This window comes from Amphiura filiformis, chromosome 18 (assembly GCF_039555335.1).
Source record: "Amphiura filiformis chromosome 18, Afil_fr2py, whole genome shotgun sequence".
Classification (NCBI taxonomy): domain Eukaryota; kingdom Metazoa; phylum Echinodermata; class Ophiuroidea; order Amphilepidida; family Amphiuridae; genus Amphiura; species Amphiura filiformis.
Window position 1 is genome coordinate 45,131,126 of NC_092645.1, and position 72,089 is coordinate 45,203,214.

General features: G+C 36.8%; 2 protein-coding genes and 1 non-coding gene across 3 annotated transcripts in view; 2 read left to right on the forward strand and 1 right to left on the reverse strand.

Annotated features, from left to right (window-relative positions):
* Positions 1 to 1,653, forward strand: part of LOC140139183 (uncharacterized) — a 15,954-nt gene extending 14,301 nt beyond the window's left edge. The window contains exons 4-5 of the mRNA XM_072160964.1: positions 17 to 334; positions 1,439 to 1,653. Coding sequence (XP_072017065.1) covers positions 17 to 334; positions 1,439 to 1,653 — 533 coding nt within the window. The remainder of the gene's footprint in view (positions 1 to 16; positions 335 to 1,438) is intronic.
* Positions 1,654 to 16,456: 14,803 nt separating this feature from the next.
* LOC140138713 (sialidase-2-like) lies at positions 16,457 to 38,639 on the forward strand. The gene is made up of 10 exons (XM_072160465.1): positions 16,457 to 16,551; positions 20,245 to 20,601; positions 22,534 to 22,573; positions 25,011 to 25,181; positions 27,392 to 27,527; positions 30,215 to 30,308; positions 31,874 to 31,960; positions 33,346 to 33,482; positions 35,629 to 35,859; positions 36,791 to 38,639. Exons 2-10 carry the CDS (start codon positions 20,355 to 20,357, stop codon positions 37,154 to 37,156), a joined length of 1,509 nt encoding a protein of 502 aa, XP_072016566.1. The 5' UTR covers positions 16,457 to 16,551; positions 20,245 to 20,354; the 3' UTR covers positions 37,157 to 38,639.
* Positions 19,347 to 19,426, reverse strand: Trnah-gug (transfer RNA histidin (anticodon GUG)). Its single transcript has one exon. It is a non-coding gene; the product is annotated as a tRNA-His (tRNA).
* Positions 38,640 to 72,089: the final 33,450 nt, after the last annotated feature.

Genomic DNA, 72,089 nt, shown 5'->3' on the forward strand with positions numbered 1-72,089 from the left:
TTTCATTACTTTGCAGCTGTCTCAGAAGCTCCACAAGATGTTACATCAGATACATCAGATATCAGCAAAGTTGCTACGATATCTTCTGAAAGTGGACAAGACGGTAGCGGTACTGGGTCACCTGCCGTAGAATCTACATCCGGCAACGCGCCTTCAACCGGTGTAAGCACGAAGTCAGCAACTACTAGTAGTAAGCCTACTACTGACATGACATCGACAAATCCACCTTCAACTCTAGCAAGTATTACGACTGATGTTACATCGACAATGGCACCTTCAAACCGAAAAACTACCATGTTACAAACAAGTACTGTTGTCAAGACAACGGCAAAAGGTAACTTGTAGGTATTAGTTGTTTTTCTTATGAAATAACAAAACACTCGTGCAGTCATCATAGGACTAAATTTGTAAAAGAACAAATTCTTTAAACATTTTTATAACTGATAAAAATCATAAGCAAAGGATAGAAATTCATTATTCAGCAATTCAATCTTTTGAAATGTACATAAGGTTCATCTCGAGGCACCTTACGACTGCTGTGGTGGTTTCCATGGCATTTAATGAGGGATGATCGGGATCTAATTATGCATGGGTGAATGAATAGCAAATAAACAATAATGAATAAAATATGTCTATAATGGTTTTCAATTTCAAGCGCATCTATTCAAACATCTTGTAATGCACCCTCTGGTATCTTCATGGATTTTTATCTTTTAAATGACATCATCGTTTGTGTCCGTTACGGTTCATTATTCCGAAGGGTAGTTATTCCGAAGGTTAATTACGCTTAAGGCTCGTTTTTTTTGTTGAAGTGCCAATGCTCTGGAGGATCGTTACTATATACTCTGAAGGGTTATTATTGTGTTATTGTGTAGGTCTGCATGGCCGGATTTACCACTGGGCAAGATGGGGCCGGGCACTGGGCCCCAAAATTATCCTGAGCATGTTCCTTTTTAGCCCGTAAAACACCATGTTTTGGGCTAAAATAGGGTAAAACTGCAACAAAAACATTCACGTGCAAATGTCCTAGTCAAATATGTTGTCTCCCTCTAAATTTGTATGCTTCCGCCACCACTATCGATCTTACAGTACAAGTACATAAAAAACTTGGCCACTTGAGGGCACATGCCTTCCTCACGGTGAGTTTGGGGCCTTCACATTTTAGCCTTGGCCATGGCCCCAAAAGTAAATCTAGCCCTGATGGTGTGGACCGTTACTCCGAAATTCGGAGTATAGTAATGAACATTCGGAATAACGAGCCTTCGGGGTAATGCACCTTCGGAATAACGAGTCTTATTTGGTATTCGGAGTAATGACCCTAATAACGACCCTTCTGAAGTACGGTCTTTCGGGACAATGACATCTTCTGTGTCACGGTGGACACATTTGGATTCACATCAAACATTAACTCTATTTTGTTTCTGTCTATAATAAATAGTGTGCAATGAAAAACTTGGAATGCAAGATGGTGACATACCGAATGGTAATATTGGAGCATCAGATCATTACTCTTCTCGGCCACCCTGGGCTGGAAGGTTGAATGGTGCCAGTACATGGGGATCGTCACAGTCCGGACCACAGTATATTCAAGCTGATATAGGCAAGCGTTATCCCTTCATTTGTAACCATATCAATCCGCATTCAGTATTATAGTCTATTGCCCAGCTATTGCTAGCTGATGCGCATAGACGAATCCTATTTCACGCATTCCAACACCTCAATGACAGACATCGACGGGGCCGGTCCATCCCACCTGCAATTTGAAATAATGCAGATTTGGCGGGGATTTTAAACTGCATTTCATCACCAGATGATGACTGAAAGTGTACGACTCAATAGAAAATAAGTACTATTTTTAAGCGGATTTTAGCCCCCAAATTTAAGTATGAATTGAATAGCAAAATTATTGCACATGGGGGATTCCGAGATCGTAATATTTTTCAAAAACAACATTTTGAAAGTATTTGACGACGGAAACGTTCATAATGTAATCACAAAGTTGAACAACATAGACAATTTTGCTGCACAGTAGTCTCATGTTGTTCCCCCTTGCATTCAAATGTAGCACCCGCTATGTAGGTAACTTCAATACTTACTGTCTGCAAGCTGTTATGGCAGCGCGGAGGTGGTCACGTGCGTATTTATTAAAACGTATTTATAATAGTCGAAGGTATAAAAATTATGAGTATTACTTTATTTACTTACAATCTTTAGCTTTCGCCATCTTGGATGATGGCTCTCTCAAAAGTAACTTGGCTATAGGTTAAATACCACTAACTATGTATTACACGGGTTTCAATGGGAAAATGGCTAATTTCGGGTGGAATTTTCTCATATTCAGAACTCTCACAGTTGAATGCCACTAATATCAGGTGAAACTATATGATTTAGATGCCAAACTCAACATAGGTTGACCTGAGACTTTTCTTGTTTTAACGCACTGAACCGTAAACACCTTAAAATGGCAGTGCGCCCTCGAAGCTGAAAGTTACAATATGGTAGGGCGAATATTTACTAAAAACCGAAGCCGTGCGTATGAATTTTGGTAGTATTACAACAAAAATGTCATATAATGAGAGAAAATATACCATTTTGAAGCATCAAACTCTATAAAGTACTTTTTTGGCTATATAACCTGACCAATTTCAGCGATTTTAATGCAGTATTTTCATGCAAACAAAGAGTATTTCCATGATCGCCCAGGCCTATTAGTGGTATGTAACCCGTAGCCTCCTTCCCAGCCTCTATTCTACTTCTTCTCTCGACATTATTATAGGTTACACGACCAATGTATCCGCCGTTATAACGCAAGGCGATGGTGAAGATGATGATTGGGTTACGTCATTCAAGGTGTCAACCTCCTCGAGTACCGACATGAGCAGCCAGGTGTTTGTTATGAATCAAAATGGAACCGTAATAGTGAGTAAACGCAATGAATTTGTCCAAATATGCCGCGGTTTTGCCTCAGAGCTTTGCCTCAGAGTCAAAAAAAGAGTAAAATAGTAAAGCATAACTGGTAATTCCGTGTTTAATGATCTTTTGGATATAGAGGTTATCCACTTCACTCATGTATGACTTCTAACAAAAGGCGCTGGTTCCGGTAGTATTCCTCATTCAAACCAATTCAATGCATGACCTCGGAGTTATCTGCATGACTTTGGCGGGTTAGTTTGAACAGTCATGGTTGCACATGCAGGTACTTCTTTTTGAAAGTCCTAAACAAGCAGTCGTTGATAGGATATGCAGCTTATAGAACACGGATACCCTCTATTTACTTGTCACAAGTAATGTGACAAGTTTGTTTATCGGTTCAATGGACAATATTGGAAGAAAATGTCGTTACGAATCCCGTATACTGACGATCCCTGTATATTTACTATCCCAGGCCCCATGTCACATGGGAATTAACGGAAAATTGCCCCAAATCGGTTATTGCGGCTGGAAATTACGGTACCGTCAATTTCATAAAAGTATGCTAAATTGTAACCGATCACTACGAATCGGTCTAAATTTGGATTAATCACAGTAAATTGCGGTAAATTTTACAAGTCGCCTAAAACCGCCACAAAATCTGCTAAAAGGGTTAAAATCTACAAAATGGTGCTAAATGAGCAGGAATTTTGCTGTGCGATTTACCACGTTTTTTCATGTGACATTGGGCCTTATCCTATGGTCATGTTTATATTATCATGAGTCGAATTGTCGTTTTCTCCGCAGTGCAAAGCCGGACGAATCGGGTCACTTTGCGTGAGGCACTTCACGATAGGGACAGTTTATAGCGAATTGGTATTCGTCTGTGTGCAGAAATGAAACTTGATTTTGAACGAAAACTTATTGTCTTATCTAAAACAAATCGATGTTTTTTCTGTTTTATTTCTATAGATATTTCCAGGCAACGTTGACCCCTACGCCGAGGTGACCGCAACTTTTCCGGTGCCTGTATACGCCCGTGTCGTACGAATTACTTGCTTGACCAAGACGCAGGACAGGTGGCAGATGAGATTCGAAGTATTAGGATGTAAAGTGTAATATTAATGTAAAGACATTAGTTCCAACATAGTTCCTATTATTTCCAACATGCACTATTCCATGGTTCCGCATAATCACGTGTCCATTCAGTGAGTTTTAACGCGACCCGTGAACATGATGAAGTTGAGCCTTGTCCAAGGGCCTCTAAAGCTCTCAAAGTTTCCTCCCTCATAATTAAATGAACACTTGAACCCTATTTTATTGTTAAATATTTTTGCCAAATATTTTGTCAACACTTAAATAACATATGTTCAAATATTTGCAGTAAGTTATCACAAAACGTTATTGAATGTTATAAAAACGTTTTATACCCTTTATATACCCTTTATAAAGGTTGCCTTTTTATGGCAACCTTTGTTAACCTTTTGCGAATGATGTCGAAAATGTTTTGTGTTTGCTGGGTAGTGGCCGTAGTCTGTGCGTGAGTCTATAGTCTGTGGACCCCTGGAATAGTGCATAATGGGATGTAAGGGGTGGTGCAATAATTATGTGTACCCCAGGGGTGAATTCTCAAAATGGTCTGCCAAAAATGCTTGCCCCCCACTTTGGCCATGCCAAAAATCTTTGCCCCCCTTTCGACGTGCCAAAAACCTTTGCCCCCCTTTTGACGTGCCAAAAATCTTTGCCCCCCTTACACATGCAAGATTTTGGGGAACCCGAATTTAAAACCTTAAATTGTCTTATCATATAATGCGAGCGCAGCGAGCAGGAAATTTTGCATATTTGAATGTGTTCCTAACGTTTTCCTATGCCTTTTAGGGCGTAATATAGAAACGGTACCCAAAATATCTGTGCCAAAAATTGCTTGCCCCCCCTTTCGACCTGCCAAAAATCGCTTGACCCCCCTTTCGACCTGCCAAAAATGCTTGCCCCCCCTTTTGGCCTGCCAAAAATCTTTGCCCCCCCCTATAATTCACACCCCGGGGTACACATAATTATTGCACCACCCCTAAGACAAATGCATACATAGCGGGGCTGCAGCACCTGCTGCAGGAGAGCGGACGATATACACAATCCAACGGTCACTTGAAACATGGAACATGACGCTAGATTCTCACAGAAAACAATTATTTTTTAAGTAATGGAATTCAATAATATATTTGAAACAAACATAATATTAATGAACCATTATTCCTTGGACAGTGTCGATTGGACACGGAAAGCGCGAACAGATAATGTTGAATGATTATGTATTTGATAAAAACTTACAATAAACATTCCGCGGTGTTATAGTAAAGTAGTCATGATTTGGTCATAGCGAAATGATCCGAAAGTAAACGAATTTGTCAAGCATTTTAACTCCAGCCATAATTTTAAAGATTAGTAGCCTAGATTCTGAACCTTACAAATCGAGGATAATAAAAACAAAAGTAGTTGAAGTATGAGTCAAAATAAAGCAAAATAAAAGGCTTTTTGTAGATAAAAAAATAGAATTGTATAAATAAAGAGACTTTGGACAGAGCTAGACTAATAAAGCTGAATTAGAAGATATTGAGTTAAACCAATACTGAAACTTAAATTTTTTTTGCAACTTGCTACGTTAATTGCGTCTGAAACCATCAGACTTCATCAGGCAACTGACCCACTGGGCTGGTCATGTGACACTTTGAGACGGCTAGGGATCGTCTTGATGGCCCGGTCCCATGCGTGAGATAAGTTGTGTCTCAGTCCCCCTTTCTTATTAAAGCCATATTATAACATTTGCTGAGGAAGACGCCCTCACTAAATTTTTAAAATTCCTTTTTTACACGATTAAATTGTACTTTATTAAACCAATATACCCTGCAAAAATCAAGACTCTAGGTGCTGTAGTTTTGTCAAAATCCGAGATTTTGAATAAAACGCCGGATCCGGTGCTTTATTATTACGATGGAATTATTAGTCGAACGCATACACGATGTTCATAACACACAGTACGTACACGGCGTGCGGGACGGTGATATACACAACAAAGGGTCGTACCACAACATGACAGAAGGAGTGGTACGTATTGGCGACATGTGCGCTGGTTGTAAATTCCAATTTTCTTTGCTTTGGCGTAGTGTTGTTCGGCTCAAAAATAAAAGGGATATATCTGACAGTAAAAGTTAACATTTTATGGCAAAGAAATGCTAATCTATTTTGTTTGAAAATGATATAATATGGCTTTAAGTGACGTCTGCTCTACTCTCTTGAGATGGCTTCCTGGATGCCTTTCCTATTATATGCCACTGTTCCTCCTTATCGAGAATCGCGGCACAATCCCATATATAGCTGGACTGTCAGAACGTGTAAAGAAACTCCTCAAAGCTTTTGGTATTTCCTCGTCGTTTAAGGGGGTACTACACCCCTTGATAAATGTGTGTATATTTTGCATTTTTCTTAAAAATAATAAAACACTGGTAACAAAGTTATGTATATTATTAGGGCAAGGAATTCAATTACTGCACTGGAATTAAAGTGACACAAGGCAAGCAGTTCGTTATTTATGATACGAAATAAGGTACCGCTAGGATGTAACTCATTTCATATCATATACGGAACCGCTTATCTTGAGTCACTGAAATTTCAGTGTAGTAATTGAATTCCTTACCCAATAATATACATAACTTTTGTTACCAGTGTGTTATTAGTTTTTGAGAAAATGCAAAAATAGTCACAAATTTACCACAGGGGTGTAGTACCCCTTAAGCCAGTGACGGTGACGGTGATTGTTCTACTGCCTATTTTGGCGAAACAAAACAAGCCTTGAAAGCTAGACTCAACCAACATAGTAGGCCCAGCACAAATGAGGCCCAGAACTCCGCCGTGTACCACCACCTTAAAGACACTGGTCATAATATTGACACCGAGGACGCAGTGATTCTTGATAAGGAGGAACAGTGGCATAGGAGAGCACCAAGGAAGCCATCTGGGAGAGAGTACAGCACACAGTGTCATCGACCCTATATCTTCATGGCAGGAATAGCCATGGTAGGTTAAATCCACAGCCACGATTAGCCATTTGGTTCAAACCTTTAAAGCTCTTTAGAACTAATAATTAGTCGAGGGACATAACTAAGGCTACTCACAATACCGGGTAATTGATCTTGGTTGTGCGTGAATAAGCTTGTATACCCCATTGAGGTCAATGGTCATCGACTTTTATACTGCCTACAGTGAGTGCAGCTGTACTACACGGTGTAGTCTATACAGGGTATTACAGGACCAACGCAATATAAAATGGTCAGATTTTGAGTTCAAAGCGCACGGCCAATTTTCAAAGCGCATTCTAGCGACTATCATATCTGTTCAACACGTATTTTCAGGTGTATGAGACCACATCTGGTTTCTTGAGAAAAATTCATTTGCGGGAGATATTCATCAATTTCTAACCCAGTATTCGAAGATTTTCGTCTGATATCAAAATCGTGCATAGCAATTCACGTGTATCGATCCCGTGTATTCATTTTAGTGTCTCTGCTGCACCAAATAATTATTAGCCAGGCGGTGTCGGTGTGCAGCAGTAAGAGTATTTTCTCTTATTCTGCATTATTTTATGGAATTTTGATGATAACATTTTAGAAAAAAGAAAAGAAAGAGTGGCCATCGGGTAAGACTTTAAGAAAAAAATTGACTATCGGGTATATTCGACTCAAAGAAGGGTCTGCATTATTTTATGTAATTTTGATGATAACATTCTAGAAAAAAGAAAAAAAAGAGTAGCCATCGGGTAAGACTTTAAGAAAAAAAGGGACTATCGGGTATATTCGACTCAAAAAAGGGTCTGCATTATTTTATGGAATTTTGATGATAACATTCTAGAAAAAAGAAAAGAAAGAGTGGCCATCGGGTAAGACTTTAAGAAAAAAAGGACTATCGGGTATATTCGACTCAAAAAAGGGTCTAATGACAGGCTCCAGTCATTTTAAAGTTAAGTGTCCTCCCCCGGGCGTCAATGACTGAAAGCATAATGTGTCTATTATTGTACATTGGCAATGTGATGACGTAGGTTGGGTTTATATGCAAAGTAATTACATAATTATCGAAATGGTTTATCAGCAAATGGTGCAGCTTCAGGACTATAAGTTTTTGCACTAATAACATGCGGGCAAATGTAACGCCCTCTAGTCTACGGTTGGTTCAGGTTCAGTTTGCCATAGCCCTCAAAAGAGCTGTAGGTGTTTCACTTGATAGCCATCCTCCTAACGCACACCATGCCGATGATACCGTTTCTTAATTCCTGATGTTGTCAACCCATTCTGACCCCCTCTTTCATTTCCGTCCCTTTATACAGGTCTCTCTGCACGGTCTCTCCGTCAATAGTCCATAGGACTAACATGACTAAGCCGTCACTACTTCATTTCCAATGTCAATTACCACTTGACCAGTTATCTCTTTATAATATCAGGAAATCCTTCCTTCTCGGGCACTCCGATGGTTTCCCTAACCAAATCGCTAATTTTCTTCTCTTCTCCACAGCCACAGTTTAATCACTTTCACATGCTCCAGAACAGAGCCTTTCCATGACAAGGCAAACAAGCACTCTAAACATATAACCATTTTTAACATTGAATGTAAATCAATGTTTATTATATTTTAATTACGTGTACAATACGAAGAAATTGACTAAATTTACCCTTTTTGGAGAAATGGTCCATTAAACTTGACATACAATTTGAAGGAATTCATACTTTCCGAAATGGTCACTTTTTAACGTGGCAACAAGTTAACGAACTGGCAACACAGATCTATGACAATATCACGTCTGGCCAAACGCATTACTGGTCGATCACGATAGGATTTCGGTTCTAAGAACTTAGAAACTTTTCTGATTTAGCGTTTTGATCATGTTTGAGCCCTCTCTAGCTAGCATTTAATTCATCAAGCTACTGGGGGGGTCCAACCTTCATGCAATTATTTTGTGTAAGCTATGATGGTTTCCCTAACCGTAACCCTAATCCTAACCCTAAGCCTATTCATAACCCTAATCCTAAACCTAACTATAACCCTAATCCTAACCCTAACCCCGGGCCCTAATCTAACCCTAACCAATCAATGACATGACAGTGCATATTTCAAGTATAAGCCTGCATTATAGCCCCAGTCCTATTGGGTAGCTGTGTTAACGTGCCTTTTGACTAAAATCATATATCGTTTTCGACAAGCAATGGATTTTTTGCTTTCAATTTCCTGGTAATGGCATTAATGGCAACCAATGTCGGTTGTTTTTTTAAATAGGAAAAATCCATGAAGGGTCGTGTCCATGAGTGGGAGGACGTAGCGCCATCATGCCGACTCTTTTAAAAGAATCAGGGCACGGTGGCGCTAGTGGTACAGGTTCTGACTCATCTGGTCACACAGGATCACAGCGTTGCGGGTTTTTCTCTCCAGGATCCGGTGAAGCACTTGAGGAGTCTATGAGTGGACCTAAAGGTACTGCATTGGACGCTTAATTTAAGTTTCACAAATACTTACTCATTTATTCATAACACTTCCTCTCATAATAGAGCATAATTCAGGTGCTAAACAACAACATGCTGTCGATCTGACTCGGACAAGCAGGCTGTCTCACGTGCCAGAACAACATGACAGCAGTTCACAGGGAACACGAAGTGATGTGCCACCAATGAACAGGCTGTTGATATAGAAAGAAAATAAGAACTATTAGACTATGAGACATGGGCATTTATCTTTCACTTCCGTAGTCCACTCTTGGGCAGAACATAAAAACATAACAAATCAAGAGTAAATATATGTCTGAATTAATATCCAAAAAGTTCCCACGTTTTACTTTACTCATTTAGGAGTTATTTGGGGTTAAAAATGAGTTTTCGTGATTTTTTCCATTTTGCCCAAAATGTCAAATATTAAAATAGCTGTAACTTTAAAAATAAATTGAGTAGAAATTTCATTTCTATTGTAGATGTTACATGTCATATGGATTTCCAACACTGGTGAATAAAAATGTCACAACACAACTCTAAAATATAAAAAAATGGCAAAAACCATATTTTTGTGCTATTTTGGCCATTTTGACCTAAAACTGTAATTTTGCATGGGAAAAAAAAATATATATATTTTCTGGATTTAAAAAATATGTCATTATATCAACCTAGTTATTCTGAACAAAAAAGTTAATGATGGTGAATGTCTGTGACCTATAGTTTTTGATCTATGGCCCTTTCAAATTCACATAATGGACTAAAATAGCATGTTTTTGTCAATTTTTCCAATATTAGGCTTAAAATGGTACTTTTTTGTATTTTTAACAAAATTTTCAGTGTTTGGAAAGTGGGAACTTCACATATATTATGGATATATTATAGTACTTTTTCATTTTAAGCTAGTTGTAGATCCACTGGTAGCTCGGTTTCCATGGCAGAAGCAATTATATCGTCAATTTTACTACTTTCAATGCAGCAAAATCATTTTAGTCATCATTTTACTGCATTGAAAGTAGATAAAATTGCTGCTACCACGGTAGCGGGCATACTAGTGGATCTTGAAATAGCTTAACATTAAAGTACAATTACATGTTCATTATTAAGTGAAGTTCCCACTTTCCAAAAACTAACGAGTTGGTTAAAATGGCCATAAGGACCATTTTGGGGTAATATTGGAAAAATTGAACAAAAACATGCTATTTTAGTCCATATGTGAATTTGAAAGGGCCATAGATCAAAAACTATAGGTCACAGACATTCACCATCATTAACCTTTTTGTTCAGAATAACTAGGTTGACATAATGACATATTTTTGAAATCAATAAAATATATATTTATTTTTTTTCCCATGCAAAAATTACATTTTTAGCTCAAAAATTGCCAAAATAGCACAAAAATATGGATTTTGCCATTTTGTATATTTTAGAGTTGTGCTGTGACATTCTTATTCACCAGTGTTAGACATCCATGTGATATGTAACATCTACAATAGAAATGAAATTTCTACTCAATTTATTTTGAAAGTTACAGCTATTTTAATATTTGACATTTTGGGCAAAATGGAAAAAATCACGAAAACTCATTTTTAACCCCAAATAACTCCTAAATGTGCAAAGTAAAACGTGGGAACTTTTTGGATACTAATTCAGACATATCTTTACTCTTGATTTGTTGTGTTTTCATGTTCTGCCCAAGAGGGGACTACAAAAGTGGAAAACCAAGGGCCGTAGAGATGCATGGCCCATAGTCTATATACTTAAATAATATACTTTTTACAGGTATTACTCGGCTGGACAATCCGTCATGGAACTCAATGCTGTCAGGGCCGCCGCTAGAGGGGGGGGGGGGGAGGGGTGGTACAGGCTGAGTCAAAAAGAGGTAAACTCATGTTTGATGGGCTTTAACTCGGGATATGTAAGGTATCTGCTAAAAATGAAAATACCACTGGAAAGAGCAATTTCTACACGTCCAAATAAAAAAAGAATTGTTGCAATTGCTCACAGCAAACTCAAGTTATACTCATTTGAATACAACCACCCATTTTTGTAGCTGCACACGGTTTCACTTCCCAAGTAGGGGGTCTACCTATTATATTGATTTGTAAGGCGCGATATTCAAATGCTAATCAAGTTCTGTGGCAGTGGTTTCGATCAATAATAATTCCTACATGTTAAAGGGCTCTTTTCAATATCAATTTTACCTCATTGCACTAAACTATAATAAAACGGGCCAAATGACAACATGGCACCACAATTTACCGCACGGGAGTGCACGTTTCTGTCGACGAAGTATCATGAAACTAAGAGTCCCACTGAAGATCAGCGTGTTTTTCGTCTCCAATTTCCTACACTTGGAGCTAACCGGGTTTCATGTAAGGGAGCAGTATATAAGAATGTGAACAAGCTCAATGTGCATGGGACGCTAAGTAACAGACAGCCGGAAGCTTCAGGCAGACCACGAACTGCTAGATCACAAGTGAACATTGCTAGAGTTAGACATGCGTTAAAGCAAGACCAAAGATCAGCTCAATCCTTTACCCAACATTCCCCAATCAAGCTTCTCCCGGATCGTTCGTAAAGACTTGAATTGGTATCCCTACAAACTATAGTACCATCATGGACTTTGTTGAATATTAATTAAAAGCAAATGTGGTCTTTTCAACAATAAATCCTGTTAGCACTTTGCTAATTCGTCGAAATTGAAATGGATGAAAATCAATCAGTCGTATGCAGCTACAAAAATGGGTGGTTGTATTCAAATGAGTATAACTTTAGTTTGCTGTGAGCAATTGCAACAATTATATTTAGACGTGTAGAATTTGCTCGTTCCAGTGGTATTTTTATTTTTAGAAGATTCCTTGCAGATCTCGAGTTACAGCTTCTCAAACATGAGTTTACCTCTTTTTGACTCAGCCTGTATGGGGGTGTGACAGTGACACCACCCCCATCGTCAACTCCGTTGGCAAAATCGATTCCGTCGTCGGCAAATCGCAGAGAAAGGGGGAGAAGGAGGAAAAGGAAAGAAAAAGAAAGAGGGGAGAAGAAAAGAGAAGAGAAGAGAAGAGAAGAGAAGAGAAGAGAAGAGAAGAGAAGAGAGAGAAGAGAAGAGAAGAGAGAGAGAAGAAAGAGAAGAAGAGAAGAGAAGAGAAGAGAAGAGAAGAGAAGAGAAGAGAAGAGAAGAGAAGAGAAGAGAGAGAAGAGAGAAGAGAAGAGACTAGAGAAGAGAAGAGAAGAGAAGAGAAGAGAAGAGAAGAGAAGAGAAGAGAAGAGAAGAGAAGAGAGAGAGAGAGGAGAGGAGAGGAGAGGGAGGAGAGGAGAGGAGAGGAGAGGAGGGAGAGGAGAAAGGGGAAAAGGATAAAAGAGAAATAGATAAGAGAAAAGGAGAAGAGGAGGAGAAAAAAGTTATATTGCACGTATATAGTATATAGGCCTATGCCCACAAAACCACACAGACAGGTCGATCGGAAGTGGGTCTTATAATATATAGGCCTGCAATTATCTTAGGCATTGCTTGTAAATAAATAAAATAAATTTTATAAAGCGCCTTTTTCCAGATCTTAGATGACTCAAAGCGCTGTAATGGTGAATCATCACAATCAGATCGCATCAACTAGGCCAGTTGCTGCCGAACGGCGCACACCTATCCGCATTTAGATTGTAACATCCACCAATTATCTGTGCAGCTCCCCAAACTCCATTGGGTGAAGGAAGTTTTTGATAACCAAACAACTAATGACCGATTTTTGCGATACAGGAGGAAACCGGAGATCCCGGAGAAAACCTGCGATGAGCGAGCATGGAATCGGGATAAACCAAGTGCACATGAGTCCTTGGGCCGCGCCGCTTGAACCCGGGACATCAGTGGCACAGTGTCATCGTCCCGATATCTTCATGGCAGAAATCGCCATGGTAACAACAACAACAAGCTGCAACAGCAGCATCACCCGGAATTTTAGGGTCAAATTCAATATAAAGTTGCACATCATCCGCGTAAAGGTGGTAATTGATGTTATAACGGCGGATGATTGCTCCCATTGGATAAGTGTACATTGTAAAAATTCCCGGGCTGATGCAAGACCCCTGTGGAAGTCCATAAAGCAGAGGAAGGCTTTCAGACATGGCTCCTGACACACAAACTTGGTGATCTCTTTTGGTGAGATAGGAGGCAAGCCATGCCTGCGCTGTTTCAGTAATGCCATAAACGCTGGTTAGTCTGTTGATAAGAGTAGGGTAGTCCACCGTGTCGAAAGCCGCGCTTAGGTCCAGGAGGACCAGGAAGACGGCATGCTTTCTGTCGATGGCATTCAGAATATCGCTCCTTACTCTGAGTAGGGCTGTTTCAGTACTGTGCGATGGTTTATATCCTGACTGAAATGGTTCCTCTAAGTCATTAATAGCAAGATGAGATCTGATCTGAGGAAGAACTACTTTCTCCATGATCTTTGAAAAGACCTTTATATTGCTAACAGGTCTGTAACTTTTGAGTTTTGAGTCCATGCTTGGTTTCTTGATTATAGGTGTCACAATGGCTGATTTTAAGTTCATTGGAAAACTTCCCAGAACAAGGGACCTGTTTATAATGCTCGTAAGTGGGGCGATAAGCGTGTCAGTAACTGATTTTAGCAACCAAGTAGGGAAAACATCCAAAGTGCATTGTTTATTGGGAAAGGGTAGGTTGAATCCACCGCCACTCACGGCCATTTTGTTCCGACCTGTTTAATAGTTTTGAGCTAATGAGACGCATAATGGGCCGAAGGACATCTGACTAAGGCTACTGACAATAGCCCGGTGACTGACCTCGCTGTGAGTGAGCGAGCATGGTACGCCATAGGTCATCGCTTTTAGACTACCTCCACTATTGGCCTATACACTGCGCTATATAGTTCGGCACATATAAAATCAGAATTATTGTCAGTTTTTGAGTTCAAGACGCAAGCTTCTTTCTCAAGACGCAAGCTAACGACTATCATATCTGTTCAACACGTATATTCAAGTGCAAGGAACCACATCTGACTTCTTTAGACGAAATCATTTACGGGAGATATTCATCATTTTCTACCCCGGTATCCAAAGATTTTCGTCTGAATATCAAAATCGTGCATAGCACATTCACGTGTATCGATCCCGGGTATTTATTTTAGTATCTCTGCTGTACCAAGTACTTATTAACCAGGCGATGTTAAAAAATATCACTTATGAGGTATAATTTACCCGATTTTGAATTAGTATTGTTGGCAGTAAGATAAGTCACAGAATTATTGGGAAGGTACCTCACATTAAAATTCCCAGGTTACAGACTCTTTACCCCATACTTGTTGCCCATGCAAAACTGGTCCAGAAAAACCATATGAGAATCTCTCCTTTTCTTAGTGGGGCTTCCCTCATTTTAAACCGGTCTAATGCAACACCATTAACATTTTCAGCGAAGTAGTGCAAGGGCAGCGTGTTCACTTCCCCCGAATGGAGTCTGATTAGGAGCAAATTTTGACGTTTTAACGTCCCCCCCGAATGACCAACAAAAGTGGGGGATGGGGGCCACTGTTTAAATGTACCTCCTTTTGAAGCACAATGACGACCAACACATATATGTAGAGATCGTACCGGGATCTCTCTTCATATTCTGCCAAGAGCAAACTCACTTAGGCCTACAAATGAATGAGAAGGGATTTCCCCAAAGGTTTCATGAAATATCTCTTAAGGCCTAATCTTGTGGTTGTTGATAAGGTCAAACTACTTGGAGTTACCGGTATCATTGATAAGGAGTGACACATTTTAAATTTTTTTTTAATTTTTGATATATAACAGTCCTCGAAGTAAACTTTATAAATCTAAAAGCCGACGATCAATTGAAAATGTTGACCTTTCATATTGAAGATAGGCCCCTATACATTTTTTCTCCAAAAGATCTAATTTATTTTGGTGTTTTAGGGGAAAAATCATATTTTCGATACGAAAGGTCAAAATTTTCAATTGATCGTCTGCTTTTCATCCCAGCTACATACGCTTTAAGTACATATCATTAAATTTATAAAATTTACTTCGGTGACTGTTAGGGGTGGTGCAATAATTATGTGTACCCCCCGGGGGGTGAATTATAGAGGGGGGGGCAAAGATTTTTGGCAGGCCAAAAGGGGGGGCAAGCATTTTTGGCAGGTCGAAAGGGGGGGTCAAGCAATTTTGGCAGGTCGAAAGGGGGGGGCAAGCAATTTTGGCACAGATATTTTGGGCACCGTTTCTATATTACGCCCTAAAAGGCGTAGGAAAACGCTACGAACACGTTCAAATATGCACAATTTCCCTGCTCGCTGTGCTCGCATTATATGTTAAGACAATTTAAGGTTTTAAATTCGGGTTCCCAAAAATCTTGCATGTGTAAGGGGGGGGCAAAGATTTTTTGGCACGTCAAAAGGGGGGGGGCGAAGGGTTTTTGGCACGTCGAAAGGGGGGGGAAAGCCCGGGGAAAGGTTTTTGGCATGGCCAAAGGGGGGGGCAAGCGATTTTGGCAGACCATTTGAGAATTCACCCCGGGGTACACATACACCCCTTTATTTAATCATATCAATTTTTAATCATTTGCCATAGGCCTAAAATGTGTATTTACATGTAGGCATAGATCTCGAATTTCAAAAAATCAAAATTATTTGATATCAGAACAAAATTATTAGATATCAGAAGGCCATTCTTCGTATTCAGAATGCAATTCGATATGTCTGATGTGCTTCTACTTCTACTTCTACTGGATTTCTGGGCAGACCATTTCAGGTATCGCGCCCAGCGGTGCAAACATCACATCTGGTGCAGGACAAACACAATCACTCCGGTCGCTCCTATCAAATACTGACGTGGTGATCAACTAAAAAAAAGAATACTTGAAGACGATGTTTGAAGAACGAAGAACAAATAACTGAGGGTGCTCTCACGTCCCACAAAAAACGCCCCTACTGTCCAAACGCTCATATGAAGTAAAAATGAAGCGCTTACATTACCTCATTAATATTCATAACCTGCTCTACGTGGTGCCGTATAGTGCTACCTATTTCCGTATTTTTTGACACGTCGAAACGGTAGCTGTTTTTGACTTTGTAGGCGCTTTAATTGCGCTTGAAATATTTCTTTGGTAAGTGATGTATAATAAAATGACAATATTTGATATTAAATTTACCTGTATGAGCTTGTATAAGAGTGTTAATTGCCAGTTGGACGGTGAAACATGACTCTCGCAAAATTTCCAAGCAAAAGCAGCTCAGTCAAGCCTGTTGAATTTTGCACCTTTTTTAGTTTCTGTTGTTTTACTTTGACTCTGAAGATAATTATACTTTGCTCACCGATAGTATCTTGAAATAGTCCCGGGAAATAGTATGCACTTACACTTACACTTACACTTAGATTTGATGGGTTAAAATTATAGGTTCAAGCCTTTTAGTTCCCCATATCTAGTCGGGATTTACGGGGATTATGCACTTTCAGTTTCTCACACGTTTGAACGTGAACGGGAATTGGATTGCGTACTTTTTCGGTGTCTAGTGAGCAAATTTCTTCAATATTTTGAGAAAATGATGTCAAATTTTCTATTCTATATTGTTTGGTAATATGTCTTTTGCCATCAATAGTAGGCCTATGTTTAAAGTTGTAATTTTGTGTTTTTGATCGCAAAGTTTGGATATTTTCGTTCCCGATTCGAATTCTGAACCGAGTCTTAAATTAGCAAGCACAATAAGGTTGGTACCACTTTTATATACATTGATACAATTTTTAAGATTTTTTTTCAAGTTTCTAACCGGCGCAAATCGTTAAGTGTGTATTTCCCATTGACATCCCAAATGGCGTAAGCCAGTCCTTAATATACATGGGTACGGCGTATATAGGACTGGCAAGCAAGTCTACCCATATCCATTCTTGTTCCAAAACTTGTCAATTTTGCCCTTAAATTGGTTTGTTGTCTTGACATTCACCACATCTGCAGGAATCTTATTCCATGTGTCAATTTAACTCTCTGGGAGTAAGAAAAACTTCCTCAAGTTTAGGCCTTTGTGCAGCTGCTTCTTGAAGAGTTTGTAGCTGTGTCCCCTGGTGCCTGTATTGTGTGACATGGTGAAGAGCTCCTCTGGTTTGATATCTTCGAGCCCATTCAAGATCTTGAAAACCTCTATCAGGTCGCCTCTTAATCTTCGAACTTCTAGCGGGTAGAAGCCTTTCCTGGTAGGGTTTTTCTCTTAAACTTGGAACATGCGTATACATGAGAATTTGCTCACCGATAGCTTCACATTCTAGGCTAGAGACCATTATTGCATTCAAAATCTAGTCGATTCGCTGATGCATGACTGATGACACCGTGTTAAGCAATGGAAGTTCAGAAGTAAACACAGCCGATCACGACAGGTGATTGCATCAAAAATGTTGCTAAAATTACACTTCAGCAAAATTTTAGACTGTCCAAAATAGGCAAATCTTGCTCAAAAGATAGTTCCAGTAACTGTAACTCGGCATACTCAGGTCCGTAGATGTCATTATGATAAAGACTGAAGTCTTGCTGGCAGGACTAGCTCAAAAGATACAGTTGACTCATCAAAATAACTTTCATCGAAATTTCAACATTAACAGAATAAAAACGTCCGGTGCAAAAAATTGCACTGCTGTCCGACCGGAAAACGATAGCAATGCACTCTAGCATCGAATGCGTACCTATCGTGTGCAAATTCGAAGCTAGAGTTCTCGAGTAATTCATAGGTAGTACCTGCTCAAGAAATTGAGCGGTTTACATCATATACGGTTTGATTTTGGCAGCCATTTGAATATTTCATAGAACGCTGCCATTTAATTTTAACTGTGCACTTTCGAACGTACGTTTCAATGTAAGGCTTCCTGAGAATACGAAAAATGGTGCCACGGTCAAACGAAAAGAAATATAACGCCCAAATTTCTTGAGGATATGCCACATGTGATTACCTTCAAAAAATAAAGAAAATAAAATTTCCTGTGAAAAGAGCGTATTTTGCGTGTTTTATGCCAGGGTCAGAATCTGAGAATCAATTCTCGCAAAGATTCTCGTTTACAAACGGATTTGTGTGAATCAAAGTTGATTTTCGCAAACTTTTGTAGAACATTTAAACTAAAGTTGATTTGCGAGAATCAAATGATTCCCGCAAATTTATTCTGCAAGAATCAAGATTGATTCTTGCACTGTGAAATGAAATTCTGACCCTGTTATAACAGGGTCAGAATATGCAAAGTGCCCGCACATCCTTAATTTTGGATGTAAAACAGCCATTTGAAGAAAAAATTTTATGCAACTTTCAAAAATGGAATTCTAGACATCAATTACATACACATCAATACCAACTTTAACAGGCATGAAATAATGATTGTTAATGAAAATATTGATTTTCAGACCCCCACAGACCCCCGTCCAAAAACTTGTTTTGGCCGGCACCCTCTCCTTTTTTGGCCGATTTGAATGAAATTGGTGTCAAAATGCTCAGTAGATCATACTGCATCAAATAAGTTGGTTCCCTAAGAAATATGAAACATTACCCTTTTTTAAAAGCTGCTTAACCTACCCCTACTACAGAGGATGAAACAGCCGCTAGGTGAAGTGAGGAGAGGTACTTCTTCTTCTTCCTTATAAGTGCCTCCCTCATATGTATGAGTATTATCGCACTGCGTACAGACAAGCTGCACTTATTTTTTACTCTGGAACCTAGAGTAGATGAGTGTATTTTTGAAGTACAGTCAACAGTACCGGGATGATCCCCTGCTCTTTTCGAATAGCCTGTGACGTTCTTTAATGTGCACTGTGCACACTACATTAATGTGAGAAAATATGCATGTACACGGGACCGACAGCTTAAAGTGCCCTCCGAAGCACTAAGCAAGTAGAGTGAAGTGTCTTGCTCAAGGACACAAAGAGCCAGCCGAGCTCAGGCGGACCCGGGATTCGAACCCTTGACCCTTGGATTCACAGTCCAACGCCTTAACCACTAGGCCACGCTCTCCTCCACTTGACCTATTTTTTTTATATCAAAATTAGAATGTTGACACCTCTTTTGTTAAAATACGGTACAAGCATTTTAATATTTTTGACACCCCCGATAAATAAGGCCAAAAATTTGACCTTCATGACCTTTTGGGAAATAACTTAAGAACAGTACATCATGTAGATTGGTGAAACTGCATATGTTCTAAATCCTTATGACTAAAGGATCAATTGGTAATTTGGTACATGTATGGTTTTTAAATTTTAACAGAATTTGAGCAAGTTTGAAATTTGACCCCAGGTGTGTAAATTTCAATGACATTTTCGCATCAATAGCTACTCCGATTCAAATGCTATCATGCATTATTGTATACCCCGTGATCTCTGGTAGCAGTGCAGCTTTGCCAATTCCGAGGTAGTACCAAACAGGATTGTAGCTAGGACATTTTTAGTGCTGGGTGGCATGTGACGAAAATCTTCATTATTTGGCTATTTGTTGTCAAAATTGATGACATTCTTGACTAATTCAACAAAATTGTGCCATTTGAGGGTGTCTTGAGTCTTGAGTGATGAACTCCTGTTAATCTGGGCTTTTTCTAGGAGAGCTGTGCTGTGCGTACATGCCAAATTTGGTGCTCAAAAATATCAAAAAGTGCAAGGAAAAAAGACTACAAGGATTGGTGGACTCCCAAGGTGCTTCGTGCGATAGCTGTGACATTCTGAACATGATCTTTCCAATCCAGTTGGTTGGTGATGGTGACCCCAAGGTATTTATGCTTAGATGATTTCTAAATGCGTAATAATAATGATAATAACATCTGTTTTGTCTTTTTCCAGGTTGCAAACAATGTTGACAATGTAATCATCTGGTCTTCACAAGAAGTAAAAACAACCCACCTCTATAGTAAACAGTACTGTCACCTGAAATCCATACACTCTATATAATAATGCTAGTACTGATACCAATCCTACTAACACTCATGGTACTCGGCGGCGCAATGAATCAGAATCACTTCAGTATGAGAATGCGAATCGTACTCGTGATATTGAGCTGTGCCGTGTTGGCGCTCGTCTGGTTCGCTAGTCAGATGGAGGCGCCGTTGAATCAGTTCTACGATTATGATAAGCCTAATGCGATTGATGGGCGGAGTAGGGAGTTTGTGCCAGCAGCTCCAATTGAAACAGAACCAGAAGGTAGGTGATTGATGATTGGTAATTGGCCGAATAATTTGAAGTGTAATCGGTAATGGCAACACCGCACCTTAGGCCGGGCGTGATTGATGATTGGTTAATTGGCCGAATAATTTGAAGTGTAATCGGTAATGGCAACACCGCACCTTAGGCTGGGCGCACAATTGGGCTACTTAGCGATCATTTACTACTCAAAATCCCATGCCGCTACTTGCTTGTTGGGCGACTTTGAAGTGTGGGGTCCCAGCAGTAATGTGATGTATTTTCCTTTCAATTTAGCCGAATGAGAAAAGTTTTGAATCTCTGAAGCTCCAACTTGTAATAACAATGGGTTTTGTGACCATTTAGTACCGTACCGGAAGTTTTTAGTTAAGTGCTTTTCTGCTCAATTAGGAGATTTATGGTCTAAATTCTGGCAAAAGTGTCCAGATATCCGGTATTGGGCGCTTTTTTTAAATCCTAAAAATTGGACTACTTGTGAGTCATTCACTGCGTCCTAGCAAGCCAATTCGCCACATTATGGCACTGAAATGATTTGGCAACACTAAGTGTAATATGATTTAAAGAGCAGTTCTTCTGGGGTGAACCAAACTTGCCTGGTTATCAAATTAATCTGCTAATTGATGTTTTAATGTTATTGCATCAATTAGCACCTGTCAAATTCAGAGATAACCTTGTCGCTGATTAATTTGATAACCAGGCAGGTTTGGTTCACCTCAGAAGAAATACTCTTGTGGGGCTTCCTCTTTGAGGCGAGTGGAATGACAGGCAGGGATGTAGCTAGGATATTTTTAGTGCCGGGTGGCACTTGATATTTGGCAGTTTGTAGTCAAACTTGACCAAATTCTTGACTAATTCAATAACATTATACAATTTTGGAGTGCTGGGCTCCAGTGCTAAAATTGCAACTGAGTGGTGGGCTCCAAAACTGAGTGGTCTCTGCCGCCCACCATGGCCCACTGCAGCTACAACCCGGATGACACAAGCCATATTTGTCCAGTTTTAGCCATTTAACCCCCTGCGCACTACCTGCCGATCTAACATTGCCTCTTATTGGTCAATTACATGATATCTTCACTTAAATCACCAATCAGAACGGAGCTTTGCAAATAATTCACCCCAATTTTTTATCTGGTGAAATTATTCTAACAATGTTGCTGATTGGTCCTATTGATAATGAAAACTTCTTTTTGACTAATCGGCATGTAGTTCTCATGGGGTTAACTAAAAAACTGCAGTGTATTTTTTGTACCCCTTCCATCTTCTTGTTTGACAGGTTTAATAATCTCCTTTAATTTTTATTTTCACTTTTTTCCTGATCAGTATTTTCTTGCTAATCCTACTTTTCTAATGAAGTAACTTGGTGTCAGTTAACTTTGATATGTTTAAATATTGAAGGTCATTTCAAGGTTTTGTTTCAAGAAAGTTTTGGAACCTTACAGTATGACTTGACAATTAAGGGGTCCTTTGAACCGCTGTATATTTTAGATATTTAGATATTAGATATTTGCTGTAATTTGCATCCTGAAATGCCTGTAAACTAATGTGGTCCTTTTTTATGATTTTATGCATTCCAATTCCTGGGACCGGCTGTTAATAAATTGATTATTTATTCAACACATACTAACTAGTATTCTATATATGACTTTTAAATGCACTTTTTGTTATTGTCTATAGAAATAACCATGTCACATGTGGGAGTGAGTGTTAACAATGGGCTATTGCAGTTAATTCATACAACCCCCTATGGAAGACATGACCTTAATTTTTCACACAGTGAGTGTGAATTTCAACTCAATTTGAAGTCTACACTCCCTGCATGAGAGATTAAAAAGTGATGCCTTCCACAGGGGGTGTATAGATTTCAGCTGGACTAGCTCTTAATTACTTGATTACTGATTTTGAAACTGATTTTTTTTTCCATTTCTATTTCAGTTATATTCTATCAAGGAATGAGTGGTTACAACACTACAAGGTGAGGCATATCAGTGACATGGCGGGCAGGGACTGGCTGCTAGTCCTAATCAAGGTTCACTAGTCCTAAGCTTCGCTATTCCTATGGTTCACAACCTAGATTTTGATGAGAATCACAGAATCGAGTCTCGTAATGATTCTCGCAAGATTTGGTTGCGAGAATCAGCTTATCTCATTGTATCATACAGTAAGTGTAGCGACTATGATGGATTTTGATTCTCGCAAACCAAGGCGAAATAAGGCTCTGGACTTCACTTGTCCGAACACTACTACATGTAGCAAATTTTCGGACTACTGACCCTTAGGACTAGTGAACCTTAAAGAGGACTAGCGAACCTTGGGACTAGCTAGTAAACCTTGAGACAGGTAAACCTTGGGGACTAGCGACCTTTATGACTACATTTGTCCACCTTACAAAAATGTAGGACTAGTGGATGTAGACCAACATGGCCTTGGATGTGGCTTTTGGGGTTCTAAATCAAAGCATGTATTTCAACCCACTTAGTGCTCCTCTCCTAAAAAAACACCCCTGCAAAATGTCTCAAGAGATAACTGTCTAAGCATCTGTACAAGAAATTCTGTCGAATGTCTCAATAAAATGACCATCTGAACATTAGGCCTAAAAAAAAAATTGTTTGATTGGCGTAATCCGGCCGACCCTAAAAATATGCCCGACCCTAAACTTTTTTCTTATTTTTTATGCACAAAAATAGAAAGAAGAAAAAAAAAAAAAAAAAAAAAAAGGAACAAAAAAGTTCTAAGGTCTTTATCAGGCGCAATTTACCGCTTAAAATGTGTGTAAAAAAATTAGAAAAAAAAAACAAATTGCCGACCGACCTACCCTAATTTTTTTTTATGTTACCCCAATCAAACTATTTTTTTTCTAGGCCTTATTTCCAGCTTAGGATAACATGTATGATGAATTGAGACTTTGAGGCACTGTATTTTAATGATTGTATTTATATATAAACTCATACAATGGCAACTCATAAATGACAAGTTTCTTGTCATTAAATTAGCCAACTGCTATTGATTATTTCTGCTATTTTTAGCGGCCAGCTGCAAAAGGACTATTAGACGCTGGAGACGAATATACCTAAAGGTATATTCGTCTCAGTTGCACGCTGTGCCCGTGCAATATTTATTTTTCCATTGTACGGATGCGGAGCTACCATAGCATAGAGTGTTGCTTCTAAAATAAATATGCATTTAGATATCTTTTAATTTATTTTGTTTTCCTAGTGATTTACAAAATTAAAGGAGGATTTCTTGATCCTAACATCCTCTTTTTATGACATTTATCAAAAGATATCCACGAAAAAATCTTATTCCCCAAATTTCAGTTGATTCCGATTTTGCGTTTATAGCGAGTTGTGCATGACTATGTATATTATACTGCTTCATAGGCCACTGTTGTAATTTCGTTCTGGTATACCAGAACGAAATTCAAATTTGACGATATTTTTGCAAAACGAATTAATTTGCAAGAAATTTTTGGTACATTAACATAAATGTAGCCAGAGGTTTCCAGTGGTATAAAAAATCTCATCTTTTTTGGAGAAAAGTGGGGGGATGAGGCTGTGGATCACAAAATGCCCTTTGAAGTGGAAGCAAGGAACTATATATAAAACAAATGTTGAATGTTTTTATTCGTTCAATGGAAAGATTATTTTCATTCGGTGAAATATGAATTGTTCCATTCAACTCGGCAAAGCCGTGTTAAATGGAACAGTCCATATTTCACCTCTTGAAAATATTCTTACCATTGAACTGATAAACATTCAATATTTGTATTATAATGTAAATTCCCATGTAAATAGCTTGTGGAATAATCAAATAAGGACAAATTACTTTGTTCAGATGACTCGAAATTTGTTCAAAATATGAAATGCTGATTATCAATTAGACAATATTTATAGAGAGAAAACTGAATGCTAAAAACTACCAGTATATATATATATATGAGTAATTTGTGGAGAACAGCTGGTACACTTTGGAGTATGGGGAAAATGCACAATTTTTGAAAGCAAAATGTGTGTGCCAGTTTTTGATTGCGCTTTTTCTTCCAAAATGCATGAATTTTCTCCCAAAAAAGTTTGGATTTGCAATATTTAATAATTTCTTTTTTAAATTTTACTTATTTTTTGAGAACTATAATTTCTTGTAATTTTTGGCAACAGCCTATTTTCTATATTTTTTCAACATGGATTGTGTTGCAGATCATTATGGATTCTTTGATATCAGTGAAAACTTCAAGTTTTTGGAAAATGAGTACTTGGAAAAATTAATGGTTATTTTGGGAAAATCTTAAAATTTGCGGTTGGATCTATATTGCGCGATTATACCCAAAATACGCAAATTTTGGTGCTTTTTGCGCATCGCGCATTTTCCCTGTCCTTATGTAATGCAATTAATGAGCTGATATTGTATTGATACAGAATACCAGCCCTTGTCCATCATCAGGACATCTTCTTTGCTTTCGCTGAGGCAAGGAGGGACACATTTGAAGACATTGGCGAGATGGAGATTATAATGAGACGTGGGGTGAGGAGAGACTGGAAAGTCACTTGGGGTTCCATCCAGGTGTTGGCAAGGAAAGCTGGATATAGGTGAGTGAGATGGAGATTATAATGAGATGTGGGGTGAGGAGAGACTGGAAAGTCACTTGGGGTTCCATCCAGGTGCTGGCAAGGAAAGCTGGATATAGGTGAGTGAGATGGAGATTATAATGAGATGTGGGGTGAGGAGAGACTGGAAAGTCACTTGGGGCTCCAACCAGGTACTGGCAAGGAAAGCTGGATATAGGTGAGTGAGATGGAGATTATAATGAGATGTGGGGTGAGGAGAGACTGGAAAGTCACTTGGGGCTCCAACCAGGTACTGGCAAGGAAAGCTGGATATAGGTGAGTGAGATGGAGATTATAATGAGACGTGGGGTGAGGAGAGACTGGAAAGTCACTTGGGGTTCCATCCAGGTACTGGCAAGGAAAGCTGGATATAGGTGAGTGAGATGGAGATTATAATGAGACGTGGGGTGAGGAGAGACTGGAAAGTCACATGGGGTTCCATCCAGGTACTGGCAAGGAAAGCTGGATATAGGTGAGTGAGATGGAGATTATAATGAGACGTGGGGTGAGGAGAGACTGGAAAGTCACTTGGGGTTCCATCCAGGTGTTGGCAAGGAAAGTTGGATATAGGTGAGTAAATAGGCCTTTTTTCTTTGCAACAAATGCAGCTGCAACTGCAAATTGTCCACAGTGGCAAGGATCAGGGCTCGAATTTCAGGGAGGCCACTTCCAAGGCATTCTTCAACACTTGTTGGCCTTGGTGCCCTTCTTTATCTTTGCCCAGTGGCCTTAAAATTGGGTGCCCCCCCAAATAAATAAAATTAGAGCCCTGGCAAGGAGGATAAAGTCACAAACAAAGGTAATTCTCTTTCAGTAGCAATTGGGCTAGACTCTTCTGTGTAATGTTGCTGAGGGTAGACATCAGCTACACTCGGTTTCAGAGAAAAACAGCAGTTTTGATTGATGCGATCATGCGAGCACCCTGTTAATGAGTGACATATGCGGAGCTTTGTGTTCCCTTCAGGAGCGCATCTTTGCGCCGACTGTTTCAATGCATAATTAGCCAATCAGATTATTGTTATTTTGTTGTTATGATTGTCGGACGATTGAATCAGCCAATCAGAGCCCCACTTCTGTGTTTACGCTGTGCAAATGTAAACAACTGCCATTCTTCTCTGCCAGAAACTGTAACCCGGCCACTACACAACAGTTTTGTTTACCTTCCTAGTATAAGCTGCACCCATATGAATCCGCTGTACAATGACACAATACACATAGCTACATCAGGGCTCGAACCAGCAATCATAAGATTATGAGTTATATGCTCTGCTGCTAAACCAGGCATGCTCAGTAGTCCTGCTCTCAAACAATCTGTTCTGATTTTTTGATCTGCGGTTTGCACCTGTACTTGTTTTAACAAGTACAAATTGCAATTTCAATTTCAAAATCAATTTCAATTTCAAAATCAATTTCAATTTCAATTTCAATTTCAATTTCAATTTCAATTTCAATTTCAATTTCAATTTCAATTTCAATTTCAATTCAATTTCAATTTCAAAATCAAATTCAATATCAATTTCAATTTCAATTTCAATTTCAAAATCAAAATCAAATTCAAATTCAATATCAATTTCAATTTCAATTTCAAAATCAATTTCAATTTCAATTTCAATATCAATATCAATATCAATATCAATTTCAATTTCCAATTTCCAATTTCCAATTCCCAATTTTGTACTTGTTTTAACAAGTACAAGTTAAAATTTGTATCAATCTTTATGTGTGACACAATGGGTTGTTCAATCTGTTCTGTTTAGTTACTAGTAGTATTATATTAAGTTTCTTCTTTGTCATTAACCCTTTGAACCCAACGAGCCTCCATAGCGGCTCACGGTAACCTGTACCGTAGTCCCGATGAGCCGCTATAGAGGCTTCTACCATGGTGTGTCAAAAACCCGAAGAGTCGCTAAAGCGGCTCACGTAACATTAATTGCGATATGTTTTGTTTTCATCGGAATCCTTTGGCTATCTGGGAGACCGGGGTTCAGGGGTCGGAGACCTTTTCTTTTGGCGTGACTGGCAAAATGCTGAGGCGATTTTCGAGTGCATTAGGAAGCTCAGGGTTGGATGTACGGGACTATGTGGTAGGCCAGGGTTCAAAGGGTTAAATCAACCCCAATGTGTTTATTTTTTTCTGTACCGCCTAACTCTATTTCCAACTTTCAATTTGTTTTGTGTTTTATTTTTTTCAGAATGATGAACCCAGTTCCCATAGTAGACACTACCATAGACATGATAGCACTAATATTTAATGCTCATCCTTCATGGGTGAGCCAGTGGGATGAAATGGCGGCAGGCAAATTCCAAACTAATCTCATGGTTATCAAGGTGAGTGGTGTAAGTGGCTTAGGCCTAGAAAAAGATTGTTTGATTGGCGTAACCTGCCGACCCTAAAAATGGGCCCAACCCTAGACTTTTTTTCTTATATTTTTGCACACAAAAAAAATAAATAAAAGAAAAAAGAAAATTCCAAGGCCATTATATCAAACGCAATTAACAGCTTAAAACGTGTGCCTAAAAAACTAAAAATAATTTTTAAAAAAACCCAACCGACCTACCCTAATATTTTTTTATGTTACGCCAATCAAACAATTTTTTTAGACCTTATGCTGCAAGGCCCATTCAGTGATTTGCTCATTATCAATATCATCAAATATATCATTGTTCATCAAAATCATCAAAATTCAGTTTTTTGCACCTTTGGTAGTGCCGTAGATGTGCTAACATATAGCCTGCTAGAGGTTAAAACAAAGGCTGTGTATTAAAGACAAAACAGGACATTTACATGAAAATGTAAGTATAGAAATTAGCTACATGTATTTGAATGGGGCTTCATCATCATCATCATCATCAGTCGGCTGCGGAGCAGGCGACTACAAGCTTTCTCCAACTAATGCGATCTTGGGCAAGCGAAACAATTTTGTTTGGCTGCAGCATCCTTCAGTATCTCCCAGGAGGTGCTGGATATACTGTAAGTACAGTGTGCGCGGCCGTCCCGGTTTCCTCTTCCCATGTGGTGGAATATAAAGCGCATATTCTTTCACAGGCTCGCCATCTTCAAGACGCAGTATATGGCCGAGAATGGGGCTTCAAGTTTGTAAATAATGCTGTTTTCCTGTTTTTTTGCCAATTTTTTAAATTTCAAAAACACCAAATGACAATTTTAATGACTTGTACACAATTTTAATTTTTATATACTTTCGCTGGGATCGCTAAATGGGCCTCTAACCCGAATTAGACAGTGCGAGTCCAGAGCCCAATTAATGCAACACACTTAATCTGCCGCTAAATTCTCACGATTCACAATATGATGCACCAGGGGTTGCTCTTGCCACCCATTTTTGATCTCCAGAGTCGGCATCGCCGTTCTATAGCCACCTTTGGATTTGCATGCCAGTGTGATAATAATAATGTTGAAAAACAGCTGCACAAAGAATTCCATGCTATCAATAGAAAATGGATACTGTAAAGCTATATATATATTTAATTTTGCTGGTACTTAATTTCGCTAATTGCCAATGACCACCATTTTTGTGGGTATTTAATTTTTCTAAGCCAGCAATTAATGTTTACAATAATTGTAATTGCAATTAATGTTTACAATTTGTAAAACTGTCAAATTTGTGGGTATTTAATTGAGTGATCTAGTGAAAATTAAATCCCTTGCAAAATTAAGTGGTTTTACAGTATACAATAATTGTAAATTGCTGTTTTAGGTGTGCATTCGAGTGTAACAACACTATATTGGCATTTAATCACACAATGACATTTGTGCTGTATTTGTATTACACAGGCTTTGGATGTTGATTGCACTGCATATTATCTGGCCTTATTTCCCTAGCAACCGCTGAGGTGCATATTGTATTGTGAATCATCATGCGTAATAGTGAATCTTCAGAATTTTTCAGTAAAATCAAACCATATTTGTGTCGTCAAGCTAGCGAATTAAAAATGGTTACCCGTGCAATGCTTGTTGTATAATGCTTTAGCTCTTTCAGTGATCCCAGCAAAAGCATTAAAATGATTAATATTTGTAAGAATGGCTTATGAGTCAATTTGTCATTATTCTTTTATTTGATAAAAAATGGCAATAAGGGAGAAAACAGCAGTTTTGATAATTAGGCCAAAAAATAAAATTTGTTTGCTTGCCCTACACCGAGCGACCCAAAATTGGCCACAATCAAGGGCGGCACTTTTCAACAAAAAAAAGAAAAGTAGATTTGAATTTTAATGTTTTTTTCATTTTACTTTTTCTGTGCGTAAATTTCATTTCAAAGCTAGATTTGGCCAAAAACATTTTGTTAAGAAGAAATAATAATTTCACCACACAAAAAAATTGGGGTGAATTATTTGCAAAGCTCCATTTTGATTGGTGATTGAAGTGAAAATATCATGTAATTGACCAATCAAAGGTAATGTAAGATCGGCAGGTAGTGCTCAGGGGGTTTAAGCTTTAGCTGTGAATTGGAGTGTATAGAGTGTATGCAATAAACCAACCGGAACGGTATAACAATTGAAATGGCAGCCATGCTAGAGGAAAGTTCTAAGATAACTTAAGATGACAGAGGGACAGGTCTCTTGATCGATTCCACAACCATTCATACCTATCACACGTTTTATTGTATTATCATGCGAGTTTTCCTGTAGTACGTACCTTATTGAGGACAGAATTTTATTTAAATGAGGATGACTCTGTTATGAGTGACGTCGTATTGCATACCCTCTATAGGGAAAATATATCTTTTGTTCATTCCTTTCTGTTCGACACAATGGATTTTTCTTGGGCAGAAATTCAGAGAATTCTATAATTATAGTTGACAAGTTGGTACTTTTTCATATAAAGATTAGGCTGGTGCTTATAGCTATAGGTATCTGAGTTTTGTCAATTTTTGCAGTTGACCTCCACATTTTGTTGATTGTATTTTGAGAGTGAACTGTGTTTGATCTCCATAGTCATTGTGTATGAACATTAACATACTTATTTAATAGAATTAATTTTATTTGTCTTTTTTCAGAGTTTTGATCTAGGGGAAACTTGGACAGATCCACAAGAAATGAATAAAGAAACACTAGAGATGATGAAGCCAACAGTTTCTCTGTATGCTCCAGGTGAGTGTTTCTTTTTACTTTCAGATTATTTGTTTGTTTGTGAGCCACAAGAATAGGGACCCATCACCCATATACTAATTTTCCAAGAAATTTGGACCCAAATTTAAGTTTTTACAACTTTTCCCCAAAATTTGGGCAAATTTCAAAAACTTTGGCTACAGTTTTTCAGACAATTTTTCAGAAAAAATGCATATATATATCAAAATTAGCATAGAAAAAGGGGTCATTGATGCACGAAATCAGGAGTTGTGTTCCACAAACAGTAACCTTCATCCCAGCTGGCCAATCCACTGTTTGCATACGAACATGTAACTCTAGCCCTTTATTCCATATGGTAAAGGTTAGGTCGTATGACCAAGATCCTGGTTTTTGCTGCAACATATATAACGGCAGTCTTTTGCATACAAAGTTTCATCCTCATTGCAGCTGATGATGTAACATTCATTTAAAACCATGGGGATAGAATCTGATGCACAAGCCAAAAATGTGGATCTTTGTGAAGTGCAAAATTCAAAGTTTAATACAGAATATACTGACAAAAATACTTTTAACCTCTTGAGTTGAAACACAAATTGAAGTCAATTTTAGAAAAGAATGAAAATAATTAACTCATAATTTGCTCCCCATTTGTCTTCACGCCTGCATTCATTTAATATTTGAAACTTTTGCTTTGGAAAAGTGTGGGAAAACCATCATTACATGGCATCATTCAGCCAGTAACAATTAATGCCATATTTAATTCATTTGAAGGTCAAACCGCATCGTTTTGATTTTAATAATATCATAAATAGTAACATACTTGTTTATTTTGTGATTTTGTGAACATGTTAATGTTATAAAATAATCCTATTCAATTACATGGCCAACCAAATCAAAGGAAAATCCTTGAATTTAGTAAATTTGATATGCGCACTCGCCAAAAATGCAACCGATATGTTTGCAGCACATCCCAGTATGGTTATTTATTGGGGGGTACTCAAATTTAGTTTGCATAGTGCAGTGCCATGATATATCATATGCTGAGAATATGAAAGTGAAAGTGAGTGGACCCATCAATTTACCAATTTTGATATAAAATTGGATCGATTGAGCCCATATTTATTGGTTGAGCTATGAGTTTTAAACTATTGGACTCGACGTACAATATTTTAAAACTTGTAGCTCGACCAATAAATATTGGGCGTAAAGCATCCAATTTTATCATTATTTTGATTTGGATCCAATATTTTCACACACTTGGACTCATCAAAACATAATAATCAAAAAATTTGGACCCATTTGTATACCAAAATTAAAAATTTATGGCCAAATTGTCTTAATTTTGACAACTTCACCTCCCCCCCAAATATTGGCTACAGTGAGGTAAAATTGGGCTATTTTCTGAAAAAATTGAGACAATTTTGAAAAAAGGACCCATCCATATACCAACATTGGCACATAAAAGTGGGTCATTGATATACCAAAAGACCGTTAGATCATTTGTACTTAGTACCCCTGGTAGGTCATTTGTAGTACCCTCTTCCCCTGGTCAAACAAGTGATTGTCTCTTTTTCCATTTCTTCTAGGTCCTGGGCACGGCATTCAAACCAAATCAGGAAGACTTATTGTACCAGGCAACTACTTTGTCAGAACCTACAGCTCAGAACAAAAAGGTAATACCAATTCCTCTAAATCACATGAAGCTAAGATATATGTACATTGTTTGATTGGATGAAGCTAAAGGCTGAGTCCCCTGCAGAAAAATGCTGAAGTTCACTAGAAACCCACAAAGGCAAGAAAGTACCCATTTTTTTTTTTTTAATGGCGAGGCTAGGTGAAAAAGGGCGAGGAAAGACCTCGTCTCGCCATTTCTCGCCAAAAATGTGTATTTTCTCGCCTTTGTGGGTTTCTAGTGACACATTCATTTATACTGGGTACTCTGTATTATCATTATACAACAAACTTTCCATCTCACTTGGGTCTGTCACGTCCTGTCTTGTCCTGTACTGTTCAGTCTGTCCATACCACATTGATTTATTTGGCACAATAATTATATTTGATTCCGATCCTGTCCAAATTATCTTTATGTGATGGAATCATACGCTTCTCTTTTTATTCAGCTTGTCAAAATATGTGATTTATTTTCTTTTCTTTATTATTGTACTTTTGAGTATTATTATCTGATTTAATGATTCCGTTCAATTAAATTTCATTTATTCTTATTTCGGCCACATGATTTCATCATTGTAGTACATATTAATATTGTAGCGTAAGTTAAATTTCCATCTTGTTCAGATTGGGTGCCACAAGCTTCACGCTCTGCGTCTTTGCGGCATCCACATCTCTTCACTTCCCATGTTCTTATATTGTGTTTCTATAAGTAATTATCATTAAGTATTTCTTATCTTGCATTTCTATTTGTATAACTTTTTGTGAATTGAGATGAAAACAAATAGAACTTGAACTTGAAGCAGCATGTGTACGATCGGATACATACAGGTGCATAAATGAAAACACCCAGCAAGAGGGTTTTCTTTAAACATTTTGCTGAAAGGGTATTTTCAGATTTTTGGGACCCTTTTAATTGTGAATTTTCCCTCTGAAGAGGTCTAAAACATTGCCCAAGGGGTATTTTTTTGGAAGACATTTAACAATATGTGTGTTTTGGGAGTTAACGTTTATGTAAGCTAGTTCGCTGAATAAAGTACATGGATAACATGACATGATACTATTATCAAAATTATTTTTCCTCTTTTTGACAACATTCAACTGATTCAATGCTTACATGAACGCATACATTTTCAAGATTTTGTACGCGTTGGACTTTGGACTTCGGATATGAAGGGGTCCACCAAAGGGGGTGAACGCGTAAATATGCGTGATTTGTGCGTTAAAGTAAACCCTGCCCATCAGTTACACCATTGTGTTTCTGCTGGCAAAATACCAGGTGTGACACTACATGATTTCCCCCATGAAGTGGTTAACTATTGCTAGGTGACCACAGCGCTGTACACCAAACAACCCTGATTTACACCAAATGTTCTCATTGCTTTGGCAGAATTTTCCAATGGCACAATAAACCAAGCTAATGTTATATACAGCGATGACCATGGTCGAACATGGAGACCTGGGGGCAGTATAAACTACGGTGAACACCAGGCATCTAGCGATGCTATACATAGTAACGAAGCTACGGTGAGTAGCCCACAAAGGTCAAAAAGCATGGCGGAAATAAATGGGCAATACGGCATGCTCCTTGCCGGGAAATCAACGCCTCTCGCGGGAAATCACAAGAGTGAAAAAAATGCTACAGCAAAAATGACAAGAATATGTTGGAAAAACAGAGAATTTGAGGGAAAAATAAATATTAAATGTTGTTCAGTAATCAGGCATGATAATTTTCCTGCTTCTTTGTGGTCCAAATTTCCGCACTTTCTTTTAATTTCAGCCCATTTGTGGCCTTTTTAGCCTCATTTCACATGCTTTTTCAGGCTTTTTCAAACTTTTCAGGTTTTTTCATTGGATGATCATTCTCATACCTGAGTAAATGAGTTGATAAAATGAGTTAACAAATTTATTAAGTCTTTCAAGTCGCCAAAAAGTGTCAAAAAGTACAAAGAATATGCACCAAATGGCACCATTTACAGCCATATTTTTTCAAAAAGCTTCAGGCACCCCCTGGTGCTGCTTAACAAGGCGTGATGGCTGCAAACGCGGGAAATATGACCTTGCTTGCCAGGAAATAAAAAACATTTTTCAAGCTGTGTCAAAAAGTCCAGTTATAGTTCTGGGCAAGGTTCTTTCACACTGGCAATGGCTGGCCAACATGCTGTTCTTGATAATTGCGTAAAGAGAACCCATTCATACCTTGGTCACATGATGCCACACAGCTTTGTTTAGCGAATGAGATGCCAATACTTCATGACAAGATTCAATCAGCCAATCAGAACCCCACTTCATGTTTATGCAGGACCAGGCTGTACACATTCTTAAATTGGCAAGAAGTGGAATAAAGCTGATAAATATACAATTTTTGTCCATTTTTATACCTATTGTCCATGCACTTTGTTGTGGTATGTGTGATTTCTCTGGGCTATTTACTATTTGCACAAAAGGCATTCAATTCGCTGCGTCTTGGATATGGGTCGCAAGGTAGGTGGTAACAACACAATTGAAGTTAGTGCAACTGAAAACAGGTATAGCAAGGCCAATCTTGAGTTGGCTTCGCCTGGCTCCACTCAGATTAGAGCAGCACAGCCAGAGCATGGTAGTTTGATGACATGTAAAATGTAGTCATTTTTAAGTAAAGGTGACCAATGATGGTGCTAAATCTTGTTTGCATCTTAAAAAGGGTTAGACACTTATTAGAACATCAGAAAAGAGACTAACAAATGGCAAGGAAATGTTCAAAAAACGTTTTATCATGAAGTGTAAGGAATAAGTCATATTACATTGTATTTGGCTAATTTAAATCTAAAATAATGTAAATAAGCCCCCTGAATTTGTACACAAATGTACAGTTTATAGAATAAAAATTACTACAAAAAGGCAGAAAAAGTTGAATAATTTAATAAAGAAGCAAAAATCTTATGTTTAAAATAGCTAAAATATATGTATATTAGTGTGAGATATGTTGGTATTGTTCATGTCTACAATTACACATGTGTTTTTGTTAGAAAAATTTATAAATGTGACCTTTCACATCAAACCATACGTCTTGGGGTAACACATGGAAAATGAGTTTTTCACTATTACATTTTATGTAATGTCTTTGATTTTATGGAAAAAAAAAAAGAAGAAAAAATGAATATCAGATGAAAGGTGGTACCTTTAGCTCGAAAATGATACCAATTTCAATGGGATCGGACATTCGGTTGTTATTAAGTTAATAACCAAAGATCGAACACATTTGTGTCCTATCAATATATACCACGCGTGAGAAAACGGGTCCTAAAGATTAAGTTATGCTTGCAAACATGCATACTTGCATAGTTTGTCATCATTGTTTTACAACTTTAAATTATATTATGGGGAATTTGAAGTGCATTTTCTGATAATATACATGCACTTAAGGTGGTACTACACCCCTTGATAAATTTGTGACTTGCATTTTTCTCAAAAAATAATAACACACTGGTAACAAAAGTTATGTATATTGCACTGGAATTTCAGTGACTCAAGACAAGCAGTACGTTATTTATGATAAGAAAAGAGGTACCGCTAGAATGTACCTCAAATGACCACATCAAACAACCGTGAGAGTGTGGCGGCTCTGCTGGAATGTAGGCAATTTGTGCATTCACATCTAATTTCCACGTAACTTTCTTTTCCCTTACTTTAGATTGTCGAAATTGAAGATGAGCAGTTGTGCCTGAATGCCCGCACTTTACATCCTGACCAGCCACGGGTGCTGTCATTTAGCAGGGACGAAGGGTTAACGTTTGGCACGGGTCAACTAGCTTGGGCACTAGAAGAACCAGGGTATTATCCAGAAGTTAATTACACAATGAATGAGGTGCCAAAGTTACACGAAGATAATTTTACAAAACCAGCAAATGCTGCAGGCTGCCAGGTACGTGAAACAACAATTACTTGAGAAGTTTTGATTTCTTGCGCTTTTGTGCTTTTCAAGTCTTAATTATATACGGTAGAATTCCATCTACAAGCATATGCCTCCAAGACTCGGTCCACAACTAGTATATTTTCGTCATTGTGTCCTAATTACTCGATTATGACACGATTACGATAAATGAATGATGAGAGCGTGCACACGGTCAGCACCTCGTCCTCGTGTCGTAATATATTCTGGATATACACATGCCACAACAATTATGAAGTCCATTAAGTATACGATGACACAATGCGTACACACATGTAATTTTCATCGGCAATTATGACATGATCATGCTAGAAACCGGCCCACTGATGGAAATTTTGACACGACTGCAGTATGCCGACGACATTGTGCAGTACTAATATCATGATACGATTATGACATGATTGTAATCAACGAGAAAAAATACACTTGTGTGAACTGAGTCTGAATGAAGGTTTTTTTGAGGACAGAGACGAAAGGCAGACACCCTCCAGCCTATTATTTGGAGTTTTTAGCAATTACTATGGTATTCAAAAATTACGTACAGGAGAGTGATTTTGATTTCGCGTAAGCATGAAGGCGTAAGAAATTGCCGCCTCTCAACTTTGAAGTTTGTAGTATAATTTTGAGGGCATAAAAGCAGAACTGGTTATGCCCATATAATTGATGTTTTTAGTGATCCTTCTGAGAAATCTAAACTCAGTGTGACTGTGACTCCCAATTGAAATCTACACCCCTGTGTGGGTGATAAAGGTCATGTCTTCCAAACATATAGTACATATCATTTCTGGCACAGCGGCCATTGTGACTCTATCTATGCCCTCGATCTCTTTGGTATTGATGCAATTTTGTGCTGACAGCTATTTTAAACTGTTGCTGATTATATTCTCCTTGTTTTGATTTCCAGGGCAGCATGATAGGTTTTCCAGCGCCACATCATCTATCAGCATCAAAAACGTGGGTGGTGTTTTCCAATCCAGCCTCGCCCAAATTCAGACAAAACATGGCGGTACGAATAAGCCAAGATGGCTGCCGTACATGGAGCAAACCATGGACTATTCACGCAAATGCCAGTGCCTACTCGGATTTAGCGTATTTTGAAACGTGGGACGCCGAAGCGGACGTCCACTCGCCAAACATTGCAATTTTATTTGAAGGCGGAAAGGGAATGGAATTTCCCTATGAGACGATCCGATTTAAAATGTTTAGTTTAGAAAGGATGCTGCAAGGTTTGGGGCTGTCCACAAAATCAAATGTTATACGGAAAGGTTAACGGAAATTTATGTAGTGTGAGTATATATTGTAGTTTGTATACATTTTGTCGTCTGCATCACATACTGTCGTATCTCAAAAGGCTGCCTTGTGTGATTTTTTTTAGTATAATCTGCTAATTGTGATGAGATAAACTGTTTAATTTATATTAAATTTGAGGTATTATCACAATATTACAATCCTGTGTCTATTAATAAAAGACAGAAGCATTCTGAAATATAGAATAACAATATGAAATAAAACTATAATAATAAAAATCACACAAGGCAGCCTTTTGAGGTATGGCAGTATGTGATGCAGCCCACGATTTATCATGTGAATGCAAGAAAGAAAATGAAAAGTTCAGATGTAAAATGCGATATACGCCATTTTCAAACTTTAATAGGCAACCAGCATTTGCCCTATAATAACAGCTTTAAATTGACACTTTAAAAATCCAATGTATACTTTTAAATTATAATCAAAAACAGCACATATTTTCTTATTATGTTCTTCAATTTTGAAGATCTATATTTGCCTATATCTGAAATCGAGAAAATGGATATATCGCTTTCTGCATCTGACCTCTTCAGATGTTTTTAGAATGACTGCCTTCCAAGTATTTATGGTTTAAAAAAGAGTGTATAATAATTTTCAAAATCTTGATGATATCGGTTTTTTGTTTGGATTGATAGGGCAGCCTTAAAGATAGCATGTCTCAAACTGTATGTGTGAGCTTGTAAAATTATGCACATTTTGGTCTCTAAATCTAACCAGGAATTTCTTTATTTTTCTCCTGTTATTTAAAGAAAACAGGGACTCTAAAATTCTCTACAGACAACTCAGTAATCTGACAATTTTTTTGCCAAAAGCTTGCCCAAAAGTAAAAAACAAAAACAATTCAAACCTGCATTTTGCATTAGGGTTTCAACTTTGAGACAAGCTATCTTTAAAGGGGCCTTATAATTACATTAAGTAATAATCAGAATGTAGATTTTGACTTTGTGATTTTAAGAAAATGATGCTGCACTCAGTGATTGTACATGGAACATTAATTTATTATATAATATGAAGCTGTTAGCTAGACCACAAATTTTATATACAAGATTTTCTGACACGGATTGGCGTGTACATTTTGCATTGGCCCGCACTTCTCGTAGTGCAATACGCGGTATGCCTGTGGTCGAGTAGAGACCAAAGCAGGCGTAAGTGATTGAGTCACTCAGTTTGTTGTTATAAACTGCTGGTGATCGTAATGAAAATTATTCCACTAAATGACTGGTTCCCAAATGGCACCAACTTGTTTATTTTGGTACTTTGGCACTCAATATTCATCGAAAATGCTTCATATTATATAATAATAATAATATATTTTGATAGCTTATTTTCATGTGATACAAGAATCTGCCTGAGTCATGAAAATAACTCACCTTCTTATGACTTGGTCGGTATTTCCATGACTCATGCGGTATATATATTCTCATGTCACACTCAAAGCCATCCAATATATACTGCGCCAATAAAGTATCCTTACAGTTGGAAAAATAATCACAATTTCCAAACTGAACAATATTGAGGTAAATTTGTTTTTGTAATAGATGCACTATCTAATTCTACACATTATGACACCACATTGAATCCAATGTGACTTCAAGAAGCAAAGTTACAAGCATTTGATTAGACGAAGGTCCAGTTTTAAAAGTGACAAGCTGGTCTATTCAAAACGCCACAGACTAGACATCTGGTTTGAGAGTGGTGAATGGATAATTTATGCGGTTGGCTTTAATTTAAAACAAAAGGAACAAAAGAAAACTGAAACAAAAGAACTGACAAATAAAATGAAAGTTGTTAAAAGTACAGAGAAGTAAAAACTGAAATAAAAACTGCTTTAAATAACGCTTCATTGAAGAAACTGTGTTGTCTCTTCGTTGGAATCTTTTTGCGCCTTGTATAGGCCAGGTTGTCACTTTTAAAACGGGACCTTCGTCTATTCAATTGCTTGTAACTTTACTTCTTGAGGTCACATTGGATTCAATGTGGTGTCATAATGTGCAGGATTAGGGAGTGCATCTATTAAAAAAACAAATTTACCCCAATATTGTTCAGTTTTGAAATTGTGATTATTTTTCCAAGTGTAAGGATACTTTTATTGGCGCATATAAAATACATGTTGGAAGTAGAGGTTTATCAGTCAGTCAACCAACAGCATTACACTGCTGATGATGGAGAAGGGTTTCTCTGAAATATTTTTCAGATCAAAAGATGAGCGGTGTTGACCAGTTTTGAATACCTCTGGTGCCTACACAAACAATGCACTATATTCATGTAGGTGAACTGTCTTATTTAACCTTACTGTGTATGCTTGTTTCAAAAAAGGTCAAATTCTGAATAACCGAGAAGTACTCTACTTTAGCAGATCATTAAAGGCAGCTATCAAACATACCAAAAGGCAGCCATTCTAGACAGGAAGCTTTGTTGCATTTACACATGTTATTTTTACAGTGCAATAATTGTTCATAATTAAGGAAATAATTTTATAAAATTGTGACGCAATTAAGTGAAATGAGTCTTGTCAACATTGAACCATTCCAGTTGAAAGCCATACATCCCTATGGAAGACATGACCTTAATCTGTCACACAGGGGGTGTAGATTTCAAATGGAGTTGCCCATTCAGGTAACCCCATTTAAAAATCACACTCCCTGTGTCAAAAATTAAGGTAATATATGTACCTTTTTTACGAGGTGTATAGATTTCAACTGATATAGCCCATTTCAGCTTTCCCAATTTTATGACTCAACTTTGGGATTTGGAAAAATTAGATTTTATTGATAACTTAAAAAGAAAATTGTTTTGAACATTTTTTTAATTTGTGCCATTTTATTGACAGACATCTCATTTTACTTGATTGTGCCTATTGTGTTGTGTTGTGTTTGTTTTGTCATTGGTTTCATCAGAGAAGATGTGAGGAAAAGGAGATAGATCAAGCTATCCTCAAACAAAATATGTGTGCAGCCGCTCATTCAAAAGTAATCACCGTTCACGCTATTTATATTTAACAATAAAATACAACAACGGGGTTTGAACCCATGATGGGTGTGATACATAAGTTGCTGCTTACTAGTTTTAGGGAAAGGTCAGTACCTGTATACCATCATACTATGCATACCATGCATGCAGACCCTAACATCCAGTTATATTTCAAATAAAATATGAGCGAAGTTCCATGGCAAATTATAATTTCTGACGTTTGTTGACACTTTCAACCTCTACGATTTATGATACAGACCATTTTCAAGGAATTCTCTATAGAAACATTGGAAATATTTCCAATTCCTGAGTGAAAATTAATCAACCGTGGTCGGCAACACACATCACATCAACATGATCAAAGACTACTTTCAAGTAGATGTGTAACTACTTGAGAATAAAGGACTATGAATAGGTGTGACAGGATTACCTACGGGATTATCTCAAGGATGTAATTCTGTTCTCTCTCCTTTTATTTTCTTACATCTTCTCTGGTTTCATGAATCATCAGCCATTGGGACCATTTAGTTTAGCTTCCAGATTAGCTTTTTAAGATTAAGGTGCGCTTCAGACTCCGTATTGTACGTGCAATATTGTGTGTACAATATTTTTCGTGACGTCAGAATGTATTGCACGTACAATAAAAAGTATGTACCGGGAAAATATATATTTTGCCACATTCATTGGTTGCTTTATTGATTCGGAGTTGCCAAATTTCTAAGAGTGGTAAATTTAGTGCAGTGTTCGTACACGGAATGATGAACATCTTTTTATGTCTTCTTGTATTCAACTGTACTTGAATTATTATATAATCAATGGGCACCTTTAAAGTTAATAATATTAATACTGATATTAATATAAAAAAATATTAAAATTGTAATGATAATATAAATGGCACATTCAGTTCTTATTCATTTATTTATTTATTTATTTATAGATTGATTTATTTAGGCCTATTTGTTTATTTATTTATTTATTTATTTATTGATTGATTGATTGATTACTGATTGATTAATTGATTTAGAGATTCATTTATATTTAGTCATATATTGATTTAGTCAGTTTCTTAAGTATTATTTGTAGGCCTATATATTTATTCTGGTTTTGATTTTATTGATATTGATATTTTTATTATTTTTTTAAATTTTGGCATAGCATTTGTTACATTTAACACGTTGTGTTATGAATTTGCAACACCTTTTTACATGTTGATATCGGTGAGGCATGTTATGATGGTGTATGTTATAGGCCTACCTATGATCATCACAATACATCCATAAACGTGTTAATGCAGTAACCGTAGCTTTATAGAGAACACGGAGCCCCCCCCATTGATCTGAATTTTAGAAAATCCATAGGAAAACTGCCAAAAACGGTTTTCTTTTCTTTTACCTCATTATTTAAAATTACTCGAAAACCCTCCTAGGAGTTGTTACTAATAATTATTTCATAATTTTGGGCAAAGAATAGCCAAATAGTTGACCGAAATCGTATATTTGCACCAATATTTGACTGAAATCGTATATTATTAGCATTACCGTCCCTTCGTGGCTTTATTGCAAGCCAAAGTGCTGCTAAATGTGAAACGAGATTAGTTGAAATATATATTTCAGAGTTGAAAGAGTTTCAATTATACGAACATATTTCTGAAATATGTCTCTCTGATTGGTTGATTGTCAAGAGGATTACGGCATCCTCAAAGCCTCCTGCTGTAATTCTCTATTCGATATCTATTATAGGACCGATCTTTTGAAATCCATACAACCGTGTCAAATGAAATAGTCTCGAATCATAATTTGTGCACGATACAACGTTGATAGGCCTACCGTGACGTCAGATTTCGAATTTTATTGAAAATAGGCATAAATTACATTGAACAGGTTGAATGCTGGCAAAAGTAGACAAAATAACTATGGGTCGAATTTACATTAATCAGTGTCCTGGGCCTGGGTAACATTTTCGCATTCTAAAACAATACTTCACCAAATGTCCTTGCTTTCATTTTCTCATTTAATTTGTTTTAATTTCAATTAATTTCTTTATCCACTGGCTCTGTGGTAAATCCGGCGGTATTGCCAAATATTTCTCGTCCGTTATCCGTGTTAATCTATTTATTTATTAAAATCCTGTAATACAATGTATAGGCCTAGTGTATTTGATAACAAAGTTGTTTTTATTTTTGATTGGAATTTGGGGTTCCATAGATTTACAAGTGGTCTGTTTTTACACTATTTCATATATAAAATATGTTTGGGCATGGCAGAATTAGTATATGATTAAAAATAGACATACTCTTAGGCCCCCTTTTTTAATGTTTGTACATTATTAATATTAATATTAATATTAATGTACAAAATGCAAACGAATGTATATATATTTGATTGTTTTGTAAACATTAAATTTGATGTTTACTCATAATTATGTCTGGAAAGTCCGGGATAAAACTAAGGAGTATCGGTATTTAGTTTCCTGGGAAAGTGGATTAGATGAGCAGTGAGTAAACACATTCCCTCTAAATATTTATTTTATTTTTATTTGTTAATGAATTTATTAGGCCTACTGGTAAAGTGCAGAAAAAAGCCCAAACGCACTCTAGGATTTGTCATCAGCAGCAGTAGAAATTTCTCTTGCATAGATTTTCGGGTGACCTCGCTTGGATTTAGCAAACAATGAACCGTCAGGGTTATAGCGCGTTATTTAATCTGATTCAACTCGTCGTGGCATGTATATTTATTGGACGTGCAATACTTTTTGACGTCACGAAAAATATTGTACATACAATATTGCACGATACAATAAGGAGTCTGAAGCGCACCTTAGCCACCATGTATGGATGGTATGCATTGGACCATAGGCAGCCTATAGCAGTCAAGGAAGTAAATGGATAACACCATTGATTGATTTATGAAATGTTTGCGAACAATTACACCAAGGTGTCACAAACTCTTTTTTATCCCCCACTTACCACCTCATTGGTATTTGGCTGCCAGGTATAAGAATGGTCTAAGTTTGTTCGGCTAATAATAGGCAAAAAATTATTCGGTGTTTGTTACCTTGCGCATCAATAAAGTCCTAACTGACGCTTGCGTAAATTCACATAAGCGTGCACCAGCATTACGCAACGCACAATTCTAGTGTATAAGTAAGTGCTGTGCCCAACTGCGTGCATGCCATTCTATATCAATACATGAGTCTTATTTTTTCACCTATTATAAGCCGAACAAACTTTAAGACTCCCATCTTATCTAGATACTACATGCCACAATTTTAAACAACATTTTGATGGTATTATTGCAATGGTTGTGGTCTACACAGTGCAATATGCCATTCCAGTTGAAATCCACATATCTCCTATGGAAGACATTACCTTAATCTTCCACACAGAGAGTGTGAATTTTAAATGAGGGTTACCTGAATGAGGCACTCCTTTTGAAATCAACACCCCCTGTGCGAGAGAGTAAGGTCATAGGGGGTGTATGGATTACAACTGGAATAGCCCACATGTCATGAAGCCCCTGGCAAAACATTGGCCTATTCCATTTAAAATCCACACTCCCCCTGTGGAAGATTTAGCTAAAGTCTTCCACAGAGGGAGTATGAGTTTGAATAGAATAGACAATTGGGTAACTTCCATTTGAAATACTCACTCCAGTTGTGGAAGATATAGGTCAAGTCATAATGCATGGGGAGTATGGGTTTCAAAATGATTAAGCCTGACCAATTACATTTGAAAAACATACTCCCTCTGTGTTACATATTTCCAAAATCTTCCGCAGGGGTAGTGTAGATTTCAACTGGAATAGCCCATTATCAGTTTGTATTTCAAAATGTGACAATATTCACCATGGATCTATATATACCGGTATTGATGTATGTTTTCTAAAATGATTTGGAATAAATGGCTTTGGTATACTAAGAAATAGTAGGATGGGTAGCTATTTATGCATTTTATATACAAGAGAGTTGTTTTTCGAAAGATTGATTTCGATGGAGAACAGATAGCAGGCAAGGTTACACAAGGCACCTTTTAGGGCTACTATCAAATATGGCTTGCTACACCATAGAAAAAGCACTCTGCTCTGCTTTGTTAAAAATTGAGCTAATTTTGCAAGTGTCAAGCAATTTTTGACCATAATGTCTCTTTATTTTGCTTTATTCTAGAGTCCCTAATATGCTGAATTTTACTTTTTAAAAAGTGTTTTATAGCCACATGATTAACCTGTCTCGAAGTTCAAGAAGTATGTTCTTGCATGCTCAATCATAAGTAATCATTAGCACAATTAGATGTTTTCCTTGCACAAAGAAACATGCGTGTGTGGCATGTGTGGTCTTGCGGGTAGAGCACAGGATCATGAGATAGTGGGTGCTGCCCTGCTGGGGCCATGCTTGTTGTGCCCTTTACCTCAATTACCCCTCTCTACCCAGGTCTGTAAATGGGTACTGGCATTCTTCAATGCTGGGAAGGTAACAGACTCACTGCGAAGGAGGTGTAGCAATCCCACTACAGCAACATTATATATAGTGCGGTCAGGCCCAATTGCCAGAGTTTTATACTCTGTTCAGTGATTATATACAGTTCGACTGCTCAGTGCCAAAAGTGCATGGGTAAGTGCAATAATTGTCCTGTGAACATTTGGTAATTAACACACAGTATGTTGTACTTATCTACCTACACATGGCAGCTATATTGCACTTACCCATTTTTGGCACTGAGCAGTCAAGCATTCCCTTTTTTTTACCTACCTTGGGTCGATCCTTCATAACCCTACCTTGCACAAAATATTAGGTATTTTGTGTGCTTTTTCCATTGGCAGGAAATTGGGCTACTTGAGCAGCATCTGCCGCCACCTTACCATGGTGCTTGCCGCATCTTTGGGCTTAAAATTTGTGGCAACACTAAAGTGATGCTTTCAGATTCATCTCAGAGGATGATTTAACGAATTCCCATAATCCATTGCAAACTGCCACTTGAGCTATCAAATCCTGCTGAATTCTCACCTTTATTGAGCTATTCCAGTTAAAATCCACACTACTCCTGTGGAAGATTTTGGAAATATCTGCAACAGGAGGAGTATGAATTTCAAATGCAATGAACACACTATTTGAATTTCATATACCCTCTGAGAAAGATTCAACCTGAATCTCCTATAGAGGGAGGGTGAGTTTTCAAATGTAGCTGCTAAATTAGTTCCATTTGAAATGTATGCTCCCCTGTAGAAGATTTCCAAAGTGGAATATGCCATTCTTTGTACCATGTGGATCGGATTAAGTTTTTCGTGGACATAATGTTTTACATGGTGAAGATCCAAATCATAAACCTATGCAGTTAGTGTTAGTTTGACCAATTGGGTGGATAAAAGCCGCTTAAAAATTGATCTTTGCTTTGTAAACTTTCACAATTGTTTGTCTATGTGTAGCATGGGTGATCGATGGAATGCAGTCAAAAATCCCAGCCAAGCTTGTATCAGTTTACATTTCAGGTGGGATGGACCCTGTCAATGTCTGCCATTGAGGTGTAGGAATGTGTAAAATTGGATTCGTCTATAGCACCCTTCAAATGTGGTAATAAGTGGTATTCATCATGCTAATAATGACAATGTGCTGTTCCAGTTGAAATCCTTATACCCCTATCATGGGAGACATGACCTTCATCTCCCACACAGGGTAGATTTCAAATGGAGTCAAACAGGTAACCGCATTTGAAATTCACACTCCCTGTGTGGGAGATATAAGGTCATGTCTTTCATAGGGGGTGTATGGATTTCAACTGGAATAGCCTCACAGCCTGTACAACCATTGACTATAATTATGTACAGGCTGAGTCAAAAAGAAGTAAACTCATGTTTGAGGGGCTGTAACTCGAGATCTGCAAGGAATCTGCCAAAAATAAAAATACCACTGAAAAGAGCAAATTCTACACGTCTAAATACAAAAAAAAATTGTTGCGATTGCTCACAGCAAACTAAAGTTATACTCATTTGAATACAACCACCCATTTTTGTAGCTGCACACGGCTGATTGATTTTCATCCATTTTAATTTCGACGAATCAGCAAAGTGCTAACAGGATTTATTGTTGAAAAGACAACTTTTGCTTTTAATTAATATTCAACAAAGTCCATGACGGTACTATAGTTTAATTGTAGGGATACCAATAATCAAGTCATTACGAACGATCCGGCAGAAGCTTGATTGGGGAATGTTGGATAAAGGATTGAGCTGATCTTTGGTCTTGCTGTAACGCATGTCTAACTCTAGCAATGTTCACTTGTGATCTATATAGCAGTTCGTGGTCTGCCTGAAGCTTCTGGCTGTCTGTTCCTATCCCATGCACATTGAACTTGTTCACATTCTTATATGAAACCAGGTTAGCTATAGGAAATTGGAGACGAAAAAGACGCTGAACTTCAGTGGGATTCTTAGTTTCATGATGCTTCGTCGACAGAAATGTGTGCTCCCGTGCAAGGTAAATTGTGGTGCCATGTTGTCATTTGGTCCGTTTTATTATGTAGTGCAATGAGGTAAAATTCATATTGAAAAGAGCCCTTTAACATGTAGGAATTATTGATCGAAACCACACCTGTCACAGAACTTTATTTGCATTTGAATATCGCGCCTTACTAATCAATATAATTGGTAGGCCCCTACTTGGGAAGTGAAACCGTGTGCAGCTACAAAAATGGGTGCTTGTATTTAAATGGGTATACATATAACTTGAATTTGCTGTGAGCGATTGCAATAATTCCTTTTTTGATTTAGATGTGTAGAAGTTGCTCTTTCCAATGATATTTTCATTTTTAGCAGATTCCTTACAGCTCTCAAGTTACAGCCCCTCAAACATGAATTTACTTCTTTTTGACTCAGCCTGTATATAGGGTATAAAGAATTGTACAAACTTTTGATCTGTCTTTCAGTGATATTTCAGATACAGACTTTTTCTGTGGTTTTATATATAAGATAAATCATGTTGTAAATTTCTTGTTTCCCGTAATTTTGGATGATTACACATGTATAGAATATATACCAACATACAGGCTGTATCAAAATGTTTGGTACCCATCAGTTTTTTATGGTTATTGACAGGCCTGTAGTTCAATATGCAACATAGCATGGATCCTCTTGAAATGCCCATGATATAGCTTTAAGACATTTCTTAACATTCACCTATATAAATAAGGTAGCTCGATGTTGCATTTTGTTGTGGCGGTCTTGTCCATATCACTGGAAACTACCAATCATTTTCAGGGGTGTGAAATTTCAGCTTTTAAGCTGATTTCAGCTTTTTTTATTGCTAACATTTACGCGTTTTCTTTTATTTTCAGCCCATATTTGACGTTTTTACCCTGCTTTTACGCTGTTTTTCAGCTTTTTTTAGTAATTCTCAGCTTTTTTTGGTCTGAGGCCTCTCACACCCCTGCATTTTAATTTGATACACCCTGTACACATTGGGCACAAATATGTCACCAATTTATATTGAAATGAAGATATGTGACCCAAAATCAGGTAAAAGATTAAAAATCAAACAAACAAACAATAAAAACATGCATATGAATGGCTTTATTGTGTCTAATTAAAGCGACCACCATCTTCTGTTTAAATTGGTGCCAACTCATTCAAACTGGGCTTGCGGTTTTAATTTATGAATATTAACATATATAAAAATGCATTTTGGAATTTGAAAATATGAAATGAAAGGAAATCAGTGTCAAAGTTGATTTTTAAATTTGAAATGTTTTTCTTTCATAAATCTTCTCTCCATATACACTGTAGCAACAGAGGTTTAACCCCGGACACTACTGGTCATCTAACAGCATTTCTGATTGGTTGATACCTTGAAATCCTCATTTCAATTAGCAATTATGTCTTGGCTTTAAAACTATTTATGTTCAAACTTGCATTTGCAGATGATCTTATTAATACCCTCATTGATTGGCTCAAAATTGGACATAATATTCATTTTGGCCAATCGGCAGGTAGTTCTCATGGGGTTAAAGCTCTAGGCAATTACCAATGAGGCTTGTACACGCCATTTGATACAAGATGTACAATCAATGCGTAGCAATTTAAACTGTGCTGATTAATGTGCAAATTAGCATAATGGGTATAAGACTAAGTTCAGATGCAAAAATGATTCCGACTCTGAGCTAGCAAGAACCAATCAGAGCAAATGTTAGAAAAATGCCAACAGTGCATTGATTTTGTATAATACAGAGGCACACGCTCCGTGTATTTTTCTTGTGGGTTGGTGCAATAATATTTGCTTGCATTTACAACAGTTTTGTTTATAAAAATATAAACAGGATTTTTTTCTTGTGTATTGAATATCCATTAAAACCAAGCACACAAAAATATTTGGCACAAAAAAAAGAAATTAATCGTGGTATTTATTAATATAGAACTAACGCAAGGCTTATGGATATTATTGTTGTTACTCCAATGTCATATCAAGTCATTACGTTTCACTACCTGGAGAGAATTGATCAAAAATTGAATTCCCTCCTGAGGTTCGTATCTGTCAATGAGTTGACCAGATCACAAGGATGTCATTATAGCTAGAGGCAGTATATAACACAAATGGGTCAATGAGTTACATAAAAATGACCTTGTGTGGTATTTAGTTCCCAGGAAGTGAGTTTTGCCTGAGGCAATTTGTGGTTAAATGTTGATCCCTCACTACAAGAGTTATTATCGTCGATTTGGTTGAAAAAGGAGGTGAGACATGATCAAATCTCTCCAGGTAACAAAACGTAATGTCACATAACCAAAATCTCGCTATAGTCAACCACTTGTAAAAAATTCCTGCCGGATGATGTCAGTCAAATTTGTCCTAGTGTGACATTTAAATTGACCTCAACAGGTCTTACGTTGGGCTATTCCTGTTGAAATCCACATACCCCCTATGAAAGACATGACCTTATTCTCCCAAAGGTGGTGTATATTTAAAATGGAGTCGTCCATTTATAATAACCCCATTTGAATGCACACTGTGTGGATTTTAACTGAAATAGCCCATTTTGCATCAGAACTAGTCATATTACCCCTGCAAATAAAAGCGCAATATAAATGTATTTCATTTGTCAAAAACATAATGTGTATATAATTTGTGTGTTAAACACACATGCTTTTGTTAATATTACTTTGTTATGGTACATACAATATTCATTGTATATTGCCAATTACATTAAGGGCTGGGGTATGAACGTTTGGACAGTATTTATTGTGGGACATTAGAGCACATCAGACCTATCGAATTGCATTCTGAATACGAAGAATGTCATTCTGATATCAAATAATTTTGATTTTTTGAAATTAGCAATGTAATACACATTTTATGGCAAATCATTAAAATTGATATTTTTGATATTTAACAGTACTTGAAGTAAACTTTATAAATCTGATGATTTATACTAAAAGTGTATGTAGGTGGGATGAAAAGCCGACGATCAATTGAAAATTTTGACCTTTCAGTATTGAAGATATGGATTTTTTTTCCAAAACACCAAAAAAAATTAGGTCTTTTGGGGAAAAAATCCATATCTTCAATATGAAAGGTCAAAATTTTCAATTGACCGTCGGCATTTCCTCCTGCTACATACACTTTAAGAATATGTCATTAGATTTATATAATTTACTTCGAGGACTGTTATATATCAAAAATTTGAAAAATATCAAATTTTTATAATTTGTTATAAAATTTGTATTATATTGTGATTTTCAAAAAATGAAAATTATTTGATATCAGAAAGACATGCTTCGTATTCAGAATGCAATTCGATAGGTCTGAGGTACTCTCATGTCCCACAAAAAATACTGTCGAAACGCAATAAACGCTCATTTTAGATCCCTTAAGAGGCTTATATGCATCAACAATTGAAAACCACAGGTAAATTTGATGTGATGAGGTCTCTTGTTTTTATTAACATTCATTGAATTTGGAGACTTGCCTGGGTCCTGATTGGAAAATTCAGTTTGTCAAACTGGATTACTTATATAGGTTAACTGCGCATTAGTTATTTGGAGAGCATTGTGAAAAATCTAAACATTTTGCCTTTGGAACCGAGGAATATCCTGAGGGGCGCAATGCCCAGCGTTCGAAATAGGGTCAGCCGGCCATTGGCCTGTAACTTTTTGGCCGGGCCGGTAACTTTCCTGACTAGCAGTCTTGTTGCCGGCCATACTGGCCGGAAACTTTTCCAGCTGGGACAAAGTCCCGGGAACTGGGGTAAAACTACATGTGACGTAATAATGTACACATCCCTGAGGTACTTGTTCAGAATTGAGATAAATATTTATCTTTTTATCAATATACAATATATTATTATAATTTGCAGGTCATTTTACGCATGACAAATAATTCCTCGGTTTAAACGTCACTATTGAACTTGTTGTAAGTTGTAATTGACGAAAATTAAAAGTTCTAAAAAGTTTTGGCCGGTAACTTTTCAGCCGGGCCTGAAACTTTTGAGAATTACAGGCCCGGCTGGCCTGTAACTTTTTGAGGCATATTTCTAACACTGGCAATGCCCGACATATAACTGATGCAAAGTTATTAACCGAATTCATAACCGTCATTTTTAACTCATCACTCAACCAAATCTCAAGATTTTATTCTCTGAAAATTGTTGAAATAAACAATTTTTATCAACACTTATATTTCGCCCTTCAAAAAGTCGAACAGGCTAAAACGGTCTTACCAATTACAGCACTGCGCAAGTCACGCCATGTGCAAATATGGTAGTTGCGTGCGCGTGAAGTTTTCTGGCGCAACAGATGCGCACACGCCGAAGTCATTGTACCGCGTAAAAGCACACACGGAGGTCATTGATGGATATCAATAACCTCCGCGCCGGTGTGCGTATATCATCTAACGACCAATTTGATTGGGACGCACATATGGCGTGAAACGCGGAGGTTATGAATTTAATTTGGAAGCTATCATTTTCACACAAAAATTGTCATTCAGCTTTTATGACTTTGATACGTTTGACATTTTGAGGCCAGAAAAGCTGGCTACTAAGAATAAGGAATATAAAAATAAAAAAAATAAAAAAATAAGATAACACCCACCTAGTTGCACATTTGCTTTAAAAAGGCATACATTTAGATATTAATCTCGTGAATTAAAAAAGGATTGTTTCATACAATTTCTCATAGATCAGAATAAGTCCTTTTTAAGGCGTAGGCTGTGCATTTTATAATAGACATTACTAAAAATATCACACGCTGGACACACTATATAGTACGCAAATTATTGCATTTTATTTTATTGCTGAAATAGCTGCCTGTCAAAAGTGCTTGATTGCACTCTAAAATTATGCCAACTTTGTCTTTATAATTTGTTTCACCTCAAGTTAAGTATAGTGAACATCAATGTTTTTTACAGTTGTGCGAACTTGTGCCGCAAGCGTGCTGACACCGCCATCGCATGCATCTGTACTCTCTTTTACCCTGTTTACATTGGGCGAAAGTTGTAATCGAATTCACTTAAGTCGTAATCGACTTAATTCGTATCATACGTGTAAACAGGTACAGTTGTAATTAATCGTAATTCAAAAGTCGTAATTCCAATGATGACTTGTATCATCATTCATTTCGAGTGAATTCGAATAAGTCGTCATTAATTACGACTTTTCACTAATGTAAACGAACATGTGAATGCGAATATTGGAATTGAATTCAACCGATGTAGTGTAAACACCCACCAAATGAATTAATCTGCTGTCGTAATTCAAAATACAGTTTAAGTCGATTACGACTTTTGCCCAATGTAAACGGGGTATTTGTGATTAATTTTACACACACGATTTGATACTACAACCAGCAAAATAAACATTTACATCACTACCGAACTTGAGGGGAACCAAAGTTTAGTAGCTATAGTTGTATAATAATGAATCTGAAATAAAGCTCTTTTATTGAATTGTAACATAGTAATATTTTCATATTTACTTTGCATTTATAAGTTGCAAAAGTCTAGGAGAAGCTGTGTGTAATGTGTATTTCTTTTAATAAGTGAATAGGTTTGTAGGTAAAGAGACTGAATATAAATTTCTTCTGCACAAAACCAGAATTTTACTCCCAATTAATGGCTTTGCCTAATCATGCTTAAAAAACATCATCAGAATGACAAATATGGTTGATCCTCAGTCACTTCCGGTTTGCCAGATCCCAACTGTAGAGGGTGTAATTTTTAGGGATCATATACATGTATGTGGCTTAAGAAGTGCATGGGGCCCCCTTGTCCTTGCTTGTTCATGGGTCCTATTCTCCTGCCCTATTCATGATGTTGGGTCGTATTCTTCTGAACTAAATGGATTCTTTGATGTTTCTTGAGCTTTTTAAAATTGTCCCTGGCTGAAAATACGCCCTCTACAGTCGGGATCTGGCAAACCGGAAGTGAGAATCAACCAAGTCATTCTGAAGAAGTCTATCGACCATGTGGCAGCAGGGTCTTAGCTAGAAATTGAGAGTTGCCTGTCATTTGAATAAAATTGCCTGTCCTAATTTGACCTTTAAAACATTTACCAGACGTCTATATAGCCCATTGGGGGTTCAAAGAGTTCAAACATGTGTTGATATGGCCTTGTTCTACAAATTGGGTCTACTAAAAAGGTCAATTAGCTTCTCAAAACATACAATTTATAATATAGCATCTATCAAAGGCATTAATTTTGCCCGTCCCAGGAGCAAACTCCCCGTCTAAAATGACGGCCAGACGGGTGGCTAGCTAAGACCCTGTGTGGCAGGGATGTAAATCTTTTAGCAATTACCAGAAATCTTGGTAATTTGGCCAAAAAATATAAATCAAATCAAATCCAGAAATGTAAAAAAGAAAAAATTTGTTTATGATAATTCATCATAAAAAGAGTCAACAAAAACTTTGAGGGGGTGATACCCTGCAGCCTAATCCCTGGATAAATGTTCAAATACCACACGCAAGCCCTCCACCACCTGTCTAAGGACCAGATGGATTTTCAGGAAATGGATGTTGCCTACATTTACATCCCTGATGTGGTGAAACTGTCAAACTTGAGTAAAATTGTGATTTTGTGGAGAATTTATTGAGTCTGTTTTTTTTGTTACAATTTATATGCTCTTGTATTAGCTGAAGCTAATATTTCTACGGTGCTTATTTTTTTCATGATTTTAATGTCAGAATATTTGATTTCTATGTCAGAATATTACTACATGTATGTAGTACCCGGATGTAGTAGAACCAAATTTCAACTTATAATTGTAAGTTTAAACATTTTTTTGAGATACACCCTATAGTTGAATAACTATAGGGTGTATCTCAAAAAAATGTTTAAACTTTTTTCGATTAAATTTTTTTTCCGTTGGTCATGTGTACAGGAAAGTTTTCATACAGTGAATTCAAAATTAGTGCAACTTGTTTTTCTCCGAAATGCACTTGACAGTTTTCTTATGATATGCTACTCTGTGATGAACCTGACAATATGAGTTGGTTAAACAAAGACAGCCCTTATATTTTGAATATTGTTTCTTTGGATTATAACATTTTTGATATACCAATAGATCAGGGACATCTTTTTTGCTAAGGCCAAAAAAAAAATATTGGTTTGTCTCAAAGCTCACGAGTGGTTTGAAATTTTTTTATTTTTTATTCCCGACTTTTTTCATGGTATTTGGACTGAGGAAAAAATCTGATTTTCACCGAATTTTTCTGGAAAAACTAAAAAAAAAACTAAAAAAAATTGAAATAAAAAAAAAATCCGCATTTCTTTTTTTCCAAATCTCACAAATTTACAAATGTGTGCACAAGCTTTGAGACAAACCTTTTTTTTTTTCCTAATAATCAGAAACTGTACTATCATATTTGACAATTAGCAATCCAGGCACAGAAGTCATTTTTAGAGGCACTTTCTACATGTATAAAATCATTATATCCAGCTGCATTCAACATCAAAAGGGAGACTTTACAGGAAAAATTAAATTTGAAAGTAGAATTTTACCATCTTTGTTTTTGAGATATCACTTTTCAACATAAAGGCATTCATAACTGAAAGTGAAAATGATTTCATTTTTATGCTCTTGACGCAACGTTCCCGGAACCACCGCTAGGTGGCAGCACAGGACGAAAGCTTTTATGGAACACCTTAATTACTTTCATATGGAAAAAACCAGGTAATGCTTGTGAGATACCCGAGATATCGATGATGTACATGTAGCCACAATTTTGACATTGTAGCGCATGGAATGCCTTAGAATGGTTCCAAAAGGGTTGGAAACGCTGATAAATATATGAAACAGCATAATCTGGGCAACAAAAGTGCATTTAATCGACAGATAAATAGACCCGTGACGTCTGCGTCACGTCACAGGTCTATACATGTACAGGTAGCCGGGTATAGCCCCCTTCATCTGGCCAGACGCCACCAACGGCATCTATCTCTAGTTCCGAAGAACTCTGGATTTCTAGTCATTGTATCTTAAAAGCAGTTTGCTGCAAAAGTCCCCCTTTTGATATGACTGGGTCATGATGTAATATAAAATTGTATTCGCTGTCGTAGTGCATGCTAGTAACCATTGGTTACTGCTCCAAGCCTGGGCTCATACACCTGTTCTGAATTTTGATATGCCATTGGCTTTGTGTTGTGATCATTTCGATCACTGGTTCGTAACAAAGAACCCGTGATCCAGTTGACCTAGCAACTGTCATATTCTAATGTGCACTACGACAGCGAATTATGTCAAAATTATTATTGGGAATAAAACACCATGAACCAACGAAACCAAGTTATGCTTGTCATTTTTTACCATACAATCAATTTATTTCTACTAAGCAAAAGGTTTACTGGCGATGCGAGGCAAGATTTAGTCCGGAAACAGTTCAAGGGTAACCATCAACCCGTTTTTGAGGTAGTGGGCGAGTATTCAACGAGGGAGCTTAATTGCTAATAGCCATAAGTTGATATTTCAGCAGGGAGTGTTATAGGGTAGGGAAATGCTGGTGTTACCTAATTTTGGTCCCATTGTATCAATGGGTATTCCAGTTGAAATCATGCACACGTATGGAAGACATGACCTTAATCTCCTACACAAGTGGTGTATATTACAAATATGTGACAAAAGGAGACACTTTTTGGCAGGTTATCAATTTGGAGGTTTTTACATATGTGACACGATCTGGTCCATGGGGGCCAAAGGCGGCAAATTTGAAACTGAGATAAAGGTAAAAATGTGGAGTAAAAAAACAATAAAATACATCAAAAATAGACATCAAAAAACGTCATAACTTTAGAAACAAGTATGCTAGACCTTTGGTGTTTTCAGTAAATGATAGCCTATTGTATGTATAATGTAATAATTACATTAACTCAATTTTCAAAAATGCCTCCTTTGGCCCCCATGGACCAGATCGTGTCACATATCTTAAATATAGAGATATTTTGCTCCACAACGATGTTTTCCCCAATGAAATCGGACATTCCTAAGCGAAGATATTGAGTCCGCAAGATATGGTATTGGAAATTGAGATATCGGCCTTTAAAAATATTATTGACAATGTTGAGAGTAGGAATTATCTTGAAAAATGTCTCAAAAAATACAAGATGCTAGTTATATTCCGATCTGAAACTATCAGACAATATTATAAACATTAATAACATCACAAATTTGCAGCAAACCTAAGTTGTGAAAAAATCACCACCGGGCAGATTTTTGGCTATTTCTCCATTTACGATCCTGCCCAAAAGTGTCTCCTTTTGACATGACACGTCACATAATAGTAGGCATGTCCACTAAAAATTGAAGTACTTTTAAATTGATTCAGACCTAACTTATTGGATGGAAATTGATGAAAGAAACATTTTGGCGTTTAAATAATCTTAATCGGACGTTTCATTCCAGAGATATGGCCTTTCGAGTGTCACGGTTTTATATAGGGCTGCTAGAACATGTTAAAAAGTTAAAGTCCAAAAGGAATACTAACAGAAAGTGCAACTTTAAGGTACTTTTTCTTAATGTATTTATTAACTATCTTATCTGGAACATTATATTTGCTTATAACAACATGAAAATAAGATCATCCTGAAAATGTAATCGATTTTGTTGACATACAACAAAAAACTATAAGACCTCAAAACCCATGGTTTGTTTGTTGAAACCTCAAGCATGATCATAGATGGCCGCCATGGAAAATATCTCCATAGAGGAGATGAACAATAAGTGCATTATTTCAAATGAAAAGCGGTAGTCTTAAACATTGTTCAATCTTTTAAGGTCAGCACATTTTATCTTCAAAAATTATTATATTTCATCATGGCATAAGTTTGGTAACATTAATCACTACCAATTTTGAGAAATTTGCTCCAACTCAAAGGTTATCTTTACTACATTGAGCAATACACTGTGTGCATGGAAGCCATGATGGTCCCCGGTTTTTATACTCCCTATGAAATGGACATGGTAGTGAGAAGTGCACGGGAAGTGCATGATTTGAGATGGGCATGTAGGCTTAAACATTCTTAAATTTCTTAACATCCTACACATTTTGTCTTCATAAATAGTTAAATTTTATGAGTATGTAAGTTTGCTTGTCTGATTCACTCCAAATTCGGAGATAATTGCGTTTGAACACCTGATGCACGGAATGGTGTCACTTCAACCTGTTGTAGTTCTCATCTCATTCAATTTTTCATTAAAAAAAGTTGATCTCTTCATGCAGGAAGGTCCTCTCTATTTACTGACCAAACAGGAAAAAGTTTGGTGAATGTTTTCTGGTGGAATCAGGAATTTCTTGAAACACCCTGATATAGGCCTACATTTGGATCAAAACAAGTATGTACGCCCATTTAACATGCCTGGGATTTCTTGTATCGATCAGTTTCTCCATAGACAATACGTGTGTGAGTGCACGCACACAGTAAATGAAAAATCGTCTAGTGGAAACTGTATTGAGAGTGGGCATCCCTAATAATAGTCACCCATTCAGGTAACCCAAATTCACACCCCCAGCTGTGTGGAAGATGTCTTCCATAGGGGTGTATATGGATTTGAACTGAAATAGCCCAAACCAATATAGCAGATTTTGTATAGTGCTGCATATGGGGCTATATACATGTAGTATGAATTTGTCCAGTCAAAAGTAATCATATCAATAAGGGTAATAAAGGACACAAAGAAAACAATCTAACAACTTTTATTTGATATTTAATTTATTATGACGGTATAACCCACTGAGTACATACAATTTCCCAATCTTAAAATTATGTACAGTATACATTGTGAAGAGCTCAGACGTTAAACTGTCAAGATGTGCGATCAATGTATTATTTTTCATTTTTCCTCATTATTTCAAATTAAAATGGACAGAAGATAAGAGTTTCCTGATTGTTATCACTTTGATCAGCTAGTAATCAGCAGGCCTCATAACATCATGGTTTAATATCAATATATTTTATTTTTAGAATTGTCTTGTGACATCTCACCAGAAGTAACACAAATTATTAATTCAAGTTCTACACTTTTGTTTACTTTATTTAACAGGGAGGGGGTATCCAAAAGTTTTTGACATCACCCAGAAGTGAAAGAGTTATATCGATGAAATTTTGCCAGTGTAATCACTGGTCCTTATGTACATTATGGTCCAAAAATTGTCTCATAAGTATGTTTGCTTTCTTTACAGGTGGCGCTAGATGGGCAGTAGGCGCATAACTTTTTCATGATCAGATCCTCCACTTTCTTGAGTTTCTTCACTGTGGCCGCATCATCCGTAAGTGATGGACGTCCACTTCTTGGCTCATCTGTGAGGGACATGTGGCCAGTTTGGAAATTACTTTTTCAAAAAGCAACAGTGCCATATAATGGGCAATCATCGGCGTAGATAGCTTTCATTTCATCATAGATTTTCTGAGCATTGTAGGCCTAATACCCTTCAAATGCAGGAACTTAATCATGCTGCGTGCCTCAATTTTCACCATCATGCAGGTTATGCGCCTACTGCCCATCTAGCGCCACCTGTAAAGAAAGTAAACATACTTATGAGACCAGTTTTGGACCATAATGTAAGGACCAGTAATTACACTGACAAAATTTCATCGATATAGCTCTTTCACTTCTGGGTGATGTCAAAAACTTTTTTTGGATACCCCCTCGTATAATAAGCATGTGGAAGACCAGTAAATTAAGGTATTGTTTTTCAAACTTCCTACGTACAAGTCCAGCAACATCTACCCTATAATGCTAGAGCTATAATGCTTGCTTACTAGCTAGCTAGTTTTAATTATATATTTCTAAAACTATGATAAAAACAGCACATATAGTTTATTATTGTTCTTGACCGAGTTTGGTTTTTGCATCTGAACTCATATATTTCTGTGTATTTTCCAAGTGTGACAACACAAATGAAGAGACTCAGTTCAGATGCCATACATTAAATGGCTGCCTTGTCACTAAAATATGTAATAATGTGCACTCTAAAAACAATAGTGATCAATAAGGACAATCTCTTTTGAACAAAACCAAATATATTTACTCATTGACCGTTACGCCTATCATGGTCGATAGGCATCATCAGAATGATGATGGATTACTTCATAATACTCATTCTCATGTAACCAGAAATCATTCGTCTAATACATTGATTGTTCCAAAATACAACACTAATTCTGGATTACGTACATTTCACGTCAGAGCTGCTCATATTTGGAACAGTTTATCACCAATGATTCGAACTGATATGGAAAATATGTCTTTGAGACAATTCAAAACAAATGTTCTCATTTCATGTTAAAATGTGTATAGTCTATGAATTCATAATTGTGATTGCATTTTTTTTTGTATATCTTATATTGTATCACTTTTGTGTACTATTATTATATTATGTTTTGTATTGACTGAGGGCCTGCTTGGAAAGCAGTGCTGGTCACTGAAGTTAGGGGCTGGCATTTTCTTCGGAAGGGGGGGTCCCAAAAATACTGGGGGGTCATAGAATTTTCAGACCAAAAATAGGGGGGTTATAATTTTTTAACACCCAAAATAGGGGGTTATAGAATTATTAAGGGCTGGTGACTTAAAATTTTCACGCTGCTTTTACATTCTTTAACCGCAGTCGAAATGTGCGTACAATCTATGCAAAATTTTTACACGCTCCAAGCGCACCTTCTTTACACTTACAATAAAAATTTTACCGCGCTCCACACACTTTCTTCACTTTTTTAAGTTTTGACGCGCTCATGCTTAGTTCCGCAATGAATAATTTTTCTTGAGTCTGTGTAGTTGGAAGCTTGGGGGGTCATAAAATTTTTCGACCTGCGATAGGGGGGTAAAAATTTTTTGCCCGCGATAGGGGGGTCATAAAAAAATTGACTCCGGTCACCGACATATTTGGGACCCCCCTTCCGAAGAAAATGCCAGCCCCCTTACCCTCAATAAAGAAAGAATAAACTAAACTAACAATTGGACGTATCCTGACTGTAGAGGGATTTACAGCCAGGAGAGGACCATACACATGACTTAAGTAGCCCCTCGTCTCTGTTCATGACCTTGGTTCCTCTTCTCCTGATCCATATAGATTCTTTGACATGTCTTGCACTAGCATCACACTCCTTGCAAAGAACTGTAACATTGTCCCAATTGATGATATGGTTTTGTCAATTATTATAGTGATCAGTAAAATATTTGGTTTAATTTTGATCAAAAGAAATTGTCCTAATACTGTATGTCTACAAACCTGATGAATCTGTTCAGTGAATAGTGATCAAAATAACACAAGGCATCACAGTTTGTACTGAACTCTATGGAGGGTTGAGAACCAGAAAGCTGTAACTCACAATAACCTGCTCTCATAAAATGAGCACGAAGTTGACAAATAACTTCCTGAGATATTCTAGATCTGAAATCTTTATTTTATGCCCTTTAAATGCATACCAAATATGTTTGGATGGCTCCTTGCTTTAGTCTTCAAATGTCAATATTCCCTCCGGAATTTTGTTTTCTAATGAATTTTGTCATACTGCCCTGTGACTTTATGCTCATTTTTTACAGGTTATTGTGAGTTAAGGATTTCTGGTTCTCAATGTTAATGACTCTGAGAGTGAAGATATATCCTGAATGATAAGAAATACTAATAGAGCAACAAAAGACTGGGCATGAAGACGTTCTGAACCACTGACCCCTTGCACAACTATGCCTAATGGCCCAGCACCTAGCTTGGACAACCTCACCAAGAGTAGAGATTGTGACTATCCCTGCATTTAACCTCACCCTCATATATTTAATTTTTAGGAATTTTAGGAATATTAAAATACTTATAAAGAATGTGAATTTAATCATACATACATAATTTTCTTTGATTTCTTAGTTACTATTATTAAAAATACAAGGTGTCCCATAAAAAGGTTACATGTAGAAAATGAACCACATTTTGTTAACAAAACAATGTCATTTTTTCAGATATTATCTATTCATCCTTCTTGTAACTGTTTGCTAAGTTTCAATTCCGTATCTTAAAAGCAACTTAACATATGAGCAAAAAATTACATGGGTGTCGAGAGTGGCTAACCATCAAAATACCGCACAACGAAAGTTGAACACAATCACACTTTTGTTTTCTTTTTTACTTTTTATGTCTCTCATATTTTTCATTGCTGAACTTATTGTACAAATTAAAAAAATAAATGTTGTACACTGAAAATAAATCAGTTTTAGAGCTTCTTGACTCTTGGTGGTAATAAATAAAGGAAGATGATTATGATAAGAACTCATTTTTGGTGAAAGCAGATCTGCACGCCGTATCTCCTGTTATCAATAGTGAAATGAATAACAATCTTTTGCATTTAGGGCTTGCTTGGATTTTGTTGACTTGAAATCGCTGTTTGTTTTTACATTGCTAAGAGAACTCTTGAAATAAAACTGAACAAGTTTTATTCTTTGTTTATCAGAATAAAATACTGCATCTGCCATGCTATGGCTGGGCCTACTCAAGTGCCCCGCCAAATGCACGGCGTCGGTGACTGTGACCAAGGTGACGGTGGTATAATGAACATTGTGTAGCATTATGTCACATAAAGAGCTTGGTCAGGAATGCCTGGAATGCGGGCTAAGTACGTAGGTTGTGAACTTGACATTCACAGGGGTATTAGTAGAGGGCACATAGATTATGTCATGAAAAAGATATAATTTATATTTGTTAACATTAACTTAGGTTATTTTCAAAAATCTACATGTAACCTGTTTTTGGGACACCTGGTATATTTATTAAAAATAATGATATCATATTAATATTTATCAGATTGCATTAACAACAATTATTTATCAAATACACTCCTTGTATAATTGTACCAAGCAAGGCAAACTGCAAAACTAAATGCAATGATAATTTCAATTTCAGATATGGCTAAAAATAGGGTGGGGGAGATTTTCATGATTTGAAAGATTTTCACACCAAAAATATACGTGACATGATTTAATGCATCCAAAGGAGGCAATTTTGAAAATCAAGTTATTATCATCATCGATATGTACAGACAGTTCCAGCATACAGTGTTGCTATAGCTGAAATCTTTACATCCTAATCAAACTTGGTTGAAAAGTTATGAGATTTTGCAATGGCATTTTGGCTACATATGTACAGGTTTGCATCTACATGTATTTCAATTTGATTTCAAATAATTGGATCAGATCATGTTATTGCATATTGAGCCACAACTTTTGCAGTATTTGCCATGATGGGTCATAATTTTTGGCAAAAAAAAAATCTGCATTTTTATATCTTAATTATTTTAAAAAAACATGTACTTACAGCAATTTTCCTGCTGCCACTGAGTCTGAGATATATCACAATCATTTTGCTTTAACCCCATGAAAACTACCTGCTGATTGGCCAAATTGAAAATTGTGTCCAATTTTGAACCAATCAAGGAGGATTTTAATAAGATCATCTGCAAATGCAAGTTTGAGCACAAATAGTTTAAAGCCTAGTCATAATTGGCAATTGAAATGAGCATTTCAACTTATCAGCCAATGACCAGTAGTGTCCTTGGGGTTAACACTGATAACAACTTGGCAACTTGGGCCTGATTAAATGAAAATTCCTATATACACATTATGAAAGGAAGACATGTAGATCGATATCATTTTTCACCCCGCGGGGTAACAATTGTTTGTGAATCAAAAGGGAGGGAAGGCAAAGATTATTTGGCACATCAAAGGGAGGGTCAACCAATTTTTGGTTACCCAAAAAAGTTGCCCTAAAAAGAGGGGTATTGCTGGAATTGAGCGGGGGTTAGTTTTCATATTTTAAACACAAAAATGTTTTTAAAATGATATAAATCTGTAAAAACACTACAACATATTTAAAATGTCAAATATGGTATTGTAAAATAAAAACCTTGCCAAAAAATGTTTTTGCAAAATGTTTTGTCAACACTTAAAAAACATTTATGTTTAATGTTTTATATAAAGTTTTCAAAAACGTTTGTGAATGTTATCATTTTATACCCATATAATATAACCCAACATTTAAACATTTCTGCCATTGTCAAATGTTTTGCTGCGAATACTGTTTCATACCAAGCAACATTAGCAACAAAAACTACAAAAGATAATATCATTGAAATACACTTTACCAGTAAAAAACATGATAATATATATCATTTACAAATGATATCACAGTACTATAAAAACTCATTTACATGTAGGCTACATTATTACTTGTCAACTCAACATGTAAGTTGGTCCTGATATATGGCACTTGCTAGCTGCTACACTTACAAAAGTAAGATGGTGCTCAAAGTACAGACCTAATAATAATTATGTACATATTCTGTTGTAAGAAATATACAAACTTCATACATTGTTAGTATACTCAAGGCACATCATCCGGTGTATTTGGTCTTATCATCTTATCAGTACATGTACTAATATGGAATGTACAAGTTTCCCAAACACAGAGGGGTATAATTGCTGGAATTGAATGGGCGTTTCATATCAATGGCTAGTTCCAGTAACTGTAACTCGGTATCTTTATTTAACATTATGACATTATCTGATACCAGTAAATGTCAGTATTTTAAAGGATAGGACCGAAGGCATGCTGGCAGGTTTAATTAATGGCTTGATATTACACTATAGCTACACTGCGCCAATCAAGTATCCTTACACTTGGAAAAATAATCACAATTTCCAAACTGACCAATATTGGGGTAAATTAAATTGTTTGCTCAATAGATGCACTATCTAATCCTGCACATTATGACACCACATGGAATCCAATGTGACTTCAAGAATCAAAGTTACAAGCATTTGATTAGACGAAGGTCCAGTTTTAAAAGTGACAAACTGGCCTATTCAAAACTGCACGGACTATAGACATCTGGTTTGAGAGTGGTGAATGGCTAATTTATGCGTTTGGATTAATTTCAAACAAAAGGAACAAAAGAAAACTGAAACAAAAGAACTGACAAATCAAATGAAAGTTATGAAAAGTACAGAGAAGTAAAAACTGAAATAAAAACTGCTTTAAATAATGCTTCATTGAAGAAACTGTGTTGTCTCTTTGTTTCACTTGTTGGAATCTTTTTGCGCTTTGTATAGGCCAGTTCGTCACTTTTAAAACTGGATCTTCGTCTATTCAATTGCTTGTAACTTTACTTCTTGAGGTCACATTGGATTCAATGTGACGTCATAATGTGCATGATTAGATAGTGCATCTATTAAAAAAACAAATTTACCCCAATATTGTTCAGTTTTTGTGATTATTTTTCGAAGTGTAAGGATACTTTATTGGCGCAGTATGTAATAGATTCCATATTACATTGGAGTGTTGGGAAAGGTTAAAGAGAGCAGTAGATTTCAACCATTGTCCAAAATAGGTAACAGCATTAAATATTCTTGATCTCTTCATAACTGCATAGTGTAGAGTCAGTGGTTGGGCCCAGAGGTTGATTAAATGTAAGCCCAGAATACATTGCAGCCACTGACAGCATGTTTGAGAAACACATGGTTATTTTCAGAAAACATCACACTGGGCTCCTGCTGTGCATGGTCAAGGTTGTTATACAACAAGATAAAAAGCTATGTGTCTGCATGCATGCATGTGCAAGAAAACTTTGCTGGTTTCATCTTCTTTTCCCAAGCATTTAAAATATCTAATATTTGGTTTAAAAACACACGACTTTTTAACTTTCTTGGTGGCAATGTATCCACAAACATTAGCCGTACCCAATTATCAATTCAAAACATAAAAGTCGTGATGAATATTCCATCAAAACTACTGGTTCTTATTTTGCACATAAATTTGAATGTGAAATGGTGTTGAAATGGCTCCTTTATTACATTGCACCTAATATCATACTGCATGCTGGGATTACATTGAATCAACCTCTGGGTTGGGCCCATCAATTGAAAATGATGCCAGTACAAAAGATAAAGATTACTCCAAACGGATGTGGAAGGTATTACATAGTGCAGAAATTTCCAAGTTGTTTTGAAAATCTGCCAGAACATTGTTTGTGGGGTATGAACAGCCCAGCAAATACAATAATATTGTGTTTTTTAAACATGTTTTGGTCATAATGTTCTAATAACATTTATATGTTGCATATACCCTTTATATAATCCAACATTTAAGGTGGAAGGGGAGGGATTGGACGCTAAATTGCCCTTATGATACACATCGCGTTCAAAAGTTTCGGGTGAAAAACTTTCAAACTGCCAGAATGAGCATTTATCCTATATTAACACATGTATTATATATCTTTATGTATTCTATTGTTTTCAAACAGTGTTACAGGCCAAAATCAACGGAACAGAACAAATTGTTGCATACATATTAAAATTCAAGTAATATGACAGTAAAAATAACTCTCTAATCATAATATTATGCTAATTAATATTCCAATGTTAAAACTTTAAAATAGATTTTCTCCTATTTCATAATTTACTGGAAAAGCATTTTCAAAAACATGTGGAGCCAAAACTACACCCCCGACCTCAAATTTGGTACAAATAATCTTTAAACCATTAGCTATATAGTGCATGGTCCTGGTGAACTTCACATGAATTCTGCTTTTTTAGGTTGGACAAAAAACCAAAATCTGTGGAGTTCAAAATCAGCCTACTATTAACCCCATCCCCCTTACCCCAGGTTCTTATAAAACTAAGACCATGCACTAGATCTTTTCAAAAGATTTAATTTGACATCTTATTCAATTTCATACAATATTTTATTCTTGAGATACTTTTTTTTTCAAATATTGATTAATTTGAATAATTGAATTTGCTAATTAGCTAATTAATATTCATAAATGTTATTATTTGGCACTTTTTGTGTATGGTAAGACATACTGGATGTAGGTACCAAATATGGATTTACTGTGATGTTTTATATTTGGTGGGAAAACAATTTCATACCAAGCAACATTAACAAAAAATAATACATAATACCATTCTCACTTCAGTGTGATTTTGAAAGCTATACTTAAGGGGGTACTACACCTCTGTGGTAAATTTGTGACTACTTTTGCATTTTTCTCAAAAAATAATAACACACTGGTAACAAAAGTTATGTATATTATTGGGGCAAGGAATCCAATTACTACACTGAAATATCAGTGAATCAAGACAAGCGGTTCAGTAAATATGATAGGAAATGAGGTACATTCTAGCGGTACCTTATTTCTTATCATAAATAACTAACCGCTTGTCTTGGGTCACTGAAATTCCAGTGTAGTAATTGATTCCTTGCCCTATAATATGTATAACTTTGTTACCACTGTGTTATTAGTTTTTGAGAAAAATGCAAAAATAGACACAAATTTATCGAGGGTGTAGTACCCCCTTAAAAAGGAAAGTAGTTGTTTCATTAAAATACACTTTACCAGTAAAAACATTAAAATATATCATTTACAAAATGATATCACACTACTACAAAACCTCATTTACATATTACATGGCCAGTGGCGTACCGTGGCCGCTCCTACCCTGGGGGGCTGAAGGAAATTCAATTTTGCCGCCTTCCTCAACAGCCCGAAAAGGTTGACCCAATTTTTTTTTTTTTTCCTCCGGTCGCTTGAAAAGTGAAGAGCAAAAAAAAAAAAAGAAGAGATTATAAGCGCCAGCGCCTTAAAAGCAACACAGTTTGATGTATAGTCCAATTTTTCAAAATTTTTTCGCCCTTTTTCTTTACTAATTCTTTATGCCGCCTTCTTCTTCCGCCGCCCTTCGCTTTTGGCCGCCCTGCTTTTACCCGGGGCTAAGCCTAAAGGCCCCCAAAATACGCGCATGATGGCAACTCAACATGTTAGTTGGTCCTGATATTATGACACTTGCTACATGTAGTTGCTACACTAATAAAAGTAAGATGGTACGGTACAGACCTAATTATGTACAATATTCTGTTGTAAGAAATATATTAACTTCATACATTGGGAATCAGGACACCTCGCCCACACGCACTTCGCCTACACGGCATCACGCCATGTCGCCTATGTGCCATCTCGCCCCCTATGCAATGCAATTCATTGCAATGGCAGTTGTATAAGATCGATATGACCGGAAGGGCCGTGTTCCTGTGTTGATAGCAGAATGTACGATCAAGGATTCGTTCCAATGAATGCAGGGGAATATTCAAAACAATTTTGTGTGGGGGTGGGGGGTTTATAAATTGAGGCCCCTACCGTCCACGTCCCGGTGTAGATTATTTAACACACCGTGCTGATGTGGTTAAACAATATTTTTAATATTTTAATATGTGTAGGGCTTATCCGTTTTTTTCAACATGGGGATAATTTGATGTGTGTTTATACGTGAATTTTTATGAAGATAATTATAAAGAAAAATATGACAGTCTTAATTTTCTTAATATTTTTCCAGTTAACATTGATTGTTAAAACTTTCAATCTGCTTTTAATAACTTGATAACGTGTTAACGGTTTCAAATAATTTTTTGGCCATTTACTCAGAGACAAATTTAAAACAAACACAAGCAGCAGCTTTGAGATACACTATTAGGGCCTGTGCTGTGCGTTTCGCCCCCTTTTTACACCGCGGGTATTTGCTGCCGAGCATTGCTTGACAAGTACCCTGCGTGCTTACACACCGCGGAATGGCCTGAAGCAATCAAATGGTGTTTTAGTGGCAAAAGGTATCATACCAAATATATATTGTTTTGTGCCAGTTAATGTTTGTTTTTTTGCTGATAAATGATATTTGAGTGGTGTAGAATAAGATTCTAAGGGGTGTAAAATTGTCACCCTTGGGCAATTCGAGATATTCAAAATGACCGACACGTAACTCTGAAATAGCATTCAAATGATTTTTTTGTGACAAAACAAATAATTATTGTGTTTTAGTGCGCATTATTGGTAGTTTTGGCTGAATATACCAATATTTTTTTACACATTTTGATACCTCTTTTGATCTGCTACGACATCTGCAAGTTACAAACATTTGCATGGACTAACTGAGGTTGAAATTTTGAAAGTGACATTATTGGCCTATATATGCAACAAGAAAACATTCCAATGAGTGGAGAAAAAAGATTTTATTCCTCCTGCCCCCTCCCCCCTTTGCGCACGCCACTGATTCTTGTACAAAGAGACTCATTTTCCTTCTTTACTTTTAAATATACTTTTCTTTTTAAGTAGCATATTTTATGCAGTCAATTTAAAAAAAATTGAAACAGTATGTTTTTGTTTCACTTTATCTTCAAATTCGGGAACAAATGTATTAATGCTCATAGTCGCTCTCTGAACAATGGGCCAGCACGTATAAACAATCATCAATGCAAGCAAGATTAGGAAGATAATTTGTATGTCAGCTTATGTCAGCCTGGAAAGGAGCCTGGCTAATGATAAATTTCTTAAGATTGACCAGCATAAAAATTGGCAATTATACAGAAGGATGGTTCTACCCAGTCCGCCGGCGCCAACTATGTTGATCTTCCCCACACTTTGACTTCCAGGAACACTGTCTTTACTCTTGGGAAGTGTATGAACTTCAAAAGATTCAAAGCATCCAGACAGATGGAAGTCTGCATATTTGTGCATATCTGATAGCAAAATGCACGCATCGTAGTGATAGCTGGGCAAATGAAATCAGAGGACGTTTAGAAACCTCTGTGAGTGATCTTCACGCGATGAGAGCTAGGCATCACAGAGACCTGTGCCTCAATAAGGTACCATTAATTGTGTTTTCAATTTATTGAGTGTCCCAAGTTAAAGAAGAAATAAACAAACAAACTGTACACGCTGTGATGTTGTAGCATCTGAAGAAGATGCAACTGATGAAGTCCTGAAACATGCTGTAGATGTCCTATCTGGTGATAAAAGTCGCATTTGGAATCCTGCTGAATTGTATCAGGAATGCTGCACACATTTGGAAAGCACTGCTGATTGCAGGCGACTCAATGAAGAACTCCAAAGAAAATTTGCCTAAAAGTATTATAAAACTACACATTTATTTTCAATTTGTATTTCGTTTTGTTTGTTGAATACACACTATGAGAAGGACATTTGGAAACAAAAGAACTTTTGTGTAAGAAAATATTATTAAAAATAATGACTTAGGTTACAGAAACAATTCTTGTAAAGTCACTGTGTCTGAAAATGACAAGTGAATGCTTATATAATATTCTTGGGGAGGAATGATGGTATTAAACAAAACTCAATTTACATCGATGAAACCAGTTGAAATAAGAATGGAATCCATGATTTTAATGTCATTGTTCAGGGAAAAAAAAATGCTCGGATCACTTATTTCGTGCAATAAAAACCAGTGCGCCATCGTCACCTATAGACCCTATCCATTAACCGGAACGGTATAACAATTGAAATGGCAGGACAGATTTGATCGATTTGTGAAAATGTCGCGAAAATGAAGCAAAATTGAAAAGGAATGGGGTTTTAAATTGAACTTTGGAATTAGAAAAGTATAAATCACGTTGGGTCAAAGGCTGTGCTAACACTTTTCTTTGATGATTTTGACCACATTTTTTTAATTTTTTCAAATATCTTAAAAATACAAGAATCTAAGCTAATTGAACAGACAGTAGATATACATGTATAGTGATACTTAAATTTGATTGTGCTAGGGCTGTGTACAGGGATATACACCAAAAATAAACAAATTTGACAAGAGACCCTGAAATACAATTATATCCTCTGGACTTTAAAAATATTTATATTTAAAAAAGTATATCTGCAAAATGTTTGAAAAATGTGCAAATATGGGAGTACTTTTTCATATTTCCATAGAACAAACACTGGGAAAAAGGCTCTCTAAATTTGGCTAGCTCCATGTTAATGCTGATCGATGAACTGGCTGCATGCCTCTCAGCTAGTCTGGCTATGCCACTGATCCCCATTCTTGTGCTTTACTTTTCCTCTTGATAAAAACTGATGATAATAAAATGTGTTTTTAGTGAATTTTGTGACATATACAAGTCATGCATTTTGGTTTGTACATAATTTTTACTAAGTCAAGCTCTTTCAGAATATCGAAGTTTAAAAACAACCTTTATATCCTTCCATGTGGAAGGATGTTTGAAGCTTGATTTATTGCTATGCTATATACAGTTATTGAGGTATCATTTCACTCCTTACGGTATGGATAATGCTGTCATACCAAAAACTAAATTTTCTAATTTCTAACAACAGTTTACTCATGCTGGAATATAATTTACGTAAGAATGAAACCCAGTCCAACCTCTTTTATCCAACCATGATGGGCTCAAGCATCGTCCGACCAAGCGAAAAAATCAGGTAAGTGTTGTTTCCATGCCTAATGAGATGGAAAAGTTAACATTTGACCTTGTAATATATTTTTACTATCCCGACTCATAGGCACGCAATAATTTGTACAATAAAATACAGGCACAAAGTGGTATTACGGCCATATATACATGTATGGCCAAAATTGAGGATGCTATTCTAAAATGGGGTTAAGTCACAGTTTCTGTTACAAGGGGGTTATCTACACCATCTCTGCAAGTTTCAAAATGGAATAATGTGGTAGAGCATTAAAATTGCATGGACAAAAATCATTACATTGAAACTACATGGATATAACAACCTTCTTTCAAGCTGTCTTCTTAATTATATAATTTTTCTCAAAATGCACTCAATGATGGTAACTTAACCTCCCTTTTAGAATTAGCATCCTCAATTGGTCCAGTGAGTCATAAGGAATTGGCCCAAAGGAATGGATGGAAAAATAAAGAATATATACATATAAAAGTAATATGCTTTGAATTTGGTAATTGGGTTAAAATACTCACTGTTGGATGAAGTACAAAATCCTTCAACTTTATATATGTTACATGCTTGGTGTGAGTTTGCTTGCATTTGTTAACAATAGGTGACCTGTTCTGTCAAAATCAGATGGAACTGAGCACCTACATGTTACTGAGAGCTCCTGTATGTACAATGATCAATTTGCAATAATTATCCAAAATATTATATTATTACATATATGAACACCAAAAATAAATAAATATATGCAGATAGCATGGCACCTGGCCACTATATACTGCATTTGTGTTGCGGGCATACCTGTGCGTGTGGATAGACCATATTAAAGCAGGCCTAATTGATTGAGTTATGCAGTTTGTTGTATGTTCCGCCGGCAATCATGATGCAAATGATTTTCACTAAACGACTGGTTTCTAAATGGCAACAACATATGTTTATTTTGCTACCTTGGCACTCAAAAAGCATCTTAAAAGTTGAATATTATATAATAATAATATTGCGGATATATTTTCATGTGATACAATAATATACCCACATTCATTATGAAAATATCGAACTCGCCTTTCGCCTTTGGCTTGGTCAGTATTTTCTTGACTCATGTGATATATTTATTTCTTTTAGTAATGGCTGAAAAGTGAAAATTCTGAAGTTGGCAATTTTATTTTGATGCAATATATGATCACATTTTTGTTAAATAAACTGGTCCCAAAAAGTAACTTACCAGGTAAGAAATTCGTCTGTCAAGTTCAAACGACAAATCGTATTATACTGAATAGCATATGAGTGGAAGCGGTGTACATTTACGCGGAGTTTGACACCTCATTTGTCGCAAACAGATCACAACTTTTGAAGTTATGCTCATTTGAACAAGCCTACTATCAAATTTGAAAGTTGCAGGTCCGCCCCAATGAATTCACACAATAAACAGACACATGAAAGGATGTTCAGAACTTTGATCATTCTTCATCCTCACAAGAAGCAATAGGAAAGTTAGTCATGCAAAGAAGAAGAGGAGAGCACTGATTACACCTGTATACTGCCAACCATCTCAAGTGGTATGAGTGCAACTTTCATTCCAGTGGATAGGTTCGGTTAAATAAGCATAACTTCAAAAATACTCATCCGTTTGCAACAAATGAGGTGTAAAAATGCGTGTCAATTAACACTGCTTCCACTCATATCCCATTTAGTGTAACACAATTTGTCGTTTGAATTTGACAGACAAATTTCTTACCTGGTAAGTTTCTTTTTTGGAGCAGTTTAGTAATGAAATTTTGGGTATCAATTGTTGGCAATAATTAAGGATGCGCACAAGATTTAAATGTAAACCAGATGTGCAAATGTGAGTAAAGGTGCTGGGCAGTGGACGGGGGTGAAAACTGTCTAAGTCATGAACCTATTTGGGGCTAATGGTTCCCCACATAACAATATCAGTGTAGCTGTTGTCTGAAACTCACAGCTTATGATCTACTTCCTATTACAGAAAAATACAGCACTATATAGTTTGATCAGGTCGTAATCTGCGGGAATTTTACCATTACCAGTGGCGGCGCTAGGGGGATGCAAGGGGGGCATTTGCCCCCTCATATTTTTCTTTTTCCCCCAGTTTTGAGGCAAAAACCCCCAAATTATGTAAATGTTTGCTTTTTGCAGCAATTTTGTGCAAAATTTGTCGATTTGCCAATCCCCCCGAAAAAAAAATTCCTGGTGCCGC

What these genes read in the sequence shown, in the direction of transcription:
- LOC140138713 (XM_072160465.1), top strand. Translation starts at nt 20,355, where the DNA reads ATGCTAGTACTGATACCAATCCTACTAACACTCATGGTACTCGGCGGC. An exon ending in CTAATCTCATGGTTATCAAG is followed by an intron (nt 27,528 to 30,214) that starts GTGAGTGGTGTA and finishes GTCTTTTTTCAG; the next exon opens with AGTTTTGATCTAGGGGAAAC. An exon ending in TACATAGTAACGAAGCTACG is followed by an intron (nt 33,483 to 35,628) that starts GTGAGTAGCCCA and finishes CCCTTACTTTAG; the next exon opens with ATTGTCGAAATTGAAGATGA.